At 37.3% G+C, this 52,280-nt stretch overlaps 1 protein-coding gene and 1 long non-coding RNA gene across 6 annotated transcripts; both read right to left on the bottom strand.

Moving 5' to 3' along the window:
* Window positions 1–6,004: 6,004 nt before the first annotated feature.
* LOC130469582 (uncharacterized) lies at window positions 6,005–19,115 on the bottom strand. 5 transcript variants are annotated; one of them, XR_008930029.1, is made up of 14 exons: window positions 18,720–19,115; window positions 18,507–18,601; window positions 17,785–17,849; window positions 13,290–13,347; window positions 11,556–12,143; window positions 9,003–9,687; window positions 8,852–8,909; window positions 8,524–8,698; window positions 8,094–8,300; window positions 7,923–8,001; window positions 7,387–7,434; window positions 6,703–6,772; window positions 6,503–6,601; window positions 6,005–6,401 (listed from the first exon to the last, which is right to left on the bottom strand). XR_008930029.1 is itself a non-coding variant. In XM_056838989.1 (9 exons), the coding sequence occupies exons 5-9, from the start codon at window positions 8,225–8,227 to the stop codon at window positions 6,303–6,305; spliced, it is 450 nt and encodes a 149-aa protein (XP_056694967.1). In that variant the 5' UTR covers window positions 8,228–8,300; window positions 8,524–8,698; window positions 8,852–8,909; window positions 9,003–9,687; window positions 11,556–13,645; the 3' UTR covers window positions 6,005–6,302. The 5 variants fall into 5 exon arrangements, 2 of the variants coding, with proteins under 2 accessions (XP_056694967.1, XP_056694942.1); XR_008930028.1 differs by having other exon boundaries at window positions 13,290–17,849; XR_008930027.1 differs by having other exon boundaries at window positions 11,556–17,849.
* Window positions 19,116–25,847: 6,732 nt separating this feature from the next.
* On the bottom strand, window positions 25,848–28,392 carry LOC130465886 (uncharacterized). The gene is made up of 3 exons (XR_008925903.1): window positions 27,781–28,392; window positions 27,058–27,122; window positions 25,848–26,070 (listed from the first exon to the last, which is right to left on the bottom strand). It is a non-coding gene; the product is annotated as an uncharacterized lncRNA (long non-coding RNA).
* Between the last annotated feature and the right edge of the window lie 23,888 nt (window positions 28,393–52,280).

The raw sequence follows: 52,280 nt of genomic DNA, 5'->3' as shown, positions 1-52,280 counted from the left end.
ATCATTCACAATAAATGAAAAGAATTCATTTTTCCATTTAATTTGTGGTTTATTAAATGATGAGTCCCTTCAATTTGACGATATATTCAAGATAGACTGTCAGGACCAGTCCTGTGACTAAGAAATGTCTATCAAGTGAACTTGAATGTCAAAGGTTGAAAATGGTCCCTAATCGGAGTTTTCTATAAAATTGGACGCATAGAAAATGTTAGACGATTAGAATGCAAGATGACTAGTAGTTCTGTTTCTTGAACTATGTGGACATGGCAATGTCATAATCATTTGCATAGATACTTACTTTGGGAAGACTAGTATCGGACAAGACCTATGAAACTTTACTGTAAGAGATGAAAATCTGTCATAAGTAAATTTCATTAAATTATTAGACACTAAATCCTCAATACCTGAGTGATTTGAGATTACTTGTTTGAGAACTGGTTGCTTTGACGTTGACCAACCGTCGCACCGTAAAAGGAGGCTATAAAGGCAACGCTCAGGTAATCACCTATCAAACGAAGTCTAATCTCAAGATCGCAAGATTGGGATTGTCCTCCCATAAATCGGGATGAGATGCTTAAAAGTTGTACAAGGCCACTCGGAGAGCTAGAAACTGTGAAATGCATGGCCGTGCTCGGATGAATCATAGGCTATGATTATCTGTTTATTTGATCAGTTGAACTCTGAAACCGAGGAACACCTCTGGACATAATAAGGATGACAACTCTTACCTTATGTTCAAGAGCAAGCATCGAGCGACAAAGGAATTAGGAAATGCACACTTGTCCCTAAGGACAAGTGGGAGACTGAAGGAAATAATGCCCTTGGTCCAAGTATGCATTCTATGATAAGTCTAATAAATGCGGTTCAGTATTAATTAACAAGTTAATAATTCAGTGAGATCAAGTGAGCTGAATGCCTAGCTAGAGGCCGCTTCAGTTCAAGTGGAATTAATGATATTAATCCACAGCTTACTCTTGACTGAACCCGTATGGTCACACAAATAGTACGTAAACGGATCAAGTATTTAATGGCATTAAATACTCCATCTATGAACATTCGGAATCGACGGATCTTGGTTTCAGTGGGAGCTGAGATCGTCACAGGCAAGAAATGAATACTCCGGAAACGATGATATTACCGGAAACGGAAATATGGATCGTATCGGAAATATAAATATTATCCAAGTCGTAGATGTTGCCGGAAACGGAAACATGGTACGTATCGGAAAATATTATCGGAAATGGAAATATTGCCAGAATCGGAAATATTGCCGGAAACGGAAATATTGTCAGAATCGGAAATATTATCGGAATCGGAAAATAATTCCGGAAACGGAAATATTAAATATTTGTTCGAAACGGAAATTAATTCCGGAATCGGAAATATTAAATATTGTTCGTATCGGAAATGAACTCCGGAATCGGAAATTTAATCGGAAGCGTATCGTACGAATAAGCATCGGACGAGGCCTGCCGGACGAGGGCCCAGCACGAAGCCAGGCCATCGCCCAGCAAGCCAAGCGCGCCACACGAACAACCAAGGCCACGCCAGGCCCAGCGCAAGGCCAGGCCCAGCAGGCCGTGGCAGCGCGCACAGCGCGCGCAGCGCGCGCAGGAGCTACGTGGGCTTGTAGCTCGCGTAGGCCTCGCTGCGTGGGCTGCTGCTCGCACGCACGCGCATGGGCGGCCCATCGTGGCTGCCGTGTGTGTGTGTGTAAGTGTTTGTGTTCATGCACGATTCCTAAAACATGCAGAGTTCGGTTAATGATTAAATTCCTAATTCTATTTGATAAATTAATTAATTAGAGTTCTTGTAGGATTCTAGGTTTAATTAATTTGTATCTGAATAGGATTCCAATTCCCTTTCCATACCCCTATAAATATGTGGCCTGGGTTCACAATTTATAACGAGTTTCAAAGTATTCAAAGTGAGTTTTTGAGAGAAAAATTCAATCACACATCTTGCTCAAAAGTGCCGAAAATTCTAGTACCTTAAGGGCGATTCTAGTTGGTCAATCTTAAGGCGGATCCGGACGTGCTGTGGACTATCTACGGAGGGACGACACTTGGAGTCCTAAAGACTTGTTCTTGCTCGGTTCGGGCGCAGCTAGGGAGGGCACGCAACAAAGAGTATGCATCTAAATTATGCTATATGATTATGTGTAAATAATATGTAATCCTGGGTTAATGGTTGTTTCCGCATGATTTATGTAATATCATATGAAGCGTTAGTGTGTATACAAAAGTTGCTGAAATCCTAGCATGTAATTTGTTTGTTCTATTGTGAGAACAATTATAATTTTGTTATTGGTATTGTTTTTCGTTTGTTCACTTATAATTGGATTTGGATGAATTGATGTGATCTTTGTTAATCAATTATCCCCCCTCCCCAAAGGAGTTGATTTGAAGTTTTTGTTTGGTGAGTTTTAATGGTAAAGAACTGAATTTGTGGGATTTTGGTTAATATTTCGGATAATTTAAGCTTGAGAATATGGTTGCTCGTAACACTATAGTATGCAAATTAAGGAAACCTCGTTTGCAGAGGAGTTAATTAAAATATACTTCACTGAACATAATCAGAACTCGGCAAGTGGACATTGTGTCACTGATATGTGTTCATAGGAATAATAAATGAAAGATAAAAAGAATTCGGTTTTATCTGTGGTGCCATTGTTCAACTCATTAGCAATTTCTTTTCTTTCTTTATTTGTATGGAATTGACAAAGGGTCGAATAATCAAAATCTCTGTGTAAATTATCATTGTTCTAGTTTTTATTGGATTTGTATTTGTGGTGGAATCTAGTAATGTTAGGTACATTGGGCTTCTAATTTCATGCTTAGTGAGTGATTTTAGTGGCTCTAATTGATTCATGATTTGCATTTGTTTTAGATGGTATGGGAACTGCAGAATGGAGGGCTGCAAAGAGGCCGACCTATTACAAACGTGGAGATTATGTTCCCGGATTAAAGGTTTGATATATTTTGGATTTCGTTTTTGGTTGATTGGGATTTTGAATACTTATTAATTCGTTATAATCATTTATGCTAATGATGATCCAAAGGTGCTAGACAATTGTCCAATTTTAGGAACTTTTAGGGATTGTGTTTTTGCTGTTGTAGAACATGAAGGATGCTAAATGGTAGTCTTTATTGATTGTTTTTTAAAAATATGTTGAAATGTCTTTATTTGTTTGCATAAGGAACTCTATGTCGTAGAATTGCTGGAATCCTAGTATGTAATTTGTATGTTCTATGCAGCTTTAAGCAAGGAAACATCCAACAAAGGAAGCATATGTAGGTGTCAGAGTGAAAAATACATACTGTGTGTTTGATGCGGAAGAGGTATGCAGCAGGCATCTTGAATAGCTTCTCAGAATCAGCAGTGAAAGCAGTCACTAAAAGCTCGCCAGTGCCGTCGGAAATTTTACAGTTAAAGGTAATCCTGCATTCATATATGTGCCTAGATGTGAGCAAGAGAACTACATGCCTTTTGTTGCGCTGCCAAAGGTAAGACTGTACATGTACAAGTTAAGGGAATCAAACCTAGGAGAAGCAACAGAGCCCTTATGGGAGCAGGTTGTGCACGTGTATGCTTTTCCTACTGGAACCTCCGTGCGCGTGCCACAGTTGTAGTAACCTACGTATGCATGAACCCTATCAAAGTCTGGCTTAGGGACGACAACTCTTAACCAGCGGCGCTCTTCTTGTAAAGTGGTAGTGTTCTACAAATCGGTGTGGATGGTTAATGAATTCAGCAAATGAGCTTTGCATTGATATGTACGCATATATAGTATGTAAGAGTAGATAGTGTGTTGTTAATGTGAATTACATTTAAAGGTTTACATTTAAATACCGCAACGTAGTTTATTTGCTGGTTACAAAGTAGGAAACATATAACCTGTATCAATACATAAATTGCTAGTATGAATGCAGGCTAATATCAAGTTTCTATATGTTGAAGAAGGTTATGACTCTTATGAGATATTTAAAAATCATAGTGCTTCGCCAAGTTTCAGTTTTTGGATCCTAAAAGCCTTTTAATAGCCTGGACAAACAAAGTGTTAACTGTAAATCGAGAGAGCAAGAAGGACATGCCTTCTTCAGTTTCAGAATATCGAGGGTCATGATCACCCTTTCTGGAGAGGGGTTCCTTACATCCAACACCCTAGCCTGCCTGTCGGACAAAATGTCCTGGTGCGTGAGAGCCCTGCAAAAAAACATTAAAGCTGAGTTTTTTGATATTTCCACGGTTTAATACAGCATTAACGTTGGTTCGAAACTTATACTGAATTTTGACATAAAAACTTATTAGCATATTATATTCAAAGGAATCATTAAAACTGTATTAATACAGTATTATAATAAACTCGGTAGCATTTTGATATTTCCGCGGTTTAATAGCACTTTCAAATTCATCCTTTGCACTACAGACAAACTGTTCAAAACCTTCTTCAGCTTAAGAGGAAAAATTATGTTACAAAGCATGCGAGCAGTAAACCAGAATGCAAGGAAGCTTAACCAACAAGCATGTAATCTTTAAATGTAAAAGAAAAGAATCAACAGATACTAATTCAAGGTAAGCACTACCGTACAATTCCGAACACCTGTTCATAAAATGTAGTTTGGCCATTATCTTATCAACAACGTTGGTTGGAAACTTATACTGAATTTTGACATAAAAACTTATTAGAATATTATAGTCAAAGGAATCATTAAAACTGTATTAATACAGTATTATAAATAAATCAGTAGTTTTTTGATATTTCCGCGGTGTAATACAGCAGAGTAAGCAACAAACACTGTTTACTAAACTCAGACACTCATCTGCTAGTAAAATCAATAGTGAAACAGGAAGTGCATAACTGATCGACATGAAAATGCTCATATCTAGACAGTTAACTCCGTCCTATATATTAGGTAAGCATCCAACAAACAGCCCCTCCCTATGTAAGAGGAAAGGAGGTAGAGGTTGTATGAGAATTGGTCCAAACATGCAAGGTACATTGAAAAATCCACCGCATATGTAGATAGTTAACATCAGTTTAAGACCTTTCAGATGAAGCACCAGGTGTGATGAATAAGTATTTTTATCAATGTACATCAGGGTGCTTCATAGTTCATAACATATCATTATTGGTGAAAGGAATAATATTTAGTTTTCCATCTTCATTAAACTAATGCCATTACTTAACCGTCTGATCTGACAGATTAATAAATAATTGGGATACCTACTAACAAATGCTTGCCTAAACCATTAGATTATTGTTAATGGAGTTTTGATGTTACGCCGTAATTTAAGATTATTAGCAATGTATGATATCCAAATCCGTGATGGTAATAAGCTGATTAACAAGGTCTAGAATCGATACGATGGAGAAAGGGAAAGACGACGTGTATGGATGAACATGAGCCTTACAAGATATTAAGCATAGAAACCAAAAATTTGGCTAAAGTGCAAGAAATGGGATGTTGCATTACCATCCATTCAGCGTATTTGGCCTGTCTCCCTTAGGGTCATGTCAATCACAGTAGAGATGCTTGTTGAGAGGGATAAGCCTGCACAAGATAGTATATATACTAATTGGACGGCTATGGGGAAACATTAATTGCAAATAGTGTGAAGGGATGAGATAGGAGTACCCTTGTGTGAAGTACCCACTAGTGGAAAAAGGCTCATTTGCATCGCACATTTAAGTGCATTTACGTCGCACATTGTGCGTGGAAAAAGCTCTCGACGCAAATGACTAAAAGTCATTTGCGTCGCACATTAAGCAATTGTGCGACGCAAATGACTTTTCAGGCACCATGTTGAAAAGTCATTTGCCTCGCACATTAGCTTAATGTGCGACGCAAATGACTTTTCAGGCGCCAAAAAAATAAGTCATTTGCCTCGCACAATAGCTTAATGTGCGACGCAAATGACTATTTGAGCGCCAAAAAAGTAAGTCATTTGCCGCAGATTAAGGTAATGTGCGACGCAAATGACATTTTTGGCGCCAGAAAAATAAGTCTTTTGCGTCGCACATTAAGCTAACGTGCGACGCAAATCACTTATTTTTTGTTTTTTTTAAATTTGTTTTTTAATATTTAAGTTGTAAATTCCGACATGATCGTCTTTGAAATTAGACGCTTCCCAATACCAGGAATACATTTATAAATAATACCTGTCACAAAAGTTTACAACGTAATTAACGTTCCCAATAAAAGGCAATTAAATTCGTCATAGATCAACCAACATGTTACAACAAACATAAAATTATTACAACAAAGGTAGCTAGCTAGAGATCGAGTTCATATTACAAATTAAGCTAAAAATTCGACATTGTTCACAAAGTAATTTGCCCAAAAATCTTTCACCTCATTAATCTCCTCCGGTGAATAAGGCAATGTTCTTGAAAAATCCTAAAAAAGTGTAAATAATTCAATTTATCAATGATCGATCAATATAATAGTTTTGTGTACTTCAATTTATTATATAAAGTACGTAGTTTATGAGAACATACCTTAGTAAGATCTTGACTATTACCATGATTCATTATTATGTCGTACATAAAACGCATGACGTAGTAGCCACAATCTAGTGATCCCGGTTGTTGAGCACACTACATGCATTAAAATAAATAACACAAGTAAAATTTCTATCAAATTGTATGTTATAATTTTGAAAAACTTGATTCTTAGGTAAATAATAAACTAATTATACCTGTGCTGGAATCCATGTTAATTTAGTTCCCTTAGATTGTCCACTTAGTCTCTTGTAACTCCGAAAAGCACTACGAAAATATGCAATTATATATACTTTGTTTACACATGTAAATGCAAAGAATATTTTACATGTAAGTGCAATTATAAATCACTACTTTACTTACAATCTATTATTTCACATTTAAGGCTAATTGGGTCGTTCTAAGGCTCTTTACAATCTATTATTTCACATTTAAAGCATGACAGGAAAATAGTTTCATCCATGCTATCGTAATCAAGATTTGTAAATCTAGGCTTACACCTTGGTTTGAAGATGTTCATTCTACCTATGACTACTCGCTCAAGTTGTTTTAGGAAAAGGTTATATGACTCTTTGTTAATATCAAAATTGAAAGTCATGAGCAGCTGCTGTGAGCTAGCCACCAGATATTGCATCAATATTCCGCAAATGTACTTTCATAAATACAGGATTTGAGACCATCTGTAAGGTAGCTTTGAATTTATTAGTCAGGCCGTGATCTATTAGGTGCTCAAACTAACGCAAATCATCCTCGGTATGATAATGCACGAACAGAATAGAATGAACAACATAGGATGCACAGAACAACAACAGAACAACACAGAACAGAACATGAACGAAACAGAAAAGAACATAATAACAACTAAAATGAACAGATCACACCTGCTGCTGTCAGAACTGCTGCTCCCAGAACTGCTGCTTCCAGAATTGCTGCACAGGAATAGCAAGACCATAAATTTATTAGAAACACAATGAGAAACAACCATTCTTAAGAAATCCAGGGGGGTTGGAAAGCTAGAAGGTGAGGAAACATGAACAAAGAAACAAGAATAAAACTCACTGTGTACATTATAGGAAGAAGAAACAATAAAATTGATCATAACCATGTTGAATTGAGCCATCAAATTCTACACCTAACTCAAGAAGAAAAGTTCAGAATAATGTTCTACTTTTACCAAAAAAAATTGAGTATGATTCTACAATTTTATGTGTGATTACAGTCACTAGTGTGGTCTCTAGGAATGCTATATAAAAAATATGTGTTCTAATCTTGTTACCACCATAGTATTGTAAAGCTCGATCTGGAAAAGAGATAAAGAAGGTAAATCTGTATCATACCTCAAGTGGTGAAAATACTTGTTCAAAGAAAAACCAGTGGTGTCAGTAGTGTAATTAATTAGTTCCAAGTTTTCACTAACCTCCTTATTTGAAAATACTTGTTCAAAGAAAAACCAGTGGTGTCAGTCTTAAGAACCCCTCCCGTTCCCTGCTCACTGACTATAAGAGAGTAAAAGAAACAAAAGTAAAAACTAGTACTCCGTAACATAAGAGACCCCATCATAAAACAAGATGCACCAAAATATTCTTACAGATGCTGAAGCCAGAACAACCAATGCACGACTGAGCTTACAAAGCTGATCATCGGTATCTGATGATGATGCAACCTTTGCATATTCTTTTTCATCCCGGGTAGTCGCATCCACCATCTCTTCCAAGGAAACATCTTTTTCGCTAACAGTAGACTATTTCAATTTCGCCGCCTTTTCTTTGTCTGCTTTCATTTTCTTCTCCTCTTCCTACAATTTAGTAAGTTATAACATAAGTATTATAGAGTCTTAAAACGAACATTAAAGCGAATTTTTAAAAACTTTCCTCCGACAAATGAAGCAAATTTTAAAAGGGAATGATTTACATGGTTTTTTTCAGAAGGTTGAGAAGAGGAATGAGGTCAATGAACAGTCAGTAAAATTTTACAGTTTAAGACCTAAAGTGTTTGGAGGGAGGAAAAGAGACTAAAACCTCGATTAATTCTTCCTGTATTTCAAGGAACTCTAACTTTCTCCTCCTTTCTGAAACAGAATCCTCAGAAGGCAAAGATGTAGCTCCAATGGTATCGACAACCTCATTTGGCAAAGAAGAGATAGCAAATTCCACAGCTTCCTCGGGTTTGATTTTTCCGGACACATTGAATGCTCTGCCAGAAGAAGTACATAACAGAGCATAAAGTCGGGAAGTACATAAGCCTAACATTGTGAATATTTCAACAGATTCTGTTTCAACTTTCAACCCTATTTTACTTGAAGTCTTGAACAATCTGATTTAACTAATTCTGTCTCCTTGTGCTTACCTTCTTCATTGAAAAAGGCGGTGTTTTCCAGCAATGTGACTCCGAGTCTTCCATTTTTCTGCAACAAGACATATGATGATGAAAATGTTATTTTTCAGGGACTAGTCAAAAATCACTTGACAGAAGTTTACTAATTATAGCAACAACTCACCCATCTTCATGTTGTGAAATGTCACTTTTGTTGCTACCATTTCTTAAAACGTAAGGATAATCGGTGCAGATATATGCATCAAATGATGCTTCCCTACTTCTTGCTTTTGGCTGAACCTTTAAGCACAGTACTTCAGAAGACTCTAATGATGTCATTTTTTTACTGAGTCTCATGTTTTTAGGAAAGCAATTAGGCTGAACATCCTGCTCTTCAACGGTTCAAATCTTGCATACTTTCTCATGCTCACTCGACATGCTATCTTGTGAGACTCTTTGAGGTGTCGATGCACCAGACCTTGCGGTACTTAGTGCATTTCCATTGCTATTTCTGAAAGTAATAACCATTCCGTGGCTGCAAATGTGAGATAATTGGGACCCACAGGATGAGCAAGTTTCGACATGCTTGTTGTTGTCTCCTATCATAGCTTTATCAGAAGTAAAATTGGAGGCATCTGACAATCGATCACTTCCATTTTCAGAAGTATTTAACTTGTGAATTCTGCGAGAACAGCTAAATAGACTGAAAGATGGCCTCTTGGATTTGGCATAACTATGAGAGAGATTGATCCTAAGCTCCATGTTGCATTTTAGAACGGATTGAAGAGAGCTTGCAATAAGTTTCCATGAGTTCTCTGCCTTTGATGCATAGTTAGGATGATCAAATTCTAGTTCAGCCACAGCCATATCTGTGTAGGGTAATAATATCAATGACAAGTTAGCAAAATGACATATCCCTTCTTAGTTCAATAACTTTTTTCAAAATAAATAAATATAGGCACAGATAGGTCAAGGATTTAGCATTTCATAAACTGGTTTTGAGCAGAATAAAATTCCCATCCTGATAAATTATTCACTCTGCAAACTGCAACAATAAAACACTAGTCCCTAGATACTGTAAGTGAAAAGAACTGCCAGGGATTAAGTGGAGTTAGCAATCAATGGATATCTGACTAACCCCATCACGTTCTACTCCAGATTTTCCTATTTTGCAGAATTTTCTGCAAACAAAATGCACAAACTAATTAACAGCTACTTTTCCGACTAAGAATTGTACCATTGAATCACCAGTATCATGTCCAATGCAAGTCTAGTCATTTCTCAAATGAGCTAATAGTCTCAATCCTCGACATTAAAATATTATCAGCCCTGTTAAGGCGGATCATTTAGACCAGTCTAAACAACAACAACAACAACAACAACAACAACAACAACAACAACAACAACAACAACAACAACAACAACAACAACAACAAAAACAACAACAACAACAACAACAACAACAACAACAACAACAACAACAAAAACAACAACAACAACAACAACAACACAACAAAGTCTTAGTCCCAAAATCATTTGGGGTCGGCTTACATGAATCGTCATGGGAGATCGTCATTGTGACCAATCAAACCAGAAAGGAACGGGAACCGGTCTAACAGAACATGAGCAGAATATCTGCTCTTGCAAATACTCACCAGAGGCACATAATAACTTCTCAATTAATCATGGTTACAAATTCTAAATCAAATAAACAGGAATATCACAGTCATAACTCAAAAGTAATAAATTCTAAAATAAAGAAACAAGCACATATACAAGGATGTGGGAAAACTCTGCCAATTAGGTAACTCATCTTGTTTTTTACTAAACTTCTCAAGAAAAGACTTCTTATCCTTTCAGAAAGACAGATCTCAGAAGTGTACCAAAATGCAAGTTATGTTAAAGACTTTATGTTTGATCCTGAATTTTTAACTAGCATAAGAAACATAATCACTTTTTCAAATCAGCATGGAGAATTTTAACGTGTAGCATAATGTGTAATAAGATATAGTCCTGAAATGAGCAGAGGTGTAGTGCAGCTATATAACTCACATGAAACAGATGGAAAACCAAATGAATTACCAAGTGGGTAAACAATCATATATATACATGAATACATAATAGTTCAGTTATTGACGATTACTGATCAAACATTGAAATTCTAACACCATCCTTTATCAGTTATGTCTATTTCATAACAAACCTAACACAATGCATGTCAAGTAACCACCCAAGCATATAGATTTAATACGTTTTGGATTTAGAAAGACCATGACATAGTGTACAGCAGAATAACAAGTTCCCATAACGTACAATTCATTTCACATCACAAATTCACAAACCCGAATTTTGTAGCAAACCCAAAACATGATTTCATATATCACCTAAATTCATTTCATAACCTAAGTTCATTTCATAACCTACACAAACCATCTCATAAACCTACACAAACCCAAAACTTCATTTCATAACTTTTAATTCAACAAAACCTAAATTTAATAAACAATTAAAATTCAACAAAACCAACTATTATAATAACCTATTCCAATTCATCAAAAACTAAAATTAAAATTCAACAAAACCTAAATCCAAAAATGTACCCAATTAAAATTCAACAAATAATATCAACAATTATAATTCAATTATAATACATAATTAAAATTCAATCATAATGTCTACAATTAAACTTAAAATGCACAAATAAAATTCAATAAATATTAAAATTAAAATTCAATACCTAAGAGAGGAGAGAGGACAATGAACAATGGAGGCGGAGTGGGCGGCGACGGCTGTGCTGTGGGATACTGCCGTGGGCAGCGGCCGTGCTGTGGGCGACTGCCGTGGGCGGCGGATCTAAACAGGGAGCGGCAGAACCGCAGGGGAAGCAGGGTTTAGGGGAACCGCAGGGTTTAGGGGAATGGCAGAACCGCAGGGGAAGCTGGAAGGAGTGCAGCGCAAGGGGAACGCAGTGAAGGTGTAACACCCTAATAATTCCTTGCTTTTATAAAACCATTTTCCAACTTAAAATAAAGGAATTACTAAAGTATTACCGCCACCGTGATAACGGTTAAGACTAGTACCAGAATTACGCAGCGGAATTTAATGACAACTAACTTTTCAAAAACATAAATAATAAATTATCGAGGCCTCCTACAAGTTGGAACCATAACGGCCCAAAAACCAAGGTATTAAAAGTTCAGCAAATTAAAAACATAATTAAAGTATAGATAAAATAGTTTTAAAGTACGAAAGCATGCAACTCTCTCAATCATCCCAAGCCACATGATTTCGATCGTACTTTGATCTACCAACCTGCTATATTATTCTACTCCCCAACAATGCAAGTGCAAATGATGGATCATCATAGGGTCATCAAGGCAAAGGCCATGACCAAAAGACACAAAGCACGTAGTCAGCAAAAAGCTGAGTACTTACAAGGCTAGAGTGAGATAAAACTATAAACATGCATCACTCACTAAGTACTAATCAACATGCAGAAGCCATTAAATAAATAACAAGCAAATCATGAATACAAGACTCGACTCTTGACTCGACTCATGACTCGACTCTTGACTCACAATTTAATTAGAATAAGCTTCGAACGGGCCAAAAGAATATTCCATAAAGGAAAGGTGATGGGAGCCAACCATACACCAAATAATAAATAATAAAATCGGGCCATACCGAGTGTCGGTCCATACCGACGGAATTCCTGCGCATAATATGAATGAAACAACGTCTTGTATCATTAGTAGGAGTACGAGCTTTCCGGCAAGACTCCCCCCATTGTTCATACTCAAGGTATATACGTTCCAAGAGTTTTGAAGCTTGTTTAGGTTGCACTTTACGTTTATTAATATTTTATTAAAGGTGAACTCAAGACTCAACAATGCACACAATTAATAAACAACAACAAAAACAATCTTATTTTAATGCTTTAAGACTTTGTGATCAACCAAACAAGACACTTGTGAAATTACTACCATGTTCCTCCTCACCAAAGTGAGATTCCACATTATGCCCATTAACATGAGGGTTGTGCCCTTGCACGACAAATCCTAATTCATTTCATACAAAATATTCCCAACTGAACCCTACATGTGCGGTGGCTTACGTGAGCTAACCCTTCACATGTGGTAAATAAATAGTACAACGACGTACGAATAATTGGCTCAAAGTATGCTAGACATCCCGTACAATAGCATAATAATAAATAATCCATCCCTTGCATGTGAAACAAACCATACATGCATAAATATTGAACAACCTGATTGACAATGAAATCCATACTCATAATAATCCCAACATGCTTGTTCAATCAACAATTCAATAATTCCAATAATAATAATTCACATGATTGTCCACCAAATCAAATATGAATTCACCAAGTTCACGTAATATGATTCACATCAATAAATAATCACGTAATGTCCCTTGACAAATAATGTGGTCGCCCTAGACTTGTACGTACCTGGAATACCTAAGTACGGGGGCCACTGTGCGAATCACAACTTACTAGAAATCAACTCCTATAAACACAATGGAGAAACTTAATTATTATCCATGTTTACTAAATTTCCAACAACTTTGTTTAGTTTTAATACACTTGAATTCATTAGAACTTAATCGTTCATTAATAAAATAATAGTCTCAATCAATCGTTTAAAACCCTAGCATGAAATTAATTTATTTTCATGTATAAAACCATTAAAAGTCGTCGTTTTAAGTCTTTACAATATTCTGAAAAATATAATTGATTATCATAATTAAATTCATCATCTAATTATGCTAATCAATCTCCCATAAGGCTTAGATTAAAACTCCAATCATAGTTTGTAATTAAAACTATTAAAACTAATAAAAATTGAAGCTTTAATATATACTTCAAATCTGAAAATTATAATATTTAAATTCAAAACATTCTTCAATAATTCAAACATACAAATCCTCAAAATTCGGTGTTCATAACCGATCCCAGCATTTTAATTAATCAAAACCAATAATAATAATATAATTTAAATACGGAATTGAAATAGAATAGGCAAGGAAGAAGAGAATTATACCAATCCGGCCTATAGCACGGTACAATCACGATTTGAATGTGATTGGGCGCAAAAGAATCAAAATATACAGAGTATACGGAACAACAACAACACACACACAACACACACGAGTGTGTGTTGTGCGCGGCAGGCAAGGGAAGCAGCAGTAGGGCTTCGGCTTTGGTGCACGACGGGCACGAGGGAGAGAAAAGAGAGACGAGTGTGTGTGGGCGAGGGCCAACAACGCACAGCAACAACAAGAACAACACACAGCAACAGCACGCGGCTGTGCGGGTCGAGGGGCGTGAGAGGCGAGAGAAAAAGAGGGAGTAAATTACTGCAGCAGAATTTTAGAACGCTCATAACTTTTAATCTACAACTCGGAATTGATCGATTCTTGAGGCAAAGTTCAAGAACTTTTCGAGATCTACAACTTTAAACGAAAGGAAGTAGGAGAAAAACGGCCAAACATAAGTTTGACGAAAGAAAGAAGAATTTAGGGTTAGGGTTTTATTTTTAGGTTTAATTAATAGGGAGCGATTTTGAGGGTGAGCACCTATATTTATAGGCTTAGGAAATTCAAAGATGGGCTAGGCTTTAGGATTCTTTTCGGGCTTCATTAAACATAGAATGGGCTTGTTTAATTTGTTTGGACTTGAACTTGGAATTGAATTGGCCTAGATTCATTTAAAGTCGTTTTACTTTTGAAACCCAATTAAATTCCCAACATTAAATAATAAATTCGTTTGGTAATAATTAAACTAATAAATATTCTAATTAAATAAAATACATTTAAATAACATTTAAATGCGTTTTAAATTCTAAAAATCATAAAAATACTTTATAAATATAATAAAATATATTTATAAAATACAGAAAAATACGAGGTATTATAGTCTACCCTCCTTAAAAGAAGTTTCGTCCCAAAACTTGGGCTCGGAAATAAAAACTTGAGACTTTATGAGACTTTATTGCGTTTTCTTTGCAAAAAAATTTAGTTGCTGTACTCTTTAAGTAATTCAACATGGCAATATGAAGTGCAATTCCATAGAAGGCACTAAATTAAGCACAAAATAAGGGAAAATAAGGTAAAAGCGCGAAATTCTACCGCACTCTACCCCCCTTAAAAGAAACGAGTTACGACCCCGTAACTCAACTACCCTTGGGAAATAGCTAGGGATAATTCTTTCTCATATCGTCCTAAGCTTCCCGGGACCACAAAACTTCATTAGACCACAAAACTTTCACAATATTAACACCCTTAGTTCGTGTACTACGACTTGACAATCCAGGACTTTGACTGGTCTTTCCTTGAAAGATAAAATTTGGTATAATTCTATGGTTTCCGGTTGCAACACATGTGACTTATCCAGAACATACTTTCTCAATTGAGATGTATGAAACACATTATGCACTCTATGCAGGTCCATTGGTAAGGCTAGTCTATAAGCTACCTTTCCTATCCGTTCTAGGATTTCATATGGGCCTATATACTTGGGCTAAGCTTTTCTTTCTTGACAAATCTTATCACATCTTTCATTGGTGAAACTTTGAGTAACAATTTTTTCACCCACTAGAATTTTGTCAAGTATGCATAGCTCTTTTGGCGATTTTGCGCTGCTTGAATCTTTGAGTGAATAGATCTCATTTGGTTCATTGTGTCCTCTATCATTTGAGGTCCTAACACAATTGTTTCACTAATGTCGCTCCAACATAGTGGACTTCTACATTTCCTTCCATACAAGGCCTCAAATGGTGTCATTCCTACATTGGCATGATATTGTTATAGGAAAATCAATCAAATGTAAACTATCTTCCCAACTTCCTTGGAAATCAATTTCACGTGCATGAAGCATATCCTCAAGTGTCTAAATGGTTCTCTCAGTTTGTCCATATGTGGATGGATGGAACACTATACTCATTTTCAATGTCGTGCCACAGTTCTTCTGTACACTTTCCCAGAAGATTGAAAGAAACCTTGAATCCCTATCTGGCACGATATCCTTAGGAACTCCATGTAGTCTCACAACATACTTAATGCAAGCCTTAGAAAGTTGCTCCATCTTTCTAGGTCTCCTTCATTGGTATAAACACTGATGGCTTGGTCAGTCTATCTACCACAACCCAATTGATGTCATTTCCTAGATTTGACTTGGGCAAACAAGTGACAAGGTCCATTGAAATACAGTCTCATTTCCAACTTGAAAATTATAATGGTTGAACCTTTCCTTGAGGTCTCTATGTTCTATTTTGATCTTCTGATAAGTCAAATATCTAGCTACAACTTAGCTATTTCATTCTTCATTCTTGGCCATTAATAGACACTTTTCAGATCCTTATACAACTTGTCACCACCTAGGTGAACAGAATATGGTGTATTATGACCTTCTCTCATGAGCTATTCTTTAACTCTCCGCACATTTGAGGCACACACCACCTTCCTTTGTGCCTAAAACTTACATCAACATGGATCTTAAAATCTATTTCCTTCCCTTGCGAAATCATTTCCTTGATTCGCTCCAAGTTAACCTCCAATTTGATTCTCCATAATCTCATCCATGCAAACAACATGGCTGCTAGTTCTATGTCATGTCTAACACCCCGACAATTCCCATTTTCTAAATTAACCCTTTTTAAATATAACTGTAGGGAATTATCAAAGTATTATCGCCCGTGTGAAAACGTAACGGCTTATTCAGAATTTTGCAGCAGAAAACATAAAACTAACTTTTAGGTTCATAAATAATCTTATTACATATTAGGTCCAAAACCAATTAACTGAAATAAAGAAATACGAATAGTACGACAATTTCAAATTTAAGTTAACAAACCAAATCACTTAATAAAGCAAATATGACTACAAGCTCTCTAATCCAAATCCCAATAATGCATCATCTTCAAACCTGTAGATGGGCAACGCTTATTGATCCTTAGAGACTGCTCACCAAAGTTGGGTCATCACAGGATCAATAAGGCATAGCCATGATCAACACACACAAACAAAGCACGTAATCAGCAAAGCTGAGTATTACATATTAAAACAATAACAACCCTAACATGATACTAATGAACATAAACAAGGGCAGACATAACATGATAATTTGACGACCATACTTGACTAGACTAGGCTAGACCTACAACAATAATATTATTTTAGTTGAAGTAGACAATAGACCGAGTTGTCCATCCAGAAGTCTTCACTAAGGAAGACGAGGTACGGGCGCGACTCCGTGACCTCAGTGACCTGCGATATCGAGGAACGTTTAAATAAAAATAGAACACGGTGATCAATCCGGTCCCAGAAAAGGCCATGGGCTACCACCATGAACCCCAACTCCTGTTTGTCCGTCACTTTAGACGTGCACATTCTAAAGCTATTGCTACTCAGTTTCACTTTACATGATTTACAATTGAGATTTTGTTATGACTCAACAATCACATAAGGCATATAATCCACATTCGTTCACAACTGTTTTTATCTTGGAATTAAGTACGTGACTATAAAGGCATCAATCAAGACTCATTCCAATTTACCCAACCTTTCCTTTAACCATGATCAACCCTGTATATGGGTATAAAGTTTCAACTTACTAAACAAGGTCCTCGGCCCTCATAAAGTAGTGAAAAGCTAAAAAGGGAACAACAACCAATCGATCCAAACCAATCATATAGAATAATCTAGTGTTCCCAACCAACATGTTTGTATCAATCATCCATACTAACATGTTACAGTTCTCTTAGTGCAAAATAAGTTCAATAAGTTTGCCCAACAGTATTAAACATGCACATTCCATATAACCAAGTTCGTCCATAATATCAACATCACCAAGTTCAACCATAATATCAACATAACCAAGTTCAACAACAAATTCAACATGGTTTCAACAATTAGCACACATTCCAAGCACGCAAGTATGTACGTACCTTGTGTAAACAAACTGATAGGCCACTTTAACACTTTCAAAAGTCGCCTAAAGAGAATTCTCCGCCTAAAACAACCAACAAGTAATCCCAATCAATTTCTAATCATTGGCAACCATAATAAAGCATTCTAAATGCATCCTAAACATGTTTAGAACTTTCCCCAATATCAAAACTTAAGCATTTGATTTCCTAGCATCCTAATTATTGAACTAGTGATTGAAATTCGTTGAAATCTTTTTGCAAACATCGTACTTTAAATTTTCAGCAATATAAATTCATTTAAAAGCTTCACCAAGGTCAATCTACGTTCCTAGTATCTCAAAACAACCAATTTAATAATTCATACTCAACCTATCATGATTAAAAATCATAAAAACCTTGAATTTCATACTTTAAACAATCAAAATTCATATTTCAAAGTAATTTGATAATCCGAAAATTAATAACTTTATTATATAATTTGCATAATCTGAAATTTATAATTTAAATTACAAAAATCATCACTTTAATTCAAGAAACATAATTCAAATTAATAAATCATAAATAAGCCCTAACTTATAATTCAATCAACCAAAACTTGAAATTAATTCGTTTATAAACTCAACCAACATCTGAAATCATGTTCAAACCATAAAAATTATGAATTTAATATCAAGAACATAATTTAAATTAACAACTATAATTAATTAAAATAATTAGTTAATTAGGGTTTAAGAAATAACCAAGAACTAAAGGGGAGAGAGAAGGCTGGCCGGCGGACAGGTGGCGGCTCGCGGCAAGGTTCACCGGCTGACGGTGGTGCTGTGTCGCGGTGTTGCTGCGCAAAACGTGAGGGATTAAGGGAAGCACGAAAAAAACCCCGAGGGGGAGGGAAGGACCGAAAACAGAGGAAGAAAGAAAGAGGATTGCAAGAGGAGAGAGAGGGCTGAGATTACCGTGCGTGGTGGTCGGCGGCTGGGACGACGGCGTGGAGGGCACACGGCTGAGAGAGGGAGAGGGACGGCTAGGAGTACGTGAGGTTGAAGGAAGGGAGTCTGATCTTTTTTTTTTTTTTACGTGAATCAGGATAAGGGAAGGGAGTATGGTTTTGGGGTTTTATTGGTTTGGGCTTTGCCCAATTGGGCCAGGAGTAGAATTTAGGTTGCTGAATCCGAAATGGTTAGGACTTGTTTTCTAATTTCAATAGAACGTGGTTTCGAATTCGAGTTCGTTTTAAAGTAAAACTCGAAAATACATTTTGATTTCATAATCATTAAAAGTATTCGAAATGAAATAAAATAATTATATTTCAATTACATATTCGTTTCTAAAATCCGTAAATTATGTTTAAATATATATTAAATATGTTAAATATTCGTTGAAATATATAAATAAAATTACGGGGGATTACAATCTACCCCTCTTAAAAGAAGTTTCGTCCCGAAACTTGGCACGAAAATTCACATATCTTTCCAAACTTTTCAACTTATTCTTATTGTAGAAGTACTTTGTGCCACTCAACTGCACTCTTTTGCCAACTAAAAGTTACTTGTAATACTCAAGAACATATTTTCTTATGCGGAGAATCTATTTACTTGCATCAACATGTAAAGGTTGCTAAAAATAAGCATAAAATGCATAAAAACACCATAAAAATAGGTAAAAAGCGCGAATTTCTATCGCATTCTACCCCTCTTAAAGAAAACGAGTTACGCCCTCGTAACTCACCTCAGAAAATAACTCTGGATACTTGATCTTCATTTCAGCTTCGGCTTCCCACGTTGCCTCTTCGTACTCGTGGTTCGACCAAAGTACTTTCACTATGCTGACGTCCTTATTGCGTGTACTACGCACTTTTCTATCAAGGATTTTCACAGGCCTTTCTTCGTATGTGAGGCTACTATCAATCTGGATTCTCTCAGGCTCTAAGATATGACACTTATCAGGGATATAGCGCTTTAGTTGGGAAATGTGAAACACGTCGTGCATCTTTTCGAACTCCATTGGCAAGGCTAACTTGTATGCTACTTTCCCTATTCGTTGCAGAATCTCATATGGGCCTACGTACTTGGCACTTAGCTTCCCCTTTTTCCCGAATCTCATCACACCCTTGGTTGGTGATACTTTCAAGAACACTTTATCACCTACTGCAAATTCATCATCTCTTCTTTTCAAATCAGCATAACTCTTTTGCCTATCCTGGGCAGCTTGAATTCTAGCCTGACTTGGGCAAACACTTTCTCCCATATAGTGCCTCAAAACACTTTCCCCTTTTTACATTCCTGACAGTCTCCTCAATGAATTCTGTTCCCAAGACTATATTTTCACTGAAATCATTCCAGCAGGTGGGACTTCTACACTTTCTCCCATATAGTGCCTCAAAAGGTGCCATCTTAATGCTTGCATGGTAACTATTGTTGTATGAAAATTCGATCAAGTCTAGATGGTCTTCCCAACTACCCTTAAAGTCAATCGCACAAGCCCTCAACATATCTTCCATAGTCTGGTTAGTTCTCTCAGTCTGACCATCGGTTGCAGGGTGGAAAGCAGTGCTCATTTTCAAAGTTGTCCCAAGGTTCAACTGGACCTTTTGCCAAAATTTCGAGAGGAATCTTGAATCACGGTCTGAGATAATATCGGTTGGGACCCCATGCAACCTCACTACATGCTTAATGTAAGTCTTTGCAAGCTGTTTCTTTTTCCATGTCTCCTTAATCGGAATAAACACGGCTGATTTTATTAGACGGTCCACAATTACCCAAATGGTATCATTTCCGTTCTTTGATCTAGGCAAGGCAGTAACAAAATCCATAGAAATGGAATCCCACTTCCATCCAGGCACTTCTAAAGGTTGAACTTTCCCCATGGGTCTTTTGTGGTCTATTTTGACTTTCTGACAGGTTAGGCATCTAGACACAAACTCGGCAACTTCCCGTTTCATATTAGGCCACCAATAGATTTGCTTCAGGTCTTTGTACAACTTGTCACCCCCAGGGTGCACAGAATATGGAGTATTATGCCCCTCATCCATAAGACGTCTCTTGAGTTCTTCACACTTCTGTGGTACACACCATCTCCCTTTGAACCTCAAACTACCATCTTCATGAATCTTGAAATCTACTTCTTTCCCTTGACCCATCTTTTCTTTGATTTTTTCTAAGTACTCATCCCCAGCTTGACTTTCTCTAATCTCCTCGAATATAGACAACTCCAACGATAATGCACTCAGTTTTGCTTTGGTTTCCCCAGGATTTACTATTTCCAGGCTAAGTCTCTGCATGTCTCGACACAACTCTTTAGGCACTACCAAGACATTCATACTATGGCTAGATTTCCTACTCAATGCATCGGCAACTACATTTGCTTTCCCCTCATGGTACTGAATGTTCAAATCATAGTCCTTGATCAACTCTAACCATCTTCTTTGTCTCATGTTGAGATCTTTCTGGGTGAAAATGTATTTTAGGCTTTTGTGGTCTGTGAAGATCTTACATGTTGCCCCATAGAGGTAATGTCTCCAAATTTTCAAAGCGAAAACAATCGCAGCTAGCTCTAGATCGTGGGTAGGGTAATTAGCCTCATATGGTTTCAATTGACGCGACGCATACGCAATCACCTTCCCATTTTGCTGTAATACACACCCCAACCCATTCTTCGACGCATCACTATGTACCTCAAACCCTTCATTCCCATCAGGCAAGGTTAAAACAGATGCTGAGGTTAAACGCTCTTTGAGAATTTGGAAGGCTTCCTCACATTTTTCGCTCCACTCAAATTTTGATTCTTTCTTCATCAAGTTGGTCATGGGTCTTGCTATCTTTGAGAAGTCTCTCACAAATCTCCTATAATACCCAGCTAGACCTAAGAAACTCCGAATATCAGACACATTCTTCGGAGTAGGCCACTCACTCACAGCTTGAATCTTGGCAGGATCCACAGAGACTCCTTCCTTTGACACATAATGTCCCAAAAATGCTACCTTTTCCAGACAAAACTCACACTTAGAGAACTTTGCATACAACTGGTTCTTCCTAAGCGTCTCCAAGATAACCCTCAAATGCTCATCATGTTCCTTTTCATTCCTCGAATAGATCAGAATATCATCAATGAATACCACCACAAACTTATCTAGGAATTCATGGAAAATCCTATTCATCAAATCCATAAATATGGCGGGTGCATTGGTTAACCCAAAAGGCATTACTGTAAACTCATAATGGCCATAACGAGTCCTAAATGCAGTCTTAGGAATGTCTTTCTCAGCTACCCTCAATTCGTGATATCCCGAACGCAAATCAATCTTTGAGAATACACTTGCCCCATTCAACTGATCAAACAGGTCATCTATCCTAGGCAAAGGATATTTGTTTTTGATTGTTACGTTGTTCAACTCCCTATAATCAATACATAGCCGCATACTCCCATCTTTCTTTTTGACAAACAATACTGGAGCTCCCCACGGTGATGCACTAGGCCTAATGTACCCCTTGTCGAACAAGTCCTGCAATTGTGTCTTTAACTCACTCATTTATGGGGGTGCCATCCTATAAGGTGCTTTGGATATAGGTGCGGTTCCGGGATTTAACTCTATGGTAAACTCGAGGGCTCTAGCCGGTGGCATACCCGGAATCTCATCCGGAAATACATCTACGAATTCTCCTACGATTGGGACATCCTCTATCTTTACCCCAACTTCCTTACTCACATCTTGGACACTACAGAAAAATAGTTCACACCCTTTATTGACCAATTTCCTCACTTGCAATGCGGAGATCACCCCAAAGTTCCTAGACTTCCCAAAACGTCTATATGATATTGATTTCCCAGTAGGGTTCTTTAGGCTTACTTTCTGAATCTCGCAATCTATCCCGGCCTTGTATAAGCTTAGCCAATCCATCCCCAGAATCACATCCAGGTCCCCCAAACTAAATTCTATCAAATTAGATGGAAAAGTGCAATCTTTTATCTTCAAGGGCAAGTTCTTAAATAATTTCGTACACCTTATGGTTGCACCAGTAGGCATACTAACAGGTAAATCAATTGCCTCAAAATCTACTAGCTTTAAACTTTAAACAATAGAGGACGAAATAAAAGAATAAGTTGCCCCTGAATCAAACAACGTTTTAACAGGTAAGGAGTGAACAGAGAAAGTACCCGAAACTACATCTGCAGAACGTTCAGCTTCATTTCTACTCATTACGAACAGCTTTCCAGGAGCCTTGTTGTTATTGTTGTTTCCATTGGCAGGTTTGTTTTGGTTTCCCTGGTTATTTGGTGCCCCAACAGGCTTCGAACTTTGGTTCCCCGAATGGTTAAACCCTGGTTTCCCTTGGTTACTACTCCCACTACCATTCTGCTCTTTCTTCTGCTTTGTGAAGCACTCAAACTCCCTATGTCCCTTCTTATGACAATAGTTGCAAATTACCAATTCCCCCTTACAATCCTTCCCATGGTGGTTGTTGTTGCACCTCCTGCAGTGGTACACTCTGTCAGTTTGGTTTCTGTTGTTATAGTTATTCCCCTGGTTGTTTCTTCCCTGGAAATTACCATTACCATTCCCATTTCTATTCCTTTTGAAGTTCCCCTGACTTCCCCCAGCATTAAACTCTTTCCTTTTATCCCCAACAATAACATTCTTCTTGTCTCTCCTGGTCTGCAGGCCATAAATATGAGCAGCTCTCCCATACACAATGTCTAAGGACGTAAAAGTTTCCCCGCCTAATCCCAGTTGGATCTCATCGGTTAACCCTTGCTCAAACCTCTGAGCCTTTAGTTCCTCAGTAGCTACCACCTCAGGTGCAAACCTCGACAAAGCTATAAACTTACTGTAGTATTCAGCAATGGGCATATTCCCCATCCTAAGGTTGATAAACTCCTGTGCTTTCTGCTTCCTCATAAAAGGAGGATAAAACTTCCCCCTCAAAGCAACAATAAAAGAATCCCAATTGAATCCCTCAGCGGCACTTAGTCTAGTCCCATTTTCCCTCCACCAAAGGTCGGCCTCGTCTTTCAGGTAGAGGACAGCTTGGCCTACTTTTATATGCTCAGGACAGTTTACCGCCCCAAATAGTTTTTCAAATTCCCTGATCCAGTTTTCAAGGAAGGTGGGGTCTGCCTGCCCCTTAAAGTATGGTGGCTTAACTTTCGCAAGCCTTTCAAACATGTCCCCTGCAGAATCGGGGCGCTCAGTTCTTTCCTGGGTCAGTTTTTCCGCCAAGAGGCGAATAACAGCAGCCAGGTCACTATTATTGGCCATCCTAGAGCGCGACCTGAAATTAATATACTCTAATTCAGGTTCAAACTTTACTTATATTATCCTCTAGTAATGCAATATCACATCAACATTCAAAATTCACACAAAATGAACAATCATGCAAAAAATTCAACTGAGAGACAAGGAACAACTTCAATCATCACGAATAATAAGGTAGAATAAAAGAAGAAAACATTCCCCTTGCGTGCCCGTAATAAACTTTGATCCTTTAGATAGTCAATAATCTAACTTTTATTCCTCAGAAGAATGTCAATAACAATCCTAAATATTAACACACACCTGTTCTCAAAATAAAGTAAAAGGTTCTACGATATAAACATAAACTGTGGTTGGGCGAATTGTCCAACATTTTTCTCACACACAACTAAATATGCAAGCAAAGCTAAAGGGAAACATCATCAGACTTGTCCTTTGATTCGCTATAACCTTCTAGGGTGAATAACTCATATTTAAGTTCATCATCATCATCCATATCAAAATAATAAGCTTCCTTTCTTGGCCTAGAGGATCTTCGTAGACCTTGAAGTTGATGATTAGCTTCCTCTGGCTCAGGCTCAGGTTCAGGTTCATGTTCAGGCTCGGGTTCAGGCTCAAACTCAAACTCAGGCTCAACCTCCAATTCATGCTCGAACTCAAACTCAAATTCATGTTCAAACTCATACCCAAATTCATGCTCAAACTCAGGCTCCAAATCGCTTTCAGGTCTCAAAACAGCTTGATAAATATCGACCCTAGTTTGCCCTCTAGCACGATCAAATTCACGAAGGGCTTCATCATCACTATCAGGTTCTCCTGCTCTTAAAACTTGACGCAGAACAAGTTCATGGCTGGTGTAACTGTTAATGTCAGACTCGTAATCCATTTCATTGTCATCATCGCTTAGAACAATAGGGTTAGAATTGCTCCCTATTCTATTTCCTTGTATGCCAGACATGATTAGTGATCTATAACAATTAAACATAGTTTCTATGTTAGTAATTAGTACTCTCGCTTGCCGTATGATTCCACAATACACAACAAGTAAGAATATGTATTAATGGCAAAGCATAGGAAAGACACGACAGTTAGCAGGCACAAAAGTACAATTATGTTGACATAATGCAGACACAATGTTCCTATTCTATATGCCCTTTCCTATGCTACCCATCTCTCAGAATAAACATAGTATATCAAACATTGAAGCATAAAAGAATAAACGAGAATGATTTATAAGAATTAATTTGTTTAAACGAATAATTATTTAAACGACAAATAATTAATAAATAAATACAATATATATATATATATATATATATATATATATATATATATATATATATATATATATATATATATATATATATATATATATATATATATATATATATATATTTACGATACTGTAGCAGCAGCAGTAATTTATTTAATTTTTTTTTTTAATATAATTACGAAAATATTAATTTAAATTTCAAAAAAAAGGGACGAAATACATTAAGTCACATAAACAAGAACGTATTTCAAAGCACGTAATTCAAGAGTTAATTTTAAAATAAATTCAAACATTTCTAACTAATAAATTTCAATTTATTCACTAGTTGTAGTTTACTTCAACGAAATTCTTTTTACGTAACTAATTAGTTAGTTAGGCGCCTAAAATTTCAAAGGTAGACACGAAATGTCAGTAAAATCTTTAGCTCAAAAATACCACTTTGTAACACCCCGACAATTCCCATTTTCTAAATTAACCCTTTTTAAATATAACTGTAGGGAATTATCAAAGTATTATCGCCCGTGTGAAAACGTAACGGCTTATTCAGAATTTGCAGCGGAAAACATAAAACTAACTTTTAGGTTCATAAATAATCTTATTGCATATTAGGTCCAAAACCAATTAACTGAAATAAAGAAATACGAATAGTACGACAATTTCAAATTTAAGTTAACAAACCAAATCACTTAATAAAGCAAATATGACTACAAGCTCTCTAATCCCGATCCCAATGATGCATCATCTTCAAACCTGTAGATGGGCAACGCTTATTGATCCTTAGAGACTGCTCACCAAAGTTGGGTCATCACAGGATCAATAAGGCATAGCCATGATCAACACACACAAACAAAGCACGTAATCAGCAAAGCTGAGTACTACATATTAAAACAATAACAACCCTAACATGATACTAATGAACATAAACAAGGGCAGACATAACATGATAATTTGACGACCATACTTGACTAGACTAGGCTAGACCTACAACAATAATATTATTTTAGTTGAAGTAGACAATAGACCGAGTTGTCCATCCAGAAGTCTTCACTAAGGAAGACGAGGTACGGGCGCGACTCCGTGACCTCAGTGACCTGCGATATCGAGGAACGTTTAAATAAAAATAGAACACGGTGATCAATCCGGTCCCAGAAAAGGCCATGGGCTACCACCATGAACCCCAACTCTTGTTTGTCCGTCACTTTAGACGTGCACATTCTAAAGCTATTGCTACTCAGTTTCACTTTACATGATTTACAATTGAGATTTTGTTATGACTCAACAATCACATAAGGCATATAATCCACATTCGTTCACAACTGTTTTTATCTTGGAATTAAGTACGTGATCATAAAGGCATCAATCAAGACTCATTCCAATTTACCCAACCTTTCCTTTAACCATGATCAACCCTGTATATGGGTATAAAGTTTCAACTTACTAAACAAGGTCCTCGGCCCTCATAAAGTAGTGAAAAGCTAAAAAGGGAACAACAACCAATCGATCCAAACCAATCATATAGAATAATCTAGTGTTCCCAACCAACATGTTTGTATCAATCATCCATACTAACATGTTACAGTTCTCTTAGTGCAAAATAAGTTCAATAAGTTTGCCCAACAGTATTAAACATGCACATTCCATATAACCAAGTTCGTCCATAATATCAACATCACCAAGTTCAACCATAATATCAACATAACCAAGTTCAACAACAAATTCAACATGGTTTCAACAATTAGCACACATTCCAAGCACGCAAGTATGTACGTACCTTGTGTAAACAAACTGATAGGCCACTTTAACACTTTCAAAAGTCGCCTAAAGAGAATTCTCCGCCTAAAACAACCAACAAGTAATCCCAATCAATTTCTAATCATTGGCAACCATAATAAAGCATTCTAAATGCATCCTAAACATGTTTAGAACTTTCCCCAATATCAAAACTTAAGCATTTGATTTCCTAGCATCATAATTATTGAACTAGTGATTGAAATTCGTTGAAATCTTTTTGCAAACATCGTACTTTAAATTTTCAGCAATATAAATTCATTTAAAAGCTTCACCAAGGTCAATCTACGTTCCTAGTATCTCAAAACAACCAATTCAATAATTCATACTCAACCTATCATGATTAAAAATCATAAAAACCTTGAATTTCATACTTTAAACAATCAAAATTCATATTTCAAAGTAATTTGATAATCTGAAAATTAATAACTTTATTATATAATTTGCATAATTTGAAATTTATAATTTAAATTACAAAAATCATCACTTTAATTCAAGAAACATAATTCAAATTAATAAATCATAAATAAGCCCTAACTTATAATTCAATCAACCAAAACTTGAAATTAATTCGTTTATAAACTCAACCAACATCTGAAAATCATGTTCAAACCATAAAAATTATGAATTTAATATCAAGAACATAATTTAAATTAACAACTATAATTAATTAAAATAATTAGTTACTTAGGGTTTAAGAAATAACCAAGAACTAAAGGGGAGAGAGAAGGCTGGCCGGCGGATAGGTGGCGGCTCGCGGCAAGGTTCACCGGCGGACGGTGGTGCTGTGTCGCGGTGTTGCTGCGCAAAACGTGAGGGATTAAGGGAAGCACGAAAAAAAACTCGAGGGGGAGGGAAGGACCGAAAACAGAGGAAGAAAGAAAGAGGATTGCAAGAGGAGAGAGAGGGCTGAGATTACCGTGCATGGTGGTCGGCGGCTGGGACGACGGCGTGGAGGGCACACGGCTGAGAGAGGGAGAGGGACAGCTGGGAGTACGTGAGGTTGAAGGAAGGGAGTCTGATCTTTTTTTTTCTTTTTTTACGTGAATTAGGAAAAGGGAAGGGAGTATGGTTTTGGGGTTTTATTGGTTTGGGCTTTGCCCAATTGGGCCAGGAGTAGAATTTAGGTTGCTGAATCCGAAATGGTTAGGACTTGTTTTCTAATTTCAATAGAACGTGGTTTCGAATTCGAGTTCGTTTTAAAGTAAAACTCGAAAATACATTTTGATTTCATAATCATTAAAAGTATTCGAAATGAAATAAAATAATTATATTTCAATTACATATTCGTTTCTAAAATCCGTAAATTATGTTTAAATATATATTAAATATGTTAAATATTCGTTGAAATATATAAATAAAATTACGGGGGATTACATCATGGGTAGGGTACTTAGGTTTATACGGTTTTAATTTCCTTGATGCATACACAATAACCTTCCCGTTCTGCATCAATACACACCCTAAACCATTCTTTGATGCATCACTATACACATTATAGGTATCATTTTCATCTGGTAGAGTTAACACTGACGCGGTTGTCAAACGCATCTTTAGAGCTTGGAATGCTTCCTCACAATTCTCATTCCCCCCAAACTTAGCTTCTTTCTTCATCAAGGTAGTCATTGGTTTGGGTATCCTAGACAAGCCTTGCACAAAGAGTCTATAATATCCAGCTAACTAAGAAAAATTCAAATTTCAGTGACACTCTTTGGTGTAGGCCATTCCCTAACAGCCTTAATCTTGCAAGGTTCACTACAACTTCTTCTTTAGACACTAGATACCCCAAAATGTGACATTCTCCATCCAGAATTCACACATTGATAATTTGGCATAGAATTGGTTATCCCTAAGTGTACTTAACATAGACCCAAAATTTTCAACATGCTCTTTACTGCTCTTCGAATACACCAAGATATCATCTATAAAAACACTAAAAACTTATCCATAAATGCATGGAACACACGATTCTTCAAGTCCATGAATATTGTAGGTGCACTAGCCAACCCAAATAGCATAGCAGTGAACTCGAAATGACTATATCTCGTCCTAAATGCAGTCTTTGGTATATCGTTATCCGCAATTCTCAATTGATGATAACCTGATTACAATTCGATCTTCAAGAAAATTCCTTCTTCTTTAAATTGGTCAAAATAGGTGTCTATCCTAGGCAAAAGGGTACTTTTCTCTTAATTATGACCTCATTGGTTTCCTTGTAGTCTATACAATGTCTCATACTCTTATCCTTCTCTTTCACAAACACAATTGGTTCTCATTGTTGTGATGCACTTGGTCTAATATAACTTTTCTCCAACAAATCTTTCAATTGACCCTTCAACTCACTCACTTCTTCTAGAGTTATTTTATATGGAGCTTTCGAAATAGGTGCATTTGTCAGGTACTAAGTTTATAGTAAAGTCAATATATAGGTCGATTGGGAGGCATTTTCGGGGTCTCTTCCGGAAACACATCCAGAAACTCATTCACAACTTCAATGTCCTCAGGTATATTCTTAACTTTATTATTAAGGTTTCTCACATTGCATAAGAATACTGGGTTCCCTTTACTGACTGGCTTCACGAGTTCAATTTCCGTGATAATTCATATGCTTCTAGGCTTACCCAAAACGACGATAAGTACTACTGTACTTAAGCTAGATCTCAAATCAACCTTCTTCTTTTCGCAGTCACTTTTGTCTTTGAATATGGCCAACCAATCCATCACTAAAATCACCTCCAATTCTCCTAATTTAATTTCAATCAGGTTAGACAGGAAAATGGTTTTGGGCATGGTCAAGGCACATTATTATGAATCTTGGTACTTACTATACTACCCGTTGGTATAATTATGGGTACCTCAATAACTCTGGTTCCTAACATCATTTCTCTTTTTGCCAGTTTCACTTTCAATCTTGTTCCTCCTCACTTGTAGTCCATACAGATGAGCAGCCTTTCTATTTATAGAGGGTATCTAGAGAATTAAAGGTCTCTCCAGATAGTAATAACTATGAATCCATTTGACAATCCATTTTCAAACCTTTGAGCCCTAAGCTCCTCCGTTGCCACTACTTCAGGTGCAAATCTAGACAATTCTATCACTTAAAATAGTATTCTGTCACAACCATCCCATCCATCCTTAGCTCAATGTATTCTTGGGCTTTCTGCTTTTTCAAGTACGGTTAGTAACATTTGGTTCTTAAGGCACCTTTGAATGATTCCCATCCAAATCCAGGTGTAGCTCTCAAAGCGTTCTCACACCTTTGCCACCACAAATCAGTTTCTCCCATAAGATAATACACAACATTATTAACCCTAGGATTCCCTGGACAGTTTACAACAACCATCAATTTATCAAACTTTCTAAGCCAGTTCTCCAATACATTTGAGTCAGACTCCCCTTGGTACAGTGGAAGATTATTCTGGACTACCATCTTGAACATTCCCCTACCAGGGTCATTAATTGAATTTTGCCTAGTCTCTTGCTAGGTTCTGAAGTACTGATGAGTGACATTTATGTCACTCATAGGGTAGTAATTTAGGCATTATTTGAATCGATTTTATTCTATTTTTAGCATTTTTAGTCTTTATTTTACTTGATTTCTTATTTCTATTATTTATAGCTTGGTTTAGCGTATTTAGCAATTCTTACTAGTTTTTAGTCTTATTTTCTATATTTATTTATTTTCTTTGTTTCGATGATTTTTATTTTAATTATTTTTATTTTTGTTATTATTTTCTATTTCTATTTTTATTATTATTATTATTATTATTATTATTATTATTATTATTATTATTATTTATCTTTATTTAACTTTTATATTTTTGGTCTCTTTAATTTTCTTTGTCTATTTGTGTAGGTGTATGTTATTCGGGGATCAGAAAACAAGCTTCAAGATACGGGTCAAGAAAAGTCAACTCCGGCCTTAAGAACAACAAACCAAGAAGGCAAAGCCTTATCCTACACTACACTTAAGCTTATCCATCACCCCACCATCAGCACAACCTCCTATGCCACAGCTCCTCCCATGCAACTCTCCATCCTCCTTCCACCAATGTTGTTCCTGCTTCCTACTACCCACCTTCCCTCACCTCGCAGCAAACAACACCAACATCAACAACTGCAATATCTCTCCCACCGCAAACACCACCGTCACCCAATCACCTGTAGGAACATATAGATGCTTAAAGCGGAATTTCAGGAAACAATTTCCTAACATCTATCACAGGATCTCATGCATAACAATAGTATAGATCAGATTAAGTCGAAAGAATAATCACCTTTGAAGCGTGTTCTCCCGTTCGTATGCAAGTTTCGAAGATCTTAGAGCCCCACTTGTTGCTCCTCTACTCAGTCCACAAGCACGAATTGAATCCCACGTATGCTAGTACGGAAGAGAACGATCACAATCTGTCTCTTGCTTTGTTTGGGATGTACGGCGTTTAGAGAATCACAGTTAGGATTTTTTGTGTTTCCTTTTTGTGTCTGATATTCAAAATCACGTAGTTACTGAATCCCTGACATTATAACTATTATAATGTTTAGGGCTTTTAAGTTAACACAAAGCCCAACCTTGTTTCTCTTAGCAGGCCGGTTGCCATAGGACCTTTTGGGCCCATTCCAATTAGTGCTTATATGTGTGACCTTATAGGATTAATATATTTTAGTTGTAGGTCCAATCAATATTGTCCTACTAATCACATTTATTCTCTAGCAAGCAAATATGATTACTAAAATAATTAATTTATTATCTTCATAATTAATTCCTATTTATATTTAGTAATTGCCGGAAATGTCTAAGGACATAATTCCTTCAATCTCCCACTTGTCCGAAGACAAGAACGCAATGCTAAATTCCTTAAGTCTCTTAATGCCAAAATTTGATAACACACTGTTATTCTCAAATTCTAGTTTCTTGATCGCCGAGTTCGAACTGTTCAAATAAAGATTAACGTTTTAATCTCATTCCGCATGGCCATGCAATTTTTCAATTCTCGCTCATCAAGAGGCCCAGACACCATTCCTATCAAATAGGAGGACTTATTCAGTCTTGTATGACCATAACTCCCACTCAATTCTTAGCCCACCTGATCACTGCCTTTATAACCTCCTTTTACGGCGCGGCGTTTAACAGCGTCAAGGTTAAACTAATTGTCTCATGGTTATTAAGACATACTCATGTCTAAGGAATCCACTAAATATAGAAGTTTGATTCTACTTTTAGAATCTAGTTAGGTCAAGTCTCAATGCATCAAGTATACATCCATATAATCAATTAGACATCCCTATGTCTCCATAGCCCATGGAACTGCACTATCAATTAATTACATGCTAGTCTTCACATAAATCACTTATGTCCAATTTAGTGATTTAGACTAGGGACTTAATAAGTTGTGATTTCAGTTCACTTTAAAGGGTTCCATTATCAAAACGTTTTCGATAATCCTATTTGAAAACACAAGTTATTTGGACATTTTATTTAATACTAAACCAAACAATTAAATAAGAATGAACTTTTATTGATAAACATTCAAAGCATAATAAATGTCTTTACAATTGTAAACATAAAGTAAACAAACTAAAGCCATTCTCCCATATGCCTAAGCCCCATAGACCTAGTATGACTCTCATGCTTAGGTTGAGCAAGCGGTTTAGTCAGAGGATCAGCCACGTTATCCTCAGTATGAACCTTGCTTACTTTCACATCCCCTCTTTCAACGATCTCTCGAATAAGATGGAATCTCCTGAGCACATGTTTGGATTTTTGGTGCGATCTGGGTTCCTTGGACTGGGAAATGGCACCATTGTTGTCACAATACAACTCAATGCCATTTTCAATGCTAGGAACTACACCAAGTTCACTAATGAACTTTTTGATCCAAACAGCTTCTTTTGCTGCATCACTTGCTGCAATATACTCAGCCTCTGTTGTAGAATCTGCGATGGTACTCTGCTTAGAACTCTTCCAGCTCACAGCCCCTCCATTTAGACAAAATATGAAACCAAATTGTGATCGGAAATCATCTTTGTCAATTTGGAAGCTTGCATCGGTGTATCCAGTGGCAACCAACTCATTATCTCCACCATAGACCAAGAAATTATCCTTAGTCCTTCTTAAGTACTTAAGGATATTCTTTGCTGCCATCCAGTGCGCCTCTCCTGGGTTTGAATGGTATCTGCTGCACATACTCAAAGCATATGCAACATCCGGTCGAGTGCATACCATGGCATACATAATGGACCCTACTGCAGAAGCATAAGGGACATTACTCATGCGCTTGACCTCATCAGGTGTCGAAGGACACTGAGTCTTGCCAAGTGAAATGCCATGTTGCATGGGAATGAAACCTCTTTTGGAGTTTTCCAGCTTTAACCTTGCAAGAACCTTATCAATATAAGTCTCTTGGCTAAGTCCAATCAGCCTTTTGGATCTATCTCTATGGATCCTTATTCCCAAGATGTACTCAGCTTCTCCTAGGTCTTTCATGGAAAAACAACTTTTAAGCCATTCCTTGACTGACTCAAGCATGGTCTTGTCGTTTCCTATGAGAAGTATGTCATCCACATACAAGACTAGGAAAGCAATACTACTCCCACTCAACTTCTTGTATATACAAGATTCCTCTTCATTTCTAAGGAAGCCAAAAGATTTGACTGCCTCATCAAATCTGAGGTTCCAACTCCGGGATGCTTGCTTAAGCCCATAAATGGACTTTTTAAGCTTGCAAACTTTTCTTGGACTGTTTGGATCTTCAAAACCTTGTGGTTGTGTCATGTACACATCCTCTTTCAAGAACCCATTCAAGAAAGCGGTTTTGACGTCCATCTGCCAGATCTCATAGTCATGAAAGGCAGCAATCGCAAGAACTATCCTAATGGATTTCAGCATGGCTACTGGTGAGAAGGTTTCATCATAGTCAATACCATGAATTTGTCTAAAACCTTTTGCCACTAGTCTTGCCTTAAAGACATCAATGTTTCCATCTTTGTCCTTTTTCAGTTTGAAAATCCATTTGCAACCTATGGGTTTAACCCCATCAGGCAAAGCAACCAAGTCCCATACTTGATTTTCAAACATCGAATCCATTTCAGATCTCATGGCTTCAAGCCATTTCTCGGAGTCTTGACTCGTCAAAGCATTTGTGTAGCTAGTAGGTTCCTCATGTTCTAAAATCTCTATTTCAGAACTTTCAGTCAAAAGGAAATCAATATATCTCTTTGACGGAATGACAGTCCTACTAGACCTACGTTGGGGAACAACAAGAGAAGTTTCCACCTCATTAGGTTGAGGGACTTCGCATGGATTATCTCCAAGTGGGACGGTAGAAGGCGCATGAATGGAATGCACCGCCTCCTAAGCATTTTCATGCTGGGTCGTCTCTGACGAGGTGTGAACCTCATCCATTTGTTGCTCATCTCGAATTTCTTCGAGATATACATTACTCCCACTTGTTTTTCAGGAAATAAACTCCTTTTCCAGAAAGACACCATCGCGAGCAACAAACACTTTGTTTTCGCTTTGGTTGTAGAAGTAGTATCCCTTAGTCTGTTTTGGGTAACCCACAAAAAGACACTTATCGGACTTGGGTGAAAGCTTATCAGAAAGTAAACGTTTTACATAAACTTCACAACCCCATGTCCTTAGAAAAGACAATTTCGGAACTTTTCCAGTCCACATCTCATATGGCGTCTTTTCTACTGCTTTAGACGGAGCTCTGTTGAGTGTGAATGCCGCTGTTTCAAGCGCAAATCCCCAAAATGAGGCAGGAAGGTTAGCAAGACTCATCATGGACCGAACCATATCTAATAGAGTTCGGTTCCTTCTTTCGGAAACCCCATTCAATTGTGGTGTCCCTGGTGGAGTCAATTGCGAAAGTATTCCACAATCTTTCAAATGATCACCAAACTCTTGAGATAAATATTCACCACCACGATCGGATCGCAATGCTTTAATTTTCTTTCCAAGTTGGTTTTGTACTTCATTTTGGAATTCCTTGAACTTTTCAAAGGATTCTGACTTATGCCGCATGAGGTAAACATATCCAAATCTGCTCACATCATCAGTAAAAGTAATGAAATACCCGTACCCTCCCCTAGCCAAAGTACTCATAGGTCCGCACACATCAGTATGTATGAGGGCTAAAAGATCATTGGCCCTTTCACTTGAGCCTGTGAAAGGAGACTTTGTCATTTTTCCCATTAAGCAAAATTCACATACTTCAAATGATTCAAAATCAAATGATTTGAGAATTCCATCCTTATGAAGTTTCTCTATGCGCTTTGAGCTTATATGGCCTAATCGACAATGCCATAGGTAAGTAGGGTTCAAATCATTTGGTTTGTGTTTCTTGTTTTCTATGTGATAGATATGGTTTTGTAAGTCTAGTACATATAAACCATTTGATAATTTAGCAGAGACATAGAACATACCATTCAAATATGCTGAACAACAATTATTCATAATTTGAAATGAAAAACCTTCCGAATCCAAAATCGGAATAGAAATTATGTTCTTGGTAATAACTGGAACGTAATAACAATTATAAAGTTCTAATATTAAACCAGAAGGCAAGCGTAAACTATAATCTCCTACAACTAAAGCAGCAACTCTTGCTCCATTGCCTACTCGGAGATCCACCTCGCCTTTGCTCAAGCTCCTACTTCTTTTTAGTCCCTGCACATTACCAATAATGTGAGATCCACAAGCGGTATCAAATACCCAAGAAGCAGTTGTAGCTAAATTAACTTCTATGACATAGATACCTGAAATTGAAGCACCAGTCTTCTTTTCCTCCAGATACTTAGGGCAGTTCCTCTTCCAATGACCAATCTTGTGGCAGTGGTAGCACTCGTGTTGAGCAGCTACCTTAGCCTTTGGAGTGGCCTTTGGCTTGGTTGAAGAGTTCTCATTGGCAACTACCTTGCCCTTGTTCTTCTTCATGGGAGCCCCTTTCTTCTTGAACTGCTTACCTTTACTAACCATTAGAACATCCTTATGTTTAGGTTTACTTGGTAAGTTTCTCTCAGCCTGAATTAGTGAACCATGCAACTCTTGCAGGGTAGCCTCCCCTCCTTGCATGTAGAAGTTCAACTTAAAGTTATGAAAATCTTCAGGCAAGGATCTGGTGACTATGTCAGTTGCCAGGTCCTTAGGATAAGGGAAACCCAATTTCTCCATGGTCTGAAAATGTCCAATCAAATCGAACACATGCGGACCAACGGGCTTCCCCTCTTCCAACTTGGAATCCAGAAGTTTGCAGTTTGCTTCAAATCTCTCCAATCTAGCATTTTTCTGAAACAAAGTTTTCAGTTGCTGGATTATGCTGTAGGCATCCAGACCATCAAAACGTTTTTGATACTCTGGTTCCATGCAAGCAAGCATCAAGCATGTTACTTGCAAGGAGTTATCCTCTAGAGTTTTTCTAGCTCGCCTTTGAGCTGCAGTAGCATTTTCTGGCAGGGATTCAGGGAGAGGATTGTCAAGAACACTTTCTTTTCCTTCCGCTCTGAGAACAATTCTCACAGCCATTTGCCATTGTAGGAAGTTGGTAGCATTCAGTTTGTCTTTTTCAATTAGAGGGCGCAAGTTAAAAGTAGAGTTGTTTGCACCAGACATGATAACTACAATAAAAAGTAAAGCAAGATTCAATATAATGTTTATCAAAAGTAGCAATTAAACAAATTCAATTCACTACTACCCTTTATTCAAAATTAGAAGTCCCCATTGAATAAAGAATTAACCAAGATCCCCTCCCACTACGATCAAACGGACTTTGGCCCTGCTACTTTAATTTATAGTATTCGAGGTAAGTAAACATTTTACTAATTATAACTAATTATAACTCTTGGTAGACAGGTTAACAACTCTTTGTATTTTCCTATCTCTTAGCTTCAAAACCCAAAACTTTGTCTTTTGATAGTTTTGTTGAGTTAAACCAAACATTAACATGTAAGTTTCAAAAAACCTACCCTACTATCCCCGGAATTATAAGCAACACCCTGCTTTGGCAGAACCTATTACTCATGATCTAAGGCTTTATAGGTGTTGTATGGAAAAGCACATAAACTCAATATTATTTTGGGACCTAAGTTTACTATGTTGGTTAATTAAAAGTGAACACATTGCTTTAAATAACCACATACATAAACTCAATAGGCATTTTAAGGCAATATAAAATGCATAAAAATTAAATGTGATCCTAGTATGGCCCCTAAAAAATAAGCTCAAATCTTCTTGGGTTCCTGTTCATCTTTCTTGGATCTCCATCCTTGAATTTCTGATTGAACCTTCTTACTCCATCGAGCTTATAATACGAACTTTTTAATCTAATTTAAACTTTTTAAATTAAATTACAATAATACAGAACGATGCGCATATCGTATTTCAAAATTTACAAGAATACAAAACGATACGCAGATCGTATTTTCTATCCTATTTTGGGCCATACTAGTCACTCGCCTGTAACAAAATATCATATATATTCCATACACGCATATAATATCAAACAATATTAAACACAAATTATTTACTTATTAACTATTAATAAGCAAATAACATTTCCAAAATAATTATAAAAACTTAAACAATTTAAGTTTAACGTTATTTAGGAAACTTTATTATTTTAATTCAATTACTATTTAAATATGGCTAGAATAATCTCATTAATCAAGAATTTGCATTTATTGGAAATTAGGAATTATGCTCAAATAGAAAATCTGATTTTCCGATTAAATTTGTAACAATCCACTTTGGCACTTTTCCAAACTTATTTAGGAAAATATTCTCAAAAAAAAAAACTTATTTAGGAAAATCAGATTTTGTTTTTAATGAAACTGCCAAAATGGTTTAAAAATGCAGCAGGGATGCGATTTCCAAATTAAAACCCTGGATATCAACCAAGATTTTAAGCTCCCGACGCACAACCCTCAGAACCTTCGACGCACAACTTTTGACGCCGGCCAAAAGCTTTCAAAGCCACCGGTCATCTTCCACGTACGTGACCCAGACACGCCGGCCGACCAGCAGCAATTTCCGGCACTAAGACCAGCAGCGTGGCCATCACAGTTAACAGAGCAGCAGGGCTGCTCTTCCGCCGCGAAAACCCCAACCCCCGTCCTTGTTACCGCCGGCACACGACCCTAATTCACCCTCCACCGTGGCTCCACCGTCGCAGGTGGGGCCACCCAGCCATGGTGGGTAATTCTTTAAATTTGTGCAACAATTACCCAAATTTAATTAATCTTTATCCAATTTTGTTTAAAGATTATGAAATTTAATTAGGTGTGATAATCCGAAAATTATGGCAGAAAATTTGAATAAATTAACAAAATTAAAACTGAATTTTAGGTTTGTTAAAAGTTGGATTTCAATTAAAATCTTTATTCAAATTAAATCTAACAAGAATTCAAAATTTAGGGCATAATTATCTCATTTTTATTCAAATAATTCAGAAAAATAACAATTATAATCCAAAAAAATCGAATTAAATTATTAGGCTGTTCTATTGAATTTTCTTAACAAATAAAATCAACAATTTTAATTGTTATCCTTAAATTTTATGATTAATCGAATTAAACATAAAAATTAACCAAATTCAATAATTAATATACAAAAATTCCAAAAATTAGTTAAAAAATTACCAAATAATTTCGGCTGTTGTATAAAAAAGAGGGGTTAATCTGTAGATTTATTTAACAAATTAAAAATCAAATATTTAATTCTTAACAAATTATTTCCATGATTAATCTTATTAACCAATAAATAATTTAAAATCTGACGAATTTAATTTAAAAAAATCCGAAAATTTTTATGTGATATTAACTGTTAATTTCGACCCTGTGATAAAAATTTCGGAACTTTATAAATTTAATTTGAACAAAAATTAATTAAATCACGATTTAATGATTCCAATCAATTAATATCATATATTAATTTTGCAAATTCAAGCCATAAATAAATCTTCCCTTAATTGAATCAAAATAATAATGTTTCATACAATCATGATCATAAAATATTATGCAAGAGGCTAAAACTGATACCACTGTAGGAACATATAGATGCATAAAGCGGAATTTCAGGAAACAATTTCCTAACATCTATCACAGGATCTCATGCATAACAATAGTATAGATCAGATTAAGTCGAAAGAATAATCACCTTTGAAGCGTGTTCTCCCGTTCGTATGCAAGTTTCGAAGATCTTAGAGCCCCACTTGTTGCTCCTCTACTCAGTCCACAAGCACGAATTGAATCCCACGTATGCTAGTACGGAAGAGAACGATCACAATCTGTCTCTTGCTTTGTTTGGGATGTATGGCGTTTAGAGAATCACAGTTAGGATTTTTTGTGTTTCCTTTTTGTGTCTGATATTCAAAATCACGTAGTTACTGAATCCCTGACATTATAACTATTATAATGTTTAGGGCTTTTAAGTTAACACAAAGCCCAACCTTGTTTCTCTTAGCAGGCCGGTTGCCATAGGACCTTTTGGGCCATTCCAATTAGTGCTTATATGTGTGACCTTATAGGATTAATATATTTTAGTTGTAGGTCCAATCAATATTGTCCTACTAATCACATTTATTCTCTAGCAAGCAAATATGATTACTAAAATAATTAATTTATTATCTTCATAATTAATTCCTATTTATATTTAGTAATTGCCGGAAATGTATAAGGACATAATTCCTTCTATCACCATCGTCATCAACAACAACTATGCAACACACAACCAACAACAGCATCAAAATCAGTCAAAAACTGAAGCCAAGAAACAGAGAAAACAGAGCAAATATGTTTGGTCGAACACGAATTGAGTTCGACCGAACTCAATTTACAGAAGCTACTGTCCATTTGAAGTTCGCCCAAACCCACCTTGCGTTCGCCCAAACCAGACTCGGGTTCGCCCGAACCTCCATTTGTGTTCGTTCGAACAATTGAGCGCGTTTGTGTGTACGGAATTAATGAAGTCACGTGGCTCGTGGTTGTTGGCCGCTCGATGCACCGCCGTACTGTTCGAAACTAAGGGCTGCGATTTGATGATTGATTTAGCTGCGAATTTGGATGGTTATTAAGTCGCTTATGATTGATGGTGAAGGACGATGGTGAAGGACGATGATGATGGATGATGATTAAATGGACGGTGGTGATGGGGGATCGAAATAGAGAGCAGCGAGTGAAGATCGACAGCCTTGATCGAATATGATGATAGATGGAGATTGCTGATGATGGACGAAGAAGAGGACGAAGGGAGGGGGTCTGGTGGTTTGGTTATGGAATGAAGAAAAAGACGAAAGAGAAGACAAGGAAGAGGGGGCTGATTTCTTTTCTTGTTTTGGGCGTGGGTCTGATTTGTTTAGGGAGGAGTTCCCATTTTTATTTATTCTCTTTTTCCTTTTTTATTTCTCTTTTATTTTATTTTTTATTTTTATTTTATTTCTCCTTTTTGTCCTTTCTTACTCCTTTCTATCTTCTTCTTTTATTTTTTTTTGTCTTCTTTTTAATTAGAGGGAGTATAAATACCATAAGTGGGGTTAAGGTAAGGAGGCATGTAAATATTTAGTTTTCTCTCAATTTTTTAGGGTTTAGGGTTTAACTTTTAGAGAGATAAAGTGAGGAAAATTAATGGAAAATTGGGGCTTTTGAATTCAAGTATGACAATTTTGTTCAAGATTTCCACAATCAATCAATGAGCATTTCTATCTCTCTCTTCATTTATTTGTTCATTTATTGCTTTATTTATTTATTGTTTTAATTAGTTTAATTGTTTTTGTTTAGTTTAACGATTCATGTTTAGATTAGTTGTTATTAATATTTAGAATCATGTTTTTAGTTGTTAATTTCGTTAAATTTCATGTTTTTAGGATGATGGAGTAGTGTTTTGGTTAGGGTTTGGGTGAAAACCTAACAATGATTGATTTGGGTAAATGAGTTTGAATTTGGTGATGTTGCATGATTAAATTATTGTTTGTTTGAGTATACTCAAACTTTGTTGTATGCAAATTAGCTACTTGTGTATGACTTAGATTTTGGGGTAGTTGACTTTAGGAAAATTGAGGGATCGTGACCTAAGTTGACTATTGTTTGGTTTGTGCTTAACCGTGACCTAAGGGTAGTTGTGTGTAGGACGGGAGTTCGCATTTGACAATTCTAAGAATTGATCCAAGGCGGGAGTCATTTGGGGATCTATTTCTAACCAACGCATCATTCATACTTTGCTTATGCATCATCATTCTTAATTGTTGCTCGTATACTTGTTTCATTATTTTTGGTGTTTGATCCCATTCCTTGACCATGATTGTCCTTTGGTAGTTAGTTTAGTTTTAGTTGGCTAGTTGACTTTTCCAACCCTATTCCGACCTAGCTTGTTGTTCGATTAGCATAAATTAGCGCACCTTAGTCCTTGTGAATTTCGACCCTTGCTTACCGCTTTACTTGTGTTTAGTGGTTAGTTTAGGTAATTTGTTTGATTAGGAGAGACTAGTAAACGACCTAGTTTCTACCTCGATCAAAATGGCGCCGTTGCCGGGGACTACGGTTTGCATTAGTTTGTGTTAGTTAGATGAGTCTAGGTCATTGTGCATAGTTCTTTTGTTTTTCTTATTTATTTGTTTTGTTTTGAAAATTCAAAAAATGGCAAGTTTCTCGTTTCCTCAATTTGAGCATGAACCGTTTTGGATGTATTTTGAAAGACTTGAGGAATCTCTTGGAAGTGATTATAGGTTTGATTTATGGGAATTGTGTGAAGTAGTTTATGATGGTCTTAATGGGCTTACTAGGGGAATGGTTGAGAATATGTTTCATGGTGAGTTTCGGGCTAAATCATTGGATGAAGCTTGGAATTTTTATAATTGGTTAGCTAGAGATACTCATGATTGGGAAATGACCAATCATGGTGAAGGAAATAATGCCCTTGGTCCAAGTATGCATTCTATGTTAAGTCTAATAAATGCGGTTCAGTATTAATTAACAAGTTAATAATTCAGTGAGATCAAGTGAGCTGAATGCCTAGCTAGAGGCCGCTTCAGTTCAAGTGGAATTAATGATATTAATCCACAGCTTACTCTTGACTGAACCCGTAGGGTCACACAAATAGTACGTAAACGGATCAAGTATTTAATGGCATTAAATACTCCATCTATGAATATTCGGAACCGACGGATCTTGGTTTCAGTGGGAGCTAAGATCGTCACAGGCAAGAAATGAATACTCCGGAAACGATGATATTGCCGGAAACGGAAATATGGATCGTATCGGAAATATGAATATTATCCAAGTCGTAGATGTTGCCGGAAACGGAAACATGGTACGTATCGGAAAATATTATTGGAAATGGAAATATTACCAGAATCGGAAATATTACCGGAAACGGAAATATTGTCAGAATCGGAAATATTGCCGGAATCGGAAAATAATTCCGGAAACGGAAATATTAAATATTTGTTCGAAACGGAAATTAATTCCGGAATCGGAAATATTAAATATTGTTCGTATCGGAAATAGATTCCGGAAATGGAAATTTAATCGGAAGCGTATCGTACGAATTAGCATCGGACGAGGCTTGCCGGACGAAGGCCCAGCACGAAGCCGGGGCCATCGCCCAGCAAGCATGCGCGCCACAAGCCCAGCCAAGGCAGCGGCCAGGCCTACCGCAAGGCAGGCCCAGCGCGCGCCAAGGGCCACGGCTGCGTGGGCCGTGCTACGCGGGCTGCTGCTCGCACGCGCATGGGCAGCCCTTGTGGCTGCCGTGTGTGTGTGAGTTTGTGCTCATGCGTGATTCCTGAATCTACAAGAGTCAGTGTATGATTAAATTTCTATTCCTAATTGGATAAATTAATTAAATAGAATTCATGTAGGATTCTAATTCCAATTAATTCGCATCCTACTAGGATTACGATTCCTTTTCCATAACTCTATAAATAAAGGCCTAGGGGTCATAATTTATATACAAGTTTCAAAGTATTCAAAAGTGAGTTTTTTTTGAGAGAAAATTAAAACACACATCTTGCTCAAAAGTGCCGAAATTTTCTAGTACCTTAAGGGCGATTCTAATTGGTCAATCTTAAGGCGGATCCGGACGTGCTGTGGACTATCTACGGAGGGACGACACTTGGAGTCCTAAAAGACTTAGTCTTGTTCGGTTCGGGCGCAGCTAGGGAGGGCACGCAACAAAGAGTATGCATCTAAATTATGCTATATGATTATGTGTAAATAATATGTTGTCCTGGGTTAATGGTTGTTTCCGCATGATCTATGTAGTGTCATATGTATCATAACCTAACAGTGGTATCACGAGCCCCTTATTATTTTCATAATCTAAATTGCATGAACATGGTTAAATATTACAAATTTGCAAGAATTAAAAGGGGTGATTAATTTTCGTAATTGTTAATTAATTGCAAATTGCGTTTATTTAATTATATGTACGCAGTTTCTCGGCAGTTTCTTCATTACTCATCCGAATTGAGTGATTTTTGTGTCAATTCCGCATGTAAAAGGCATTCTAAAATTTTGACAAAAATAGTATTTTTCTGCCGAACCCAGAATTCTCAAATTCGAAGCCTAACTATGACTTTTCGAAGGTTTTAGTTTTTCGAATGCAAAATTTCGTAAATTTAAGATGTTAAATTAAATATTTGCTATTCCTGTTGATAAATCTTGAATTTTTGATTGACCTACTGCATATGTTTAACAAGTTTGAATGCCTAGTCTTGTTAATTATGCAATCTAATTTGTAATTATGATTAATTTGTTGAAAATTAGAATAATTTAGAATTAATTTGATTTTCATAATTAATTGTAATTTAATTAGAAACCTATGATTAAAAACCACCATAAAAGTTGTAAATTTACGATAAATTTTAAATTTTTATGACCTAGACTTGAATCCATATCAATCGGAAATCAATTGGATAATAAATTTTCGATTTTTTCGCCCTAAAATTATGAAATTAATAATATTTATTAATTTGTCATTAATTTTAAATATAAATTTTAAATTTTTATGCGATTCGTTCAAATAACTTGCACGCACGAAGCAATGGACGCTTCGTGTTACCCTTAAGGGGTGTTGTATAATGCGGGCATGCGACGACGAGCAAGGGAGCTCGTCGCCCGTGCGGCACGAATGCAATGAGCAAGGGCGTAGTGCACGAGCACAAGGCAGCAGCCCTGCCTTGTGTCGTGTGCCACGAGCAATGAACGAATGGGCATGGGCGAAGGGCGAGCCAAGGCAGTCGCGTGTGGGCAGCAAGCGAGCTGCGCCACAACGCGCGCTGCCTCGCACAAAGTGCGCGCAGCCTCGCGCGCAGCGAGCGCAAGCTCGCGTGCCACGAGCGCTGCGCCCAGCACTGCTCGCGCGCGCAGCGCGCGATGTCGCTCGCCCAGCGAGCGATGTCGCGCCCCAGCGAGCGATGGCTCGCGCGCGCAGCGCGCGATGTCGCTCGCCCAGCGAGCGATGTCGGGCCCCAGCGAGCGATGGCTCGCGCGCGCAGCGCGCGATGTCGCTCGCCCAGCGAGCGATGACGCGCCCCAGCGAGCGATGGCTCGCGCGCACAGCGAGCGAGCCAGCGCGCCCAGCGAGCGATCTCGCGCGCGCACTGCGAGCGATAGCTCGCGTGCGATGGGGCGCTGTGCGGAGGCTTGCAATAGGACAGCAGCAGCTATGCGACGAGCGCATGGGCTGCGCGCACATGGCCAGCAATGGCTGTGTGCGTACGGCCCAGGGGCGTGCAACGCGTAGGGTGTTTGCGTTACGATTAGATCGTTTTGAATGTTTAATTTGAAAATTTCAGTTCACGTAATTTTAATTAATTTTAAAATTAATAATTTGAATTAATTTCTTGGATTTTAATTTTGAATATTATAATTATAATAAATGGAATTTATTCTAATTATTTTACTAAAATTAAAATCATGAATTAATTTAAATGCGACTGAAATTAAATTAAATTTTTGGATTCAATTATAAATTTATATGAGCTTTAAATTTTAATTAAATTTGTATGTTTCCGGTTAGACTAGAAATACAATTTTATGTTTAAAATTAGTAAAGCATATGAATTTATTGGTTTGAGTGGGAGCGCTTTTTAGTCATAAACTCTTGATTAGGTCTACAAATCCTTAAGGTTAAAACAACTTGATTAGAATTAATAAGGACTGAATAATTGGTAGATTATTGGTGCCCTTGATTAATTGCTGCAAATGTTTACGTGATGCATAATGTGTTTTACTAACCAGCTATGTGGGCCATTCATGATAATGAATGGGTGAATGGTATATATTGTATATGTACTGTTTTGCAGGTTATGAAGTGACTAGTATGGCCCAAATAGGATAGAAAATATGGTCTGCGTACCATTAATTTGAATGTAATTGGTCTAAAGTACCAAAGTTATTTTTCAATTCAAATATGGTCTGCGAACCATCAAATAGTTGTAATTAGTTATAGCTTATCCTATTTGAAGAAAATGGTGCCTCCCACGGAGATTTTCAAGACGGACTTTGAAGTCAAAGCTTCAAGATGAAGTCGGGCCATACTAGATCACAAATATCTTATGCATGTTTTAAGTTATTTATTGCTTTAAATATGTCTTAAAATGCATGAGATCAAAAGCTTGATTATGTTGCATGATTAAGGATTTTAGTTCACTTAAAATCTAACCAACATAGTAAGAGCCTTAAGTTCCAAACTTAAAAATTGAGTTAAAAGGTGCCATGCCAAAATATACACTTGCTTGGATATCCTTTACATCAATCTAGTAATAGTTTTCGCTCAGCGAGGTGTTACTTATTGGTCCTAAAGGGGCAAGGTACACAAATAATTGTGAGTACATGTTAGTTTTGGTGAAACTCAACGATATAAGTAAGGAGTCCTTTTATGTCGTGGCAAATTCGATAGGTTTACCTAATAAGTTCTTAGACGTACCTATCAACCAAGAATAGTTTCTAGACTATTAGCAAAAGGCTTTTGCTTACCTAAGATGTTCTAGGATTAAGTCGACAAACTGTGCTTAGTTCTTCAATGATTTTAGGATCTTGGAATCATTTTATTCACACCTGCCGGAACACATAACTTGAATAAAATGCTTAATAAACGCTGAATTGTGCATGTATGCTAGAATTTAAGTTTATTAAGAGAAACTGTGAATGGTTATTTATTTGTTTATTCTTTTCAATTGTAGTTTTTAATATGGCAAACAACAATTCATTCAACATTCGATCAATTCTCGAAAAGGAGAAGTTGAACGGGAAAAACTTCCTTGACTGGCAAAGGAACTTGCAAATAGTTCTTATGCAGGAAGAAAAGGAGTATGTCCTAGATGAGGCGATGCCCGAAGCTCCTGGCGACGGGGTCACTCAGGCTGCCCTCAATCGTTGGATTGATGCCAACAAGGATGTGAAATGTCTAATGCTCGCCACCATGAGTGCGGATCTGCAGAAAACGTTCATCAACTCAGATGCTTTCACAATCATCAGTGAGTTGAAGAACATGTTCCAAGATCTGGCTCGAGTCGAAAGATTCGAGACTCATAGGCAAATTCTTGAGACCAAGCTTAAGAAAGGCGAGCCCGTAAGTCCACATGTTCTCAAAATGATTGGACTCATTGAGAATATGAGTCGGCTGGATCAGCAATTTTCTCAGGAAATGGCTATAGACACCATCCTCCATTCTCTTCATAGCGGGTATGATCAGTTCAAACTGAACTACAGTATGAATAGTCTGGAAAAAAACGCTCACTGAGCTTCACGGTATGCTGAAGACCGCTGAAAAGACGCTCAAAAGTGATAAGCAGGATGTGCTTATGGTGCGTGGGGGCAAGTTCAAGAAATCTGGAAAGAAGAGGAATGCTAAGAAAGGTGGCAACAAGGCCAGCCCAACTAAGCAAACTGGCGCCAAATCTGCAAAGAGGAAGGTCAGTCAACCCACTTCTGAATCCGAATGCTTCTACTGCAAGAAGAAGGGGCATTGGAAGAGAGATTGCTTGAAGCTAAAGGAAGATCAGAAGAACGGAACAGTCGTTCCATCTTCAGGTATTTTCGTTATAGACTGTATACTTGCTAATTCAACTTCTTGGGTATTAGATACAGGTTGTGGCTCACACTTATGTTCCAATCCACAGGGACTAAGAAGAAGTAGAAAGTTAAGCAAGGGTGAAGTCGACCTACGAGTGGGAAATGGAGCACGGATTGCTGCATTAGCTGTAGGAACTTACTATTTGTCGTTGCCCTCCGGGCTAGTTTTGGAACTGGAAGAATGTTTCCATGTTCCAAGTCTTACTAAAAACATCATTTCAGTTTCTTGCTTAGATGCTAAGGGATTTTCCTTTATAATAAAAGACAATAGTTGTTCGTTTTATTTTAAAGAGATGTTTTATGGATCTGCTAGATTAGTCAATGGACTTTATTTATTAGATCACGACAAACAAGTATATAACATAAATACCAAAAAGGCCAAAAAGGATGATTCAGATCTCACCTATCTGTGGCATTGTCGATTAGGCCATATAAACTTGAAACGCTTAGAAAGACTTCAAAGAGAAGGAATTCTAGAACCATTTGACTTAGAGGATTATGGTAAATGCGAATCATGTTTACTTGGCAAAATGACAAAGCAACCTTTCTCTAAAGTTGGAGAAAGAGCAAATGAACTATTGGGTTTAATCCATACAGATGTATGTGGACCAATGAGTACAAATGCTAGAGGTGGTTTCAGCTACTTTATCACTTTCACTGATGACTTCAGTAGGTATGGTTATGTCTACCTAATGAAGCATAAGTCTGAATCCTTTGACAAATTCAAGGAATTTCAGAGTGAAGTAGAGAATCAATTAGGCAAGAAGATTAAGGCACTGCGGTCTGATAGAGGCGGTGAATATCTGAGCTATGAATTTGATGACCATCTGAAAGAATGTGGAATTCTATCAGAATTGACTCCTCCTGGAACACCACAATGGAACGGTGTGTCAGAACGGAGGAACAGAACCTTGCTAGACATGGTCAGGTCAATGATGGGTCAGGCCGAACTTCCATTAGAATTTTGGGGACATGCACTAAATACAGCTGCACTCACTATAAATAGAGCTCCGTCTAAAGCTGTCGAAAAGACTCCATACGAATTATGGTTTGGAAAGCCTCCAAATGTGTCTTTTCTTAAGATTTGGGGATGTGAAGTTTACGTCAAACGATTAATTTCAGACAAACTTCATCCAAAATCTGACAAATGTATCCTTGTGGGCTATCCAAAGGAAACAAAGGGGTATTACTTCTACAATACATCTGAGAACAAAGTGTTTGTTGCTCGAGATGGTGTCTTTTTGGAGAAGGATCACATTTCCAAAATGACAAGTGGGAGAAAAGTAGACCTCGAAGAAATTCGAGTCGAACAACAAACTCTAGAGAATGCTCAAGATGACATTCAGGATGAAACTCAGAGATCTTTAGAAGAATCTGGTGAGAATCATGGTCAATCTAGAAATGTTACCCCGCGTAGATCGCAAAGATATAGATCTCAACCGGAAAGGTACTTAGGTATTTTGACGAACGAGAGCTATGACGTTCTATTACTTGAAAGTGATGAACCTGCGACTTACAAGCAAGCTATGACGAGCCCTAGCTCCAAGCAGTGGCAAGAAGCCATGCAATCTGAATTAGACTCCATGTCTGAAAACCAAGTATGGGATTTGGTCGATTTGCCAGATGGCTACCAAGCCATTGGAAGCAAATGGGTTTTCAAACTGAAAAAGGACAAGGATGGGAAACTTGAAGTTTTCAAAGCTAGATTGGTTGCAAAAGGTTACAGGCAAGTCCACGGTGTGGATTACGATGAAACCTTTTCACCAGTTGCAATGCTAAAGTCTATTCGAATAATGTTAGCAATCGCTGCATATTACGATTACGAAATATGGCAGATGGATGTCAAAACTGCTTTCTTAAACGGCGTTTTAACAGAAACTGTGTTTATGACACAGCCTGAAGGTTTTGAGAATCCAAAGAATGCTAAAAAGGTATGCAAGCTAAAGAAGTCAATCTACGGATTGAAGCAGGCATCCAGGAGCTGGAATATACGTTTTGATGAAGCAGTCAGTGACTTTGGTTTCATCAAGAACGCAGACGAATCTTGTGTATACAAGAAGGTCAGTGGGAGCAAAATTGCTTTCCTAGTATTATATGTCGACGACATATTGCTTATCGGAAATGACATTCCTATGTTGAACTCTGTCAAGATTTGGCTTGGGAAATGTTTTTCGATGAAGGATCTAGGAGAAGCACAGTACATATTGGGCATCAAGATTTACAGAGATAGATCTAAAAAGATGATTGGACTGAGTCAAAGCACTTATATCAATAAGGTGCTTGATAGGTTCAAGATGGCGGACTCCAAGCGAGGCTACCTACCCATGTCTCATGGAATGACTCTAAGCAAGACTCAGTGCCCAAAAACACTTGATGAGCGTAGACGAATGAATGGGATTCCATATGCATCATTGATTGGTTCAATAATGTATGCTATGATATGTACACGCCCGGATGTTGCGTACGCACTCAGTGCTACGAGCAGATACCAGTCAGACCCAGGAGAGGCGCATTGGAATGCTGCCAAGAACATTCTGAAGTACCTGAAAAGGCACAAAGATGACTTCCTGGTCTATGGTGGAGATGATGAATTAATTGTTAAAGGCTATACGGACGCAAGTTTCCAAACCGACAAAGATGATTTCAGATCACAGTCTGGGTTTGTCTTCTGCCTCAACGGAGGAGCAGTAAGCTGGAAAAGTGCTAAGCAAAGCACCATTGCGGATTCTACAACTGAAGCGGAGTACATTGCTGCACATGAAGCAGCAAAGGAAGCTATATGGCTAAGGAAGTTCATAGGAGAACTTGGTGTAGTCCCCTCCATTAAAGGACCAATAGCCCTGTATTGTGATAATAACGGAGCTATTGCACAGGCAAAAGAGCCTAGACACCACCAGAGAGTCAAGCATGTACTTCGTAGATTTCACCTTCTACGAGAGTTCGTTGAAAGAAAAGAAGTCGAGATAAGCAAAATTGGAACTGATGACAACATATCAGATCCATTAACTAAACCTCTGCCGCAAGCGAAGCACAACTCGCACACTGCAGCTATGGGAATCAAGCATATTGGAGAATGGCTTTGATGTCTCTGTTTAATGTTTTAAAGTTTTAGAGTTTAAATCTTTGTAAAACATTATTGGTTAATCATTCACAATAAATGAAAGGAATTCATTTTTCCATTTAATTTGTGGTTTATTAAATGATGAGTCCCTTCAATTTGACGATATATTCAAGATAGACTGTCAGGACCAGTCCTGTGACTAAGAAATGTCTATCAAGTGAACTTGAATGTCAAAGGTTGAAAATGGTCCCTAATCAGAGTTTTCTATAAAATTGGACGCATAGAAAACGTTAGACGATTAGAATGCAAGATGACTAGTAGTTCTGTTTCTTGAACTATGTGGACATGGCAATGTCATAATCATTTGCATAGATACTTACTTTGGGAAGACTAGTATCGGACAAGACCTATGAAACTTTACTGTAAGAGATGAAAGTCTGTCATAAGTAAATTTCATTAAATTATTAGACACTAAATCCTCAATACCTGAGTGATTTGAGATTACTTGTTTGAGAACTGGTTGCTTTGACGTTGACCAACCGTCGCACCGTAAAAGGAGGCTATAAAGGCAACGCTCAGGTAATCACCTATCAAACGAAGTCTAATCTCAAGATCGCAAGATTGGGATTGTCCTCCCATAAATCGGGATGAGATGCTTAAAAGTTGTACAAGGCCACTCGGAGAGCTAAAAACTGTGAAATGCATGGCCGTGCTCGGATGAATCATAGGCTATGATTATCTGTTTATTTGATCAGTTGAACTCTGAAACCGAGGAACACATCTGGACATAATAAGGATGACAACTCTTACCTTATGTTCAAGAGCAAGCATCGAGCGACAAAGGAATTAGGAAATGCACACTTGTCCCTAAGGACAAGTGGGAGACTGAAGGAAATAATGCCCTTGGTCCAAGTATGCATTCTATGTTAAGTCTAATAAATGCGGTTCAGTATTAATTAACAAGTTAATAATTCAGTGAGATCAAGTGAGCTGAATGCCTAGCTAGAGGCCGCTTCAGTTCAAGTGGAATTAATGATATTAATCCACAGCTTACTCTTGACTGAACCCGTAGGGTCACACAAATAGTACGTAAACGGATCAAGTATTTAATGGCATTAAATACTCCATCTATGAATATTCGGAACCGACGGATCTTGGTTTCAGTGGGAGCTAAGATCGTCACAGGCAAGAAATGAATACTCCGGAAACGATGATATTGCCGGAAACGGAAATATGGATTGTATCGGAAATATGAATATTATCCAAGTCGTAGATGTTGCCGGAAACGGAAACATGGTACGTATCGGAAAATATTATTGGAAATGGAAATATTACCAGAATCGGAAATATTACCGGAAACGGAAATATTGTCAGAATCGGAAATATTGCCGGAATCGGAAAATAATTCCGGAAACGGAAATATTAAATATTTGTTCGAAACGGAAATTAATTCCGGAATCGGAAATATTAAATATTGTTCGTATCGGAAATAGATTCCGGAAATGGAAATTTAATCGGAAGCGTATCGTACGAATTAGCATCGGACGAGGCTTGCCGGACGAAGGCCCAGCACGAAGCCGGGGCCATCGCCCAGCAAGCATGCGCGCCACAAGCCCAGCCAAGGCAGCGGCCAGGCCTACCGCAAGGCAGGCCCAGCGCGCGCCAAGGGCCACGGCTGCGTGGGCCGTGCTACGCGGGCTGCTGCTCGCACGCGCATGGGCAGCCCTTGTGGCTGCCGTGTGTGTGTGAGTTTGTGCTCATGCGTGATTCCTGAATCTACAAGAGTCAGTGTATGATTAAATTTCTATTCCTAATTGGATAAATTAATTAAATAGAATTCATGTAGGATTCTAATTCCAATTAATTCGCATCCTACTAGGATTACGATTCCTTTTCCATAACTCTATAAATAAAGGCCTAGGGGTCATAATTTATATACAAGTTTCAAAGTATTCAAAAGTGAGTTTTTTTTGAGAGAAAATTAAAACACACATCTTGCTCAAAAGTGCCGAAATTTTCTAGTACCTTAAGGGCGATTCTAATTGGTCAATCTTAAGGCGGATCCGGACGTGCTG

This window comes from Spinacia oleracea, chromosome 1, assembly GCF_020520425.1.
Source record: "Spinacia oleracea cultivar Varoflay chromosome 1, BTI_SOV_V1, whole genome shotgun sequence".
NCBI lineage: Eukaryota > Viridiplantae > Streptophyta > Magnoliopsida > Caryophyllales > Amaranthaceae > Spinacia > Spinacia oleracea.
The sequence above is the reverse complement of the archived record's forward strand: the minus strand, read 5'-3'. Positions and strand labels throughout refer to the sequence as shown.

Excerpts from the sequence above, each read along its gene's own strand:
- LOC130469582 (XM_056838964.1), bottom strand. The coding sequence starts at position 7,625 with ATGGCTCAATTCAACATGGTTATGATCAATTTTATTGTTTCTTCTTCC. Across the intron at positions 6,773-7,386 it reads AGCAGTTCTGACAGCAGCAG|TGCTTTTCGGAGTTACAAGA; the intron begins GTGTGATCTGTT and ends ATATTTTCGTAG. Across the intron at positions 6,602-6,702 it reads TAACATGGATTCCAGCACAG|TGTGCTCAACAACCGGGATC; the intron begins GTATAATTAGTT and ends TAATGCATGTAG.